Genomic DNA, 72,089 nt, shown 5'->3' on the forward strand with positions numbered 1-72,089 from the left:
TTGCTCATTTTTTCTTGGCTGCACCTAATTTGACTGAAATTGCTTCCTTCCCTTGCAAAGAACAGCAACCAAGAGGAGTACAAGGCCTTGCACAGGTTCCACGATATTCTGGCACTTTTGATGAAACATGGGTTACGATCGAGAGTTTAAAACTTTCAAGCTTTGATGCCATGATGGGAGAAGGTCTTTGAATTTTTCCATCTTATTTTGAGTAACTTTCAATGCTGAAAAAGTCTTTGTTCGCTAATAAACACGTTGTAAAACAAATTTGTCTGTTTTGTGATTATTCTGAGATTACAATTTGTAGTAAATCATCCTGCTTAGTAAAAAGGTGACATATTGAATATGTACATTTTAACGGATTAGCGCGAGTTCGTTTCTGAAGGTTGGTATGGTAACTGACGTATGTTTTTCGGAAGGAACTAAATCAAATACCCATGCAACATACTCATGGGGTGATATTCCCGTCGTAATATCATATTGTACTATGCATGATGTTGCATGTTGAGTCTTAGCAAAGAACACTTCTTGCAGACAGTATTCTTTAGTTTAGTTTGTGTATTTAGATGAATATGAATTATGGATTTGTTTACATCTTATATTCATTTGTGACAAAGATGATCGTGGCGGCTTAGGAACACTGTCTCCTGCATCTGCAACTGCAACTGCAACTGCATCTGCATCTGCATCTGCTGATGATGTGTATGTCGTACCGGGTACATCATCTGACAGGAGTTTTAAACAGACACAACAAACAACATTCAGTTTGTCATTTAGACACGGTGAATGTTCATGATCACATTTATATTACGGATTGATAACAATGAAAGTACTGACTGTTCATTACATACCACCCATCAAACCTTTAGACTCAATATGTTGTATTAAGTGTCACCGTATGTTATGTAGATAAATATGGTTACATCGATGATGAATTTGTACTCTATCTGGTGGGATCCGACTGCAAACCATATGCAGATGAACTGTACGAGAATCATGCATAAAATGGATGAAATACATGTGTAAATATGGTGAATGTCAAAAGCTGTGTTTCGTGTAACGTTGATACATACTAGGACGAAAGATGTTCATTAAAAGCAGGAATGTAGGTTAACTTTAGAACACATGTCCTTGCTCTTCACAGCGAAGGTATATGGAGGTTGTCTGTAGGTACTCGATTCCAACTCTTATCTTCACGGATCTCCGCACAGCAAAGATGCATTAGATTACAAAAGAACGCCACACTTTTCATGTGTCAGGTATCAGTTAAATCATTTTGCATTTATGGGGGCGTTTCTGGTTTTTATCATTTAGAAGTCTTAAATCCCTTATCAATATTGTCAATTTGTATAGATGCACTACACTACTGTATTTGTTGGGAACAATATTGATGAAACAAAGGGCCCCAAGTGCATATGAAACTATATCATTTAATGCATGTTTTCTCAAGAGGCAGGAATTTTGTTTCAGAAGATTTGCTCCGTCTCAGAAAAAACTGCAAACAAATTGTTTCTCCTGTGGGAAAGATTTGTCAAACTGCGAAGAATAACATAGTGAAAAAGTAAGTAAACTGTGTGAAGCAATTGCTGACCCTTTACAACTGAGTGAGTGAATGAGTTTAGTTTTACGCCGTACTCAGCAATAATCTATCTACATGGCGGTGGTCTGTAAATAATCGAGTCTGGACCAGACAATCCAGTGATCAACAGCATGAGCATCGATCTGCGCAACTGGGAACCGATGACATGTGTCAACCAAGTCAGCAAGCCTGACCAACCGATCCCGTTAGTCGCCTCTTACGACAAGCATAGTCGCCTTTTGTGGCAAGCATGGGTTGCTGAAGGCCTATCCTACCCCGTGACCTTCATGGGTACCGGAATTGAAGCATGACAGAAGGTATGACCAATCTAAAGGGATTATAGTAGTAACATGAGAAATTTCAAATACGTCTTTTTCAGATCAGTTGAGCGTCATATCGCTAGGATGTATGGAAATGTATTTCACCCTACGTGCAATACAGCTAAAATTGTCCACGTGGCGGTTTGAGGTAGTCTGTACTATTCCCACATCCCTGTCATGTTTTGGACCCGTCAAGATCCGGGTTAGAATTGGTCTTCAGCAACCTATGCTTGTCATAAGAAGCGACCATGGGGATCGAATGATCAGGCTCGGTGACTTGATTGACACGTCATCGTATCCCAACTGCAGTCGGTTCTTCACGAGTGTATGAAGTGGAGGGTATATCGTGCATATGAAAATATTACCTGTGACTTGTACCGATTACTCCAGTTTCGATATAGTGCGCCCAGTTGGCAGCATAACACGTGGTCGTACAGGCAGTATAAACCTGAGCTGCGTGCAGCCAATTTGTTGTCATCTGACCCGTAACGCGCTCTCCAGCAGCTAGACGAAGGTTTACGGCCATTTGATTCGCCGTTTGACCTCCATGTTATTGAGCATGGCTTCCGATCTGAACGATCATCAGCGGGGTCGAGTGTCAACATTTGGGCCTGTTGGTACGTGTTCCATTGTCTGCTCATCACAACCTGTGAGACGTCTCGGTCACTGCAACATCTGCCAGTTTCAGCAAAAGACATCCCAGGCGCCTTGTCAGTTGAAACACTAATAGTGAATGAACAACGAAACAAAGCCTCAATAATTTCCTGCCAGAGCGGCAGAAATAATGGTCTACAGACATACGTCGGAACTCCTTAAAGGTGCCAAACTACAGAATGTATTTTTGTGTTACATTTCACAGACATAAACTTTCTTGAGTGGGATGTTTGTCATTAAGACATCTTTTTTCTAACATTTAGCTTTAATAATTGTATTTCATGATGGGATACTCTTTTGAAGACATGGTTAAATGCAGTCCATATATCTCACATGTAGTATTTGCAGCATGTATATGTTTAGGTTGTTTGTTTAACAATATTTCAGTAATATCACAACTCTATGGCGGCGTGATCCAGTGATCAATATCATGAACATCCACCTACGCAACTGGGGTACGATCATATGTACCACCCAAATCTGCGCGAGCTTGATTACCCGATCCCGTTAGTCGCCTCTTATGACAAGCATGGGTTACTGAAGATCAGTTCTAAGCCGGATCTTCACAAGAATAACAGACCAGGTGCAGTGTATGTACGTTAATCTCTACTTTGTTTGGTGGGTCAAAACGAAATTATTAATTTGTATTGTAATGCAGATGCCCAAATAAGCAATTTCACCTTTAGTTATATTACTGTGTTAGTTCACGACAAACGAAAGTATCCTTTAAAATATGTCTTTAATCGATGGAGAGTTTACATCGAAAATTAAGGGGACGAGTTTTATACTACGCATGAAAATAAATGATTTCATATATGGGCAAAAGTAATGCAAAATATACAATAAATCGCAGTTCACCTTCGCGTTAAATACTGCGCTTGACCAAAGACGAAGAGAATCATTATCATCATATTTAGCAGGCAGGAAATGAAGAAATCTGTCTAGAAGATGTCCTCAAAGAAAATCTGTAACATCTCAACCTCCAATACCATGTGGTGAAGTCGCGTGAGAGATGTACTTCCCACTTTGAAAATTAGAGAATTATCCATTTAAATATTAACAACACAATTTAGCATTTGGTTTGGTTTTAATGGAATGTCACTCAATAAGACATAATTATCTGTGTCTGGCCGAACCACTGTTCATGTCAGCTATTGTGTCCGTCAGCTCGCTAATGTCAACTGTGTTCGTCACAGAGTGTTCTCCCAAACATTCAATGAGCACTTCGGATATGACACCACGAGGTCTGCAATACACACCGCACCATCCTGCACGCGCCACGTGCAGGAAGTGTGCGTGACGGCGGGAATTACGTGATGCACGTGCATACAAACATCTCAAATGTTGTATGAAATTTCAAAACCAAATGCTCACGCTGTTGATAAATAATTGATTCTTCCTGTATGGATGACGAGCCTCATGAATTATTAATGGAAATCAACTGATTGGTGATCTGCAGATAAATTGAGGCATGTAACCTGGTTAGGTGCGTTGGGGATATGAATTATACCGGCAAATTAGACAATCTCAATTACTTTCTCTCAAGCCTAATAAATTAAGATGGAAACTTGGGACTGCTAACCGCTCCATTACTAGCGGCGAGGTGTAAATTTTGTCAAATTTTGGCGCCGGCGTCCCAATTGCAGGTGAATATTTGGTTAGCACCAGTAGAAGACGAGAAGGAGTGTTTTTCTATTGAATTAATATGGACTGAAGTGGTGGATAATAAAGTTAGCCAAGAGCGCCTGGATGGCAGAAAGTGACACTACACCGATGGGAATCGTGGCTGTCACAACTTGCACGTGTGGCTGTTGTAAGTGAACTACGTCACAATTCATGCGCTTGTCTTCTCCGAGGTACGCGCGTCATAGGCGTGACGAACTGTTCCAAGACAATATCGCTTTTTCTCCTCATCTACAAATGTCAAAGCAGACAGCAATGTTTGGGCCGAAAAACCGCGTGGTATTTGATGTCAGTAATCCCGCAACAATATCCGACTACAAACCAACTGACGAGGCCAATGTTTGCTAATAACATTATGTTAGGAGCCTGCGAGCAGGACAATGGGACTGAGACACATGATCTGAAAAGTACTAATCTAATAATGAGGGGATTTAAATTACAGGGCATCACGTTGTCCATCACTCGTAATCCATTGTTTTTTCATGGAAGTAGGATTAACACGGGCCATTGTCGAACACAAATACGATTGAGAGCTTTACCGGGGCTTGGAAACAGAGCTGACGGCGCCATTGCCGAGTTGGGCGGTTTGAGTCGGGGAACCGAGCGGGTCACGTACACAGAGCCACCATTTCATCAATTAGATTAGAGGTCGTAATTACAAGGTTATGCTTGTCAGATAAGCCAAATCTTTCTGTGAAATATTACGCATAATTTGACATGACGTCACGTTGGCATGGCAACCGATGGAAACTAAGCCTGGGAGATTGCTGGATGTTGGGCATTTCAAAATCTGATGCATCATGTCTAGACGAGCAATGTTTCATATGTATGTACTCGGTTTTCCATGACGTTTGCGTTTTCAGCCTAAACTGAAAGAGTGCTACTTCATATAGACCAACAATCCCTCTGCCACTGTTTGACAGATACCCATGATACTTTTAATTGGTTTATATATTGTAAATATATATATAAAGTAATGACTTTATGAAAATGTATAAACATCATGTTGTATGGGTATCCTTGTTCTAACCCATTTGTTCTTCTGTCACAACAAAATGGCTCCAGGTGCGGGTTAAGTTGTCATTTGTGGAATCTGTCACAAATGATTGTAGGAGCCTCGGGGAATGATCCCCACTACTCAGGCAAGGATGATTCAAATGAAGATCGTGTGGCCACAATAGCTGTCGAGTATATGTTTATGCCGCAGTTTGCAATATTCGAGGAATAGCAGGCGGGAGACGCCAGAAATTGGCTTCACACATTGTAAACAAGCTGAGATCCGAACGATGGTCTTCGGCGTGACCGAGCAAACATTTTCACCACGAGGCTACTCCAGGACGCTATCGGGTATGTGGTACTTGGATCGGTAACCACCTGCATGCCACATTTGTCTGTTTATTTACTGTTTTATCGACGAATTTTATACGGTTCTTATACCACAGACAAACGAAACATTCTGCATGGGAACATGGCTAATTCATAACCATCAATATGCTGAAGAGAATAAAAGGGGATCACATTAAGGTACAAGTGTTCTTTACAACCCATGCGATACATCGTTTGTGGGGAAATCGTGGGGGAAAAATTGAAGAAACACTTGTCCTTTAATGTGATCCCTTGTTTGTTTCCCTCAGTATACATTGAAATCTGAAAGAATTTAAGTACAATTCCAACTTAACTGCAATTGTTTATCATTATCAAATAGTGATGAAACACAGGTAACGGAAGTCAGTTATTTATCTGGAAAGAACATCACCAGAACAGAAGGTATAAGTTAACGAGGGAGTTGCATCAGACATTTGCCAGGTGTCTACTATGACACATTTTGAAAGTTGAACAAAGGCCTTGAACCTATGGTCAAACAACTTTTCAGCAAGAGCGGTATGACACTCTTTGAACTAGTAGAAAGCGAGATTGGAGAAAGCGAGACACATAAGATTGGAGATGATGGAATATCAGTGGACGTACAAAGAAACCATATTGTTGGAAGATGAGGTCAGTCCTTTTGTCTAACTTTATTGTGTAGACGGAGAGGCTTTTGTGTCACTCTAAATATGAAACAGAAGATGGCCTTTCATTGGTCTATTTGGTCTATTTACTTATTTTTATCAGCAATACCAACCGGTCGTTTTCTGTTTGACCGTTAACGAATGATATCATCAATATACCTGATCTTTGTTATGGACTTTGTAGTTTTGAATAGGGTAGATTCATGACCATTAGAAAGAACAAGGAGCCCAGAAAATGAGATGCTTACTTCATGCCTATTAGGCCTGCCCCAGAATTTCACATGTTGCTTTCGCTGTGAAAAATGGCATTTCCTATAATTGTTTTAAAAATGTGTTCTTACCCTTTGAAGATGTAAATGTAAATACTGTTTCGCTGAATTTGCCCCATGGATGCAGTGAAGCTTGGTTAATCCGAACGGTTGCGTTTCTCAGCAAATTAGTCCGGATTGCGAATCATCCGGGCTACTGAATCAATCACTTATAAAACGATGGATAGCAAGTACAATAAACTATGGTGTTGACAAAAAGTCTTTCATGGTTGTTTGTGTTCTTTTAATCTTCCTCACTGAATTTATGACATCAGTAATTTTACTGAGTGACATCTCATTGCCGATTGTCTCAAAAATATGTCACCAGACTATCTACTAGTAGGTATTTCTATACCTCAATCGATCTCATGTAGTATTTGTGGTGTCTAGAATCGACCACAGTAAGAATTCCACGTATCTGATATATGTTATGCTGATGTGAAAAAGTCCTTTCTTGGCTTTATTATGAATTATGACTACTGTTTGATACGAGGTTTTGCCGTACATTTACGGTACCCTATACTATGTGTCTCTTCTGCAAACCTTTGTGTGTTTTGGTGCAAAAAGTGAAGTGTCTGTTGATACATTATTATTTGAATCGAGCCAAACGTTGGTATGATGTTCTGATTATGATCAGCGTTTCATTGAATATGTTATGTTTATTTGTTTTCGTGGTAGACTGCAATTCACCAGTCCGCTTTTGAGCCAAACGGACTATAGGTGATAGATGGGATATGGACAACGAAAAGATCTTCACATTTGCTAAATATTTGCTATGAGGGTCGAAATGGCCACAAGATATCAAATTACTAGAAGCCAGATAAATTACCTCCTCTCACAAGATCTCCTATCACGACTCGTGAAACCAACAATCTTGCTCCGTGGTATTTCACATTCCAAAGCAAGCACATTTGTCCCACCAGTGTTGAAATTACAGTATCATTATAAAAGCAGCGTAAAATTAAATGCACCCACTTTTAAGATGTGGTCGAGACGAAATGACCGAATGACACTTATTGACCGCAACAGTGACCTAACTCATGATAATTATGACCGATCACATGTCCCTGGTGTCTAGACGTACCCATCAAGTACACGATTGCCTTCGCATATCCTACTCACTGTTATTATAGCTTCGTCTCATATATACCTACTAAGGTAGTATATGGCCAAATTGTTAATGTCAAATACTAACGAATGCCAAAATAAATAAGATGAGGAACTCTGTCAAGGTTTAAAAAGGTGAAATCCGTCAGTTGGTTTCCAGTACAGCATCAACCTGGGTTGGATTTTAGCAATGAGCAAGAAGTAATTAAAACAAATAACACACTCTTCCGATCCACTCGCATAAAATCATTTTTTCATCTATGGTTTGGAAGTTATAAAATATGCAGGCTTTCAGGCTGTTGGGATCGCAGCTGTCATCGCACACATTGTTTGAGTAGGGGTTAGCATTCACTGAATGTTATTTTTTAGGCTTACTTGGTTGTATTATTTGGATAAAATTTCAATATATTTCTCAGCAAATATAGCATATGAGTTGAAGGTTTTCGTATATACATGTCTTACTTATATGTGCGTAAATGTCAACAGAGAGATCATTATGTATATTTTCCTTGCTTTTTAAAAACATAAAATTTGGCTTCAATTTAGTGTGACACCATTACTGTTTCCTGGTGCAGCAAGGAAGAGAACAAAGTGTGTTAAGTGAGTGTGAAAACTCAATGAATAAAAAGTTCGTCATAATACATAATGGAGGAAAGTAGGTGATTTTCAAGACACAGTTAGAAATAACCAACGAGCTACGAGGAATTTAGGAATTTTCTGCCCCTAGTGAATTAATGGCGTTAATTCTGACTTTCCCGAGTAAAGATCATCCCTTACTACTCCGAGTTTCGAGCATGCTATTATGCTGGTTCCTTCTACGAACTGACATTTCAAGATGAACAAGGCGAAAAAGATATGATTGAAATATCAATCCTTCATAAAAACCTATTGTGCAGTATTGCAGTCAATTTGTGACGTCATGAACAGTGGATGATGCCATATCTTGTATCAACAATGAAGCACTGTGACGTCATGACTAAGGGGCATTGAGCCCATATATGTCCATGCAGATATCGGAACGTTATTACACACGATAAGTCTACCCGTAATGGTAATATTCCAATTAATATGCAACTAAGAACTGAATCTGGGCCCTTATTCTCGAAACGTTCGTAGCCCTACGAATTCCTAGCTTTGATCGTAGCCAATGTGATGAGAATGAACTTAAGAAGTTCGTAGGGCTACGAACGTTTTGAGATTAGGCAGCATGGACCAGGATGACTAGAACACTGTTTTGTTTAATAGTCACATTCAAAGGTTTGACACAGATGGGGAAAAGATGCCAAATCAAAAAGAGTTGACTTACTTACACAATTTTATATGCACTGATCAGGTGGCAGTTGTGTACTTGTTATTGTAATTGTTATTGTAAATGTTATTCGTTCCTCGTGTGACGAATCGCCTCCCTAATTTCCGGGATAAATCAAATTTAGAAAATCGTGCAACGCGTCACGCAGATGACAATTATACTAATATACGACTCTCCACGTGTATGATGTTACATTTGTGCAATTTGACTGAACTTGGAGATAATTAAATGGACATCCGATGACGTCCAATATAACGAGTAGTGTTTCAGTCACCCGCTAAACGTCAGGCGTGCCTAGTTGTCTGAGTACTGCCATTTTCTCTTCCACCAATAAGCGTTTAGCTAATTTGACTTTTTAGTTTGAAAACATTTCAATGGTATGACAATAATCCTAACTGAAGTTAACATTACAAAAAATCTGAAATGACATAACAGGCCTAATTATAAGATTGAGGGCAGCAGTTAATTCCTAAAGGGAGTTCGTTTTTGACGCTAACTCATTCACAAATACGATTTACCATAATCATAATCAAATTCTCAACGCGGAGTAAAAAAGTTTACTTTTTTCTTCGCGTGAGAGTGTAGCATTATTCGCAGGCATTGGTATTTGTGCGCGGACGTCGGAGAAGAAACATATAACAATTAACACGTGACTCATAAATTAATATTTGACTTGGGGCAACGTGCATATTTATTGAATTCGGTTGCGTGGTTGGGTTGTTGTTTAACGTCGCACTCAGCAGTATTCCAGCTATATGGCAACGGTGTGTATATATTTGAGTCTGGACCAGACAATCTTGTTATCGACATCGTGAGCATCGTTCTTCTCAATTGGGCTGTGATGACATGTCAACCAGGACAGCAAGCCAGACCACCCGATCCCGTTAGTCGAGTCTTGCGGCAAGCATGTGATACTGAAGGTCAATTCTAAACCAGATGTTTATTGGAAGGACAATGATGTTTACTATGAAATGACTGAGTACTCGTTCCCTCTTTGCCATTACTGTTTCAAGCGAACCAACACGTGTATAATTCCGAAGTACGTAACGTCATTATTAAATTCCACTTATCTCAGTTACAAATTGATGTTTTCATTCCGTTATTGCTATATGCAGCAATGTTTGTCAGTTTTGGTTTCAAAATACAATACAAACTGGTCGTAAGACGGAAGTGAAGATATAATGGCGTCAGAACCTTAGAGTCATGGGAAATGTGTGGAGAACGATAGTCGAAGAACCGACTATATAAGTATGTGGTTATAGATCACGTCCGATTGTAATGATGCAAGTCCAGTCAGCTGTTGAACTAAACATTCAGGTGAATATTTGGTACAATTCAAACAAGGGAATTGCACGATCATTCTTGTTACCGGTGTGTCACATTTCCAATGTTCAACGTATGTCTACCATTTAAAGTTTGCAATGCTTTGCGGAGGCATTAACTACTGCACTCAGAGCCATCTGTGAGCAGTGTTGTATATGACACCTTTTCAAGTCTTTGTTGAAGAGGCGTGCTGGATTGCACACCGAAAATTGAGAAATCGAGAAACCAGAGGCAGTAATCGCTTGAATCGTCTTCCACATAACAGCCACTCGGTCATCCCTTTTACCGTTTCCTAAACGGGGTTTTAAGAAACGTCTTGACCGCATTCCGCTGTTTGGTGCGGCTCAGAACCTCTCAATCTCCTGCGCTATCGGCTAAATGGTAATATTGACAGGAGATATGAAGAACGTTTCTGTGACATTTAGAATAGGTGACGAACGCATGGGTAAAACTTTTCATCAGACAGTCGAATCATAGTTCAGAAGCTACCTAGTATGGTAATCAAACCAATATTTCATTTGTTGATTGAGTCTTTAACGTGAACATGTAAGAGGTATCGTCACTATTTGATACTACACTTGTTCATGATACAGTCGACACTGCTTTGGCAGATATTATTTATACAGTTTTATTTTGCTTTTATCAGCACACCAGTTACACCATCCAGTAATGATCGTATAATATCTAAATACCCTTACACTTTAGTCCTGTACATTCATTGGGCGACAGCGAGGAACTATATTTTGTTTCATGTACCGTAATTTACTAGGTTAAAATGTTATTGTTTGGTGGTATGGCAAGAAGAAATTATTTTGTACGTAGGAACCTTTCCTTACACGAACCGTAAGATAGACTCTCTTTTTGTTCATTAGATGTGTTGTGTCTTTGTACAAAACGTCTCCAAACGATCCTAAATTTAACAGAGTTCTCCACCAGTGAAACTAGACACAGATGACGGATCACCCAATCGAATCACATTCCTAGACTATCAGCTCCGCAGTGAATGCTAGGTGGGTATCTACTGGTTGACCCCAATGTAGCGGCGTGGTGGCCCGGATGTTATCGATCTATTCCTATAGTAGATGTTGGTCGAGTCGCCTTTGACAGATGCTGTGTTCAGACTGTCTAATAAGATTAGTGTTGTTATCCCTTGCTCTTTCTGACGAATCTAGAACGCATAACAGCTCTATTATAGCCCTAAATCTGGTATATACACAATACTAGCCTCATTACCTCTTGCTACACTCATCAGTACGGTTTATCAGTCTCATGAGGTTTTGATGCTTGTCGAAATGTAATGATCTTCAGTTTGCGCACATTGCTTTATTTCGGAAACATCTTTGACGAGATGGTGTTAATTCTAGCTCATTATATGACAATCATACCTGTTATCTGCGATCTTGGAGGTCGACAGACAGGATGATGATGCAGGAAAAGCGCCCCCTTAACGTTATTACAGGAACGGAACCGGAGAACTGGATGGCGGGTCTTACTGGGCATAAGTTCGGTTCATGGAGCTGTCCGATACTGTATAAGATACTGGCCATGTGATAAATGCCTTATGTCCATTTATAGACAATGGGCAGAGAAACGCTTTTTGGAGACGTAAATATTAACTCTGGAGTGAATCAAATCCATTTCTAAAACGTCTTCTTTACTTGTAAGAAACTTCTACACAGTTATCATAATTCAAAATGAACTGCATGTTCATGAGTTTCTGGTTCATCTTTCCTTTTGCTGTCTGGTTTGTTTACAGGCCGAGGTCGCACTGCAGTGGTACTGTTGTGTTGCGTTGGGCTGTAAATACTTACTTTAGAGCATAGTGTGTGAATGACGTATGCTACGGATAGGGCAGGTCATGCTAATTATTTCACGAACACCTGGTGCCATTGCTGATTTTCAGTGAGAGACTCAGTTCTCGCAGCTATTTTGCTCTTTACGCCAATTGAATCTCTTTCTGAGGATATTCCATACTGGACGTTCTTTGGCTTTGACGATTTGTATATTGTGTTACAATAACTGTTTTGCTTGTTATATCATTGCTCACATTAAACAATGTCATGTCATTTGTGATCTTAACTTTCAGTATCTGCATAGAAATATTCGCAATACTTCTAACCCTTTCAGTTATTGCCGGGGTGAGATGGATGTTGCAGGCATACACTGTTACACTCAACATTTTATGCACATACAGATAAACAAACTTTACATATAGTATATACAAATACCTTGCAGATAATGTATATGCAATAATCATACTATACACATGATGTAACTGCAAGTAGACAAACTTTACATATAGTATATACAAATACCTTGCATATAATGTCTATACAATAATCATACTATACATATGATGTAACTTCAAATAAACACACTTTACATATAGTATATATACAGATACCTTACATATAATGTCTATACAATAATCATACTATACACATGATGTAACTGCAAGTAGACAAACTTTACATATAGTATATACAAATACCTTGCAGATAATATTAATGTATATGCAATAATCATACTATACACATGATGTAACTTCAAATAAACACACTTTACATATAGTATATATACAGATACCTTACATATAATGTCTATACAATAATCATACTATACACATGATGTAACTGCAAGTAGACAAACTTTACATATAGTATATATACAGATACCTTGCATATAATGTCTATACAATAATCATACTATACATATGATGTAACTTCAAATAAACACACTTTACATATAGTATATATACAGATACCTTACATATAATGTCTATACAATAATCATACTATACACATGATGTAACTGCAAGTAGACAAACTTTACATATAGTATATACAAATACCTTGCAGATAATATTAATGTATATGCAATAATCATACTATACACATGATGTAACTTCAAATAAACACACTTTACATATAGTATATATACAGATACCTTACATATAATGTCTATACAATAATCATACTATACACATGATGTAACTGCAAGTAGACAAACTTTACATATAGTATATATACAGATACCTTACATATAATGTCTATACAATAATCATACTATACACATGATGTAACTGCAAGTAGACAAACTTTACATATAGTATATATACAAATACCTTGCATATAATGTATATACAATAATCATACTATACATATGATGTAACTGCAAGTAGACAAACTTTACATATAGTATATATATACAGATACCTTGCATATAATGTATATACAATAATCATACTATACATATGATGTAACTGCAAGTAGACAAACTTTACATATAGTATATATACAAATACCTTGCATATAATGTATATACAATAATCATACTATACACATGATGTAACTGCAAGTAGACAAACTTTACATATAGTATATATACACATACCTTGCATATAATGTATATACAATAATCATACTATACATATGATGTAACTGCAAGTAGACAAACTTTACATATAGTATATATACAAATACCTTGCATATAATGTATATACAATAATCATACTATACACATGATGTAACTGCAAGTAGACAAACTTTACATATAGTATATATATACAGATACCTTGCATATAATGTATATACAATAATCATACTATACATATGATGTAACTGCAAGTAGACAAACTTTACATATAGTATATATACAAATACCTTGCATATAATGTATATACAATAATCATACTATACATATGATGTAACTGCAAGTAGACAAACTTTACATATAGTATATATACAAATACCTTGCATATAATGTATATACAATAATCATACTATACATATGATGTAACTGCAAGTAGACAAACTTTACATATAGTATATATACAAATACCTTGCATATAATGTCTATACAATAATCATACTATACATATGATGTAACTGCAAGTAGACAAACTTTACATATAGTATATATACAAATACCTTGCATATAATGTCTATACAATAATCATACTATACACATGATGTAACTGCAAGTAGACAAACTTTACATATAGTATATATACAGATACCTTGCATATAATGTCTATACAATAATCATACTATACACATGATGTAACTGCAAGTAGACATAAACATAGAAATGCCGAAACCATCTAAACCAAAGCCTTTCCGTGAAAAGGGAATGGAATAATCACAATGTAGATTAATATATTTTCCGTATGCCCATTTCATGTATGATTATTCTCTGTTATGTGGCAATCCAGCATTGAATTGCGAGATCTGTTTTTATTTTGTGATCATACAATATTCCATTTATGTGTTGGTTGTATGAGGATGCTCCACCCCCAGTGAAAACATTACAAATGTGTCACGCTGTTGTGCAACTACTGATGCGTACAAGTTCTTGGTTGTTAGGGGTTGTTATGTTTCTAGTGTTCTTATGGATGAACCGAGTGAGGCAAATGCTGAACCATTATCTGTAATAAACTATTTCCGAACTGAACCAAGATGCGAAGAGTGTCACGGTCGCAGTCTGCTGAATCTAGGAATTGAGAATCATCTTATACCAGGTGGCCACCAGTGACAAAGTCAATCAGGTGAGGATACCCAAACTCACTGGACACATATGTCACCAGATTCGAGCCTAAGCATCGCGCGCGTCCACCAAACCCACGCTCCACATAAACGCCAACACTGTCTGCGCTCGAATATACCGGAAGCAACATGGTAAGAATATCATTGTTTAGAAGGAAAGGTTTTGCTACATTTTCCACCATTCTTGTTCTGCACTATTTGGTGAAGTAAAGTGGATGCAGGAACCTTGTCCTGTTACCGTCACGCCAATGGGTGAGCGAGCAGCGGTGACACCGTCCAGGACAGTATGTCAGACACAGAAGGTCAATGTTGTGGACACACAGCCCAAAATAACGTTGGTCAGTCTTCATTTGTTGCCAAAGCTTGACATGGATGTGTTCAAGTGTCACGGGAATCAGCGATCAAAGTTTTAGGTTGCAATATCGCCCCTACCATCTTGTCGAACACAAAAAATATATATATGTCTAACATTTGATCTGTAGTGCTTTGAATCAGACGTGTGTGGAGCGATCAATAAATGCTGAGATGCGCATGTCTGTTATGTTTTCTGTACTTACCCATGACGTCATCTACCGTACTGGCACTAGGGCATGTGTTTGCGATGCCATGAAGTCTTCAAACTGTCACCTTGAAACACGATGAATTACAAATTGGACAACACACACAAAGACTTTCCATGATTTGATCAGATGGTCTTTGGTCGAGTACATGTCATGACCTTATCGGATATCCAAATTATGACAGTATAAACCTCTAGACTTCTGTCTAGTATAGTTAGTTAACCAATAAAATAATATATATAGTTGGTATGAAAATATCCCCCAAATTCCGAACTTACAGCATTGCTAGGTAACCTTTGCGGTCTGACTCTGTGTGGATGCAAGCGCTAATGTCTTTCTTACACTTTCGTGTAAGTAATATTTTGTATTTCATTTGTGTGTCGACATGGTACAAACGAACTACTCAAGGGACGTATGGAAATTGCGTATTCTTTATACGTACGTATCAAGTATTTTGCCATGTACATCTGAACAGGTTTAATTTTTTTTCTGAATGTATTTATGTTATATTTAGTTGGATCATTTAGCGGTGAACTTCTGATTAAACCTAACAGTGTCGAAATGTGGCATTTTTCCTATTTGAGATACTATCATACATCAAACTACCCGCCACTTATATAAGTACGACAATGTGTAGTCCCCGTCCATTAAAGATAATTAAATCATATTGATTTCCACATAACCAAACCTTCTAATTGAGTATGTTGTTATTGTTAACACAAATCAGGAAGTCAAAGCCGATCTGGTCCAAACTTCGCCATATGCTGCACCCGACGTCGGTCTTGCTCATCTGACATGTCACCATTATTCCATACTGGAATTGCTTTGACAAATTTACGTCCATTGTAATCGCCCGCGGTCTCGCTTGCAAACAAACTTACCAGGATGTTGAAAATCTGGACCGGATTTCGCTGGGATAACTTATTCCCACCTGGCCCATAAACACTAACCGCTACAGGCAGTTGTAATGTGATAATATGCCCACACTACAACATTGAACTGTCTCATCTAATCGAAATAGCCCGTGATAGTGTTTCCGTGACCACATGTTGTCATCGTATGTAATGTATGTATATCTGATGGTGGCTTAGAATATACTTCTTATTATGTTTCTGTTGACATGTCTGCTGGGAAACCTGTTGGAAAGTGGCTTTCTATGACGACAGAGGTAAAGCAAGATGAAGTAAGGTTTCAAGTGGCACGAAATCACTCTCAGACGGTGCGTTAGATTCCCGAAGGGCAATTGCAGTTTTTATTACTAAAAAAGGGTGTTTGCTAAATATAATATACATTACATTTGACTACTTTCATACAGTATTGGATTATCATAAGAGGAAAGAGTCGTGCCAGTTTAGAACTATCAGTGCAGTACACAAAGTATATGATCTGGACTACCTGTTGTAGGACTTCCAGTTTTGTTGAAGCCTGGTACAGAGGCTGAGTGGGTTAGATCGCTGACTTGCACGGGGAAGATTTGGCGACTTATTCTGACTGCTGGTTCGAATCCCTTCTCAACTTTATTGTGGAAATGTAATCTCACAAATATCTTTTGTTACAGACACCGGGATCGTTGTTGATGCCAGACAGTGGTATGTGGAGAAGTAGGCAACGAGTGCCATGCAGTGTGTAAACTCACACAGACAAGACAATCGCCAGACTAGGGGCTTATCCTACTTTATTAATTTCTGATGGGGACGGCATGTACCGAACTATGGCCAAATAATAACAGACGTATTTATGCCGACTGACTAAATACAGTGACTTCTTTTTATGCAAGAGTAATATCACCTATTGTGTTTGTGAATCACACTTAAACACGCTCACTTGGAGTATGTGCAATCCCAATATTTAATTTTCCAAATTGTCACCAAGAACATATTCAGTTTCATACGCGCTTACCTGCATATCTATCTGCTTGCATATACACGTACGTAATTGGCCAAATTTAATAGAGAGCCGTGGGAGCCGTACCAATTCACACTTGTGGAAGTCGCGGTGGCTGAGCTGGTTAGGCGGCTGACTTTGTGTGGTGGCGGTTAGGTGCCTGACTCTGAGGGTGCGAGTTCGCATCCCGGATGGGACTCAACCAAAAAAGTACTAGAATATGTACTTTACAGAGAAAGTGAAATCCCAAATATGACATGTTGCATTTTACTACTTTCTAAACGGCATTGTGTAATCATCATTTAATACATCAGAATATTTCTGACACTTCACGGTGTCACCTCACTGAACCAAAAAAAACCAGTTCACTTTGTTTTTCGATAATTACATCCATAAGTAATTATCGGATACTCATAAGAGGACGTTATTTCCTCAATGAGAGATTTAATCGCCACCCTCTGCTGTTTAAACATCACTATCAATCAAAGCTAAATGAAATGTATTCCTGTTGTTATTACGCCGGTTATAAAATCACTCGTCTCTGTAATCAGAGGCCAGGGTAGCTCCGTACCTAACCACAATAATAGCCCGGGCCACCCGCCATCTTTATCGGCGTGTAATATTTCCCTACTAACTTGCCCTGACCGTCTCAGCAGGTGTCGCGCCAATCAGACTTGGTTGTTAAATGTTTATTACCTTCCAGGTAAATTAATGAGACACTATAAGGATAAATTGTTGATATATGCCATCAACCAACGACGACATAACATTATGGTAGCATTACAGGTAGTCCTTACAGGTACGTTAGAAAATTATTAATGTGTTTTCAAGGGGATATCGTTCAAAACGATATAAAGAGTATTAGTTCAATTATTTTGTGGCATCAAAACCTGTAATAGCTGTACATTTTTTTATGAAAAAGTATGTGAAATTATGTTTTTCTTTCGGATGGTTGCGTGCTTCTCTTGCAAGGTGGTAAAATATTTCAGAACAATACGGACAGATTATTCATACGCAAACTGAAACTTATGATAATTTTTCTTGGGTATTACTGGGGATTAGACCCTGAGAATTCCATTTTGAAGTGACGTTGTCAATAACAGGTTTGGAATGTTAAACTATTATTGAATTCTGAACTCAACATCTTTGGGCGCATTCCCCTGTAGCTGGAAGATTATGCACAGTGTTTTATCTACAGGATTGTTTGTTTGTCGTGAAAATTAGCGTCATGTCAACGTTACAATTTTTTCACTAACTTTTGAAACTCTCTATGAATTGATTTCTCCATTTTTTCTCTTTTCGAACAGAAATTCATTTATTATTTCTACGTCATTTCGTATAAGGCTTTACATGTTTCTACGACTTGTGATGCCGTTGTGGTCATGTCGTGTGAACATTGATCAAATGACATCTCTATTAATGACTCTTGGTGCTTTGGCCAACTGACGGCGGTAAATACCGGTCATTCGGGTGTAGCATCTTCTCTCTGAAATGAACATACTTTACACAAAAAGCGGTCAATAAACTTCCTAAGTTGTAATCATAAAAATATACTAAAAAGAATCCCAGAGCCTTAATATTTAGGAACTTGGTAAAGGTAACCGAGACTTGTCGCATATTCTAGACTAGCATGGCCATTCTCGGGTACATATTTGCGTGGTCTGTACTTCAGACTAGTCCGGACTCAATAGTTCACAAAAGGCATTGCATTAGTTAAACTTACCGGTCATTCTTAATTTAATTCAAGTGTATGTGTGCGTGCGTGCGTGTGTACGTGTGCGTATAGTGAGGGGGCGGCACTGGTCGGCGTTGGCTTCAAAATCCCACAAATCGAAATAGCATATCTAGATATTTATATTACATAGCGATCTTATCAAAAAGGTTTGCTTTGTAATGTCTTGTAATGTTAATATATAGATAACTTGCAAAGTAGACAATAAACTGTCCAATAATATTACTTAGCTGAGTACGTGATTCGGTTTCGGGAAAGCAAAAAGGAATTAAGCTCTTCATCTGCAGCTTTGTAACGCGAAAACCACATTATCTATTTAACTGACGGCACCTATAGTATAATAGCTTTTGCTTGCGGCGTCGCATGATTTATAACGGTGTATGACCAAGAATCTGTAGCAAGGGCAAAACCCACATTATTTGAATATCATCCTACGCTCTAATTTCATATAAAACTTTCTTTTAGGATAGTTTAACTTTTAACTTTCTTTACGTCAGCGATGAACTTGCGGATGGGAAGTGTAAGTGAAAAAAAAACGATGAAAATACGCTAACTGCATTATTCAGTAAACTGTTCGCATGAAACACAGCATCTCGCTGGCCCCACGGCTTAAGTCGCTCGACTACTGCTACAATGACCGGCTATTCACGGGAATACCCGATAGCTATTTGCACCTTCGTACTCAAACTCGTGTATTTTCCTGTCGCAAATTTGGGCAAAACGAGCGAGCCGGAAGAGCCCAGCGAAGTTGTCTCCGCCTAATTTCCTCTTTTGCCGCCAGGGGGATTCAATTGCTTGGTTATCCTTTGTTACCGGACGATGACTTTGGCTTGGTTGGAGCGGCTTCGCTTCTTCAACTGCGCTAAACGTCTTCCACCGCGAACAATATGCTGCTCTGGTTAGTGTGCAAGGCTACCATGTGTATTGAGCTCCAGCTCTCGACTTGGGAGATGAGAATTAAATTGAGTCACAGTGCCAGAGAATACGCTGTGAATAGAAACTGGGGCCGAGGAGTCATTAGGGATCTCGGGGTAATCCCTCCTTATCATTACTTCATTTGCCGTGTGTAATTTCCTCAACGATGAAATTTGTACGAACACTTGAGGTAATTTTCTGAATCAGCGAACTAATTTGGTCGAAAAATATTTTGTCAATTACACATTGTTCAGCTTGGAGGATGATTTTCTGCCTTCGTGGCCCTATGATGCCGTATTTACACATGACTTGCGGAAGAAAATTCCTCATAACATGACCCCGCACTTTTGATCTCTCTGTAAGCTTGGTAATGACGGACTTAGGGGGACGACCATTGTTCGGCGCGGCCGGGGACACCCGTCTTCGAGATTAAGGTTTCAATTCATGGTTTTCTTTCCAAGACATGGTTTGGCGATAATTAAGTTTGCCAAAAGAGTTACTAAATCTCGGCTGACTTTTCATAGGATTTAGCCACGTTTCTATAAGGCTATAGGGAGGACCCGCGTGGCCACCATAGGATCCGTCCGTTTGTCCATCTAATCACGCAATTTGAGAGAATTTGGCTCGTTTGAGGACGCCGATGAGTCAATTTGAATTAATTTTGCAATCATGAAGTTTTAAGTCGCAAATAAAATAGATTTTGATTAGATCTGCAGTCTTACTAAAGGTAATCAGCACAGGAAGATCACATCAAAGTTTGTGTTTGATTGGGGATACAGACTTGAGGCTCCGCACACGGATCAATCAACACTCATCACGGGGGTATTTGCTAAACTTTCAATTGAATATTTTTGGCTGGGGAATTTGTGATAATGAAATAGTGTAGTATCGTCTGACATCGTCGACCACGTCTGCAACATCTCCATCTCCAAGGTACTAAATAGTAATAATACCAAAACAGATATATAATGTGAGCTATAGATGATGCAAATGTACGTATGGTTGTTGCTGTACTCATCTCATAAAAATATCACTTTTGCTTCTGGAAAAAAATAATGTGTTTTTAATATAAGCAAATATTATTAAGAGAAAAACCGGTTAAGATGATTAGGCGTTATATTTTTTTTCATAATGTATGTTTTAATTCTTTCTAACAAACAATACACAAACCATAACATTTAAAAATGTCACGGGAAAGGGTTTGAAAGGTACAGTATCTTCATTATGGCTAATTTTCATCTTATCGTGGCATATTTTGGTTTTATCATGGATTCGTTTAAATGTATTTCACATTTCCAACAGTTTTTGCTCACATTATCGACAACTGTGCATGACTCTTATTCTTCCCCGAAACTGAAAGTCGTTTGTTGCGTTGAATTGTAACCAAACTATATTTACGTGATTTAAATGTGTTGAAATTCACACCTGTTGGGTTAATGTGTTGAAAGCAACATTAACGTCAATCAATCCAGACTCTGCAACTAGAATACACCCCACGTGTATCCCCATCAGTACATACGGAACGGAATACATCGCCACACACAACGTACGATACACAGGAACAGTGAAGGATTGAATCAGGTCCTTTGTCCATGCAGCACCAGTGGCCTGGAACAGACTTCCACAGAACCCCAGGAACTGTACTGACTTGGTCACATTCAAATCCCTGTTTTTTAAAAAAAACATTTGTTCAGGACAGCCTCTTCAGATATCACTGTAATTTGCTACACACAATCTGCGCTTTGAGCATGGACTGTATGAATACCAGTGCATTACGAATGTGTTATGATGATGATAATGATGATGGTGATGCCATCACTACCAGGACACAGTCTTATTGGGAAATATAAACGAGAGAGTCATTGAATTTTATGCATTGGATATTTTTAAAATAAGGTTTGTTGTGGACAAGCAGTGGTTGATATCACGAACAACGGACAGTAATATCGCGCTCGGTGACCCCTGCTTAAAGATGAACATTATACTCTATCTATTCTCACCGCCCCAAGCACCCCATTCCCCCACCCCCACCCTACTTTCTTTGCGTCATACATTTGGAAACAGAATGGGGGAATATTTGTCAGGTGGGTTTGGGGATGTTCACTGGTGAGAAAAAGTTCATATGTCCATGTGAAAAGCGAAAAGAAAATTTCCACTTGGATATACGCTTAGATTTAACAAAGAAATAAAAGTTAAAGCAAAAACAGACGAAAAGTTTTCAATAACAGTGAGATCTAGAAATGTCTACGATTCTGGCACCATCACAAATACAGCAAAATAGTTTTATGACACTGGGAATAAAAGAGGCAAGAGCCCTTCTACTACATCTGAATGAAACTCAATCAAAGGTATTCGTTCGTGAATAGATATCAAACAGTGACACCAGGTGTTCACGAAAAGCTGAGCGCATTTTGCCTCATTGGATTGACCTTATGGCTAGTTAATAAAGGATTCTATCTCTTTTAACAACACAGGAGGTACTGACTGGTTAGTCTTGCCGCTTTGATACTTATGACAAGTCATAGCATGGTGCAAAAAATCTACTTACACAACTCTATCACGTAGGCACTTGGCACAAGGTTTGCGTAAATTCCTACGCCAGGCCAAAACACAACTGAAATACCCAACGACACCTCTGCATAGATATATAGCAAATGATTCTTACTCAAAGTGGATTTACATATGGTAATATATGTATTATGTCTTAACCGACAAGTTTAATGGATTTGTACACAATTCTTGAAAGAAATTTATAAGTTGGACCAACATGAATACAAGACATGTTTTATAAATAACAACTTATTTTTATTCTCTGTACGACGTTTCAGAGCTAAGTCCTGCTCCTTCGCCTGAATTCACCACAAGAATTAGCTGTGTCACATCGTATAAAATGAAAGAAAAAGAATGAAAAGAAGTTTTCCACAAAACGTGTCATGTATTGAAAATTAGTGTACACTTACAGCACTCCACTGTGCTTTCGATTTGTCAATATGTTGGATTGTAAAGTAAAACTTCAGTGATGAGTTTAATTCAGAATCATACGTATATGCTTTGAGTCTATGTCCAAAGTGAAAGCTTCAAAAAACTTTGAGAATACTTGGAAGGCAATATCATTGTGAATTCTTTTGACGTCCTACCTGGGGCTTGAGTGTACCTTCAAATGTCTATAGGTTTATGCTTTGAGGGAAGTTTTAAATTCATACGGCTGTATATTCTCTATGTGTCTTGTGGGCCTTCATATGCATTCACATGTATACTGAACAGCAAAAGAAACGCAACTCTGGCTATTTGTCAACTTTTTAAAACACAAAACATTAACACGAACGCTTACGTTTATTAGATTTAATTTTTTTCGATACTTGCGTTTGTTTTGCGGTTCAGCATACTTGGAATGAACATTCAAAACTTTGACACATGTGCATCCCTGCCTGAAGCAGGTTCCGTTGTGCCAGTACGCTGTGAGCATGTGTTTATGAATCTCTGAGCTAGAGATGCGTGCGTAGTGATGAAATCAGTGGTTCCTGTAATTTGTAAACCCCATAAACACATGCATCGACAAGGGAATGACGTGGAATTAATTTGCTGAAGTGGCTACAGAAAAAAACTGTATTTTTGGACGTAGCTACATAGGCGAAACATCCCGAAAGTGAAAGAACATCATACTTCCGTTACCATACTTCTGTTCAGCCATGCCAGATGACACCAAATCAATCAGTCATGCCCGATGACACCAACTTTAATCCCAGTCACAAAATAACTGGACTAACATCACCATTCTTGCAATGAAACTGACTTCATCAAACGCAAACTCCCCGAAGTCAAACACAACAAAAGTCCATCATCAACCAAGATCAAGGGTACTTCATCTCATCAGCCTCTGATGCACTCCTGAACCAAACCCAATCAACTGTGCCAACATCGTCTTTCTAAACTACTTCCTTAATTTATATATCTCTTTCTTATATCCTTTTGTTAATTCAATTAGCGAATTATGTCATGTTACACTCTATATATAAATATCCCCTCCTCTACATGTTCCGTTTCTTCTCGGGCCCATGACGATCCGGCATAGAGTTTATCTTCAGTAACATATGCTTGTTGGAAGACGTGACTAACGGGATCGGGTGGTCAGGCTCACTGACCTGGATGACACATGTGATTGGTCCCCAATTGTGTAGGCGGATGCTCATACTGTTGATGACCGGATTGTCTGGTCCAGACTCGATTATTTACAGACCGCCGCCACATGGCTGGAATATTGCTGAGTGCGGCGTAAAACTAAACTCACTCACTCCCATTCCTTCTTGAGAACTGTACAAGAATATGTATCGAAACGCCGCCCTCACGAAATAATCCATAAAACGAGTCAGTATTATACCTTCCAAGAGAACTAAAATGCCACTCAAAGAAGTCGTATCAACATTGTCATTGTGTGTACACTGAAATGTACATTCTGTACGCTTTACGTGAATACTTTCAAAAGCATACCCTTGTATAAATATGTAACTGTGAAATATGGCTGATCAGTGACAGAAACGGGAACGTCAAGTCACTAGAGTAGCTGCAGTAACTAAGCTGTGTGTTGGATCTTTAGAGTACAGTCTTTCGCAGATTGTTTTGGGGCTAGTGACGTTTGTAAAAATAGTCCAATCCAGTTTACAACTGTATAATCGTGTTTGCATATCGAGTGTTAGGTTGAAGACATTTGTGTGCTTATAATGAACAGAAAAATGCATTGCCGTGTTTTTCTTTTTAATATATGCCTTTTGATATTTATCTAATGCAATGACATTTTCCTGTGACATATTCGTTTATATGTTTTCAGTGCAAGGCCTTGCGCCAAGACGTGGTGGCCATAATCACCAGTAGAATGTATGCTCTTGATTAAATCGAGATTAATTCGGGAGTTAACGGGACTCGTTGAATCATGTTATATATCTAATTATTATGATCATGGAAATATTTTTGTAACTTTACATGTATGTCTAAAACGTTGTGATTTACTACATTATTACATAACTCCACATGCAGAGACGCTAAGTAATGAAACATGTCTTGAAAAACGTCTGCAGAAGCATTTTTATAAAGTACATCTACACATTAACACACATTGGCTCACACTGAGATAAATGGGATAAACCAATTACAAGTCAAACATATTATTATGAAATAATTTCCAAATATGACGAGGAATATCATTTGAAAATTGTTTTTATTTTATTATATTTTCTCTTTCACTGTGACATATAATACTCCTTAACACATGTGCATGACAGTATCAGATGGATATATTTTTAATGTCTAAACTATAATCCAATAATCAACAGTGTCATTAAATTGAATCTATATTAAGGTTGTGTCATTACCCATGAGAATCAAATAATGTAGTTCATCCTTGTGTCAGTTGTAGGAAAGGATATCTAACACCGTAAAAAATCGTTATAATATCAGTATTTGTGGTAAGATGGATTATAAAAAGTCGATGACCTGTCTAGTTCTGTACACAAATATGTCAACCAGAGGCTACCACAGGCTAAAAGAGGCTACCAGAAGCTACCAGATGCTACCAGAGGATACCAGAAGCCTGGACTCTTATTCTCGAAACGTTCGTAGCCCTACGAATTCTTAACTTTGATGGTTCCCAATGTGTTACGAATAGGCCTTAGAAATTCGTAGGGCTACGAACGTTTCGAGAATAGCTAGCCAGGTTCGCTGACTTGTTTCAAACATGTTAGTGTATCTCATTTGCGTAGATCGGTGCTCATGATGGTGATAACTGGATTTTGTGGTCCACACTCGATTATTTTATAGTCCACCGTATAGCTGGAATATGTGCTGAGTGCAGCGTAAAACAACAAACACCAAAATAGATTTTTTTAGATGCCTTTGTATTTAAAGACACCCGGTGTCATGCTATTTCACAATCCTTATAATTTGAATTAAATAATCTTAGAACAACAGCCCTCTTTGACACAGTAGAAAACATTTAAAACAAGTTAGTACATGTGACGGTCTTAACACTCATTTTACACAAGGTAGTCTTCTCCTGTAAGAATCTTTCCACACAGACACGATTACTTGTGCTTTTATGAGCTTAGAGGTGTTCATCCTTAACTTTACATTTTCACAATAAAGAATTACTAACACAAATTTTATGGGTATCGGTATAATTGGTCGCTTAAAATATTTATTAAGAACATATTGTCAGCCTGGATGGATCCTCGCATATTTTGAATAAAAACATTGGAATGATGGCATCCAACTAAAAAAATGTACATTGATTATTTTCTCTTGTAACGCATTTAGTCGGAGCCTCTACGCAATACTAAGGTACATAATTGACAAGGAAAATTACATTACTTGTCACAATATTTGAAATGATACAACAAGATGCCAATTTTATTGATGTTCAAAACACACAATTTGTATCAAAGTGAATAAAGTGCCAGTGCATGGAATTATCTCTTTTATAAAGGAATCAGATAAGTTCACAGAAGAATCTATGGAAGTTACCCTTGAAGCGTTACGTATCACATTTATCAATGTTCCCCTGTCCAGTATGTATATATTTATTTACATTATTTTCTAACATTGAGTAATATCGAATACACTACCAACATAGTCATTATGCTATTATAATCTTTACATCGTATTACTCAATATATATCATATCAAACCATTTTAAGCAATCACCCTACTTTCAAATTTCGTTGTAAAGTATAGTATTGCAGAGCTGTGTGTCATTTTAGGGGCTATTAAGTAATTTCTGTTGGCTTTGAGGGCGGGATACAAATATAGTTTCGTTTCGGTGATGTGAAATCATGGTAACGAAATCCTATACGAGAAGCGGTTATTAATCTGGTGTCGGTTTCCAGCTGATCTGAAAAACATTGCAGTATAGTCGCCAACATAAGACGACTTCGGTGGAGGGTCTTGTATATATACAAGATACTGGTGATGATATGCAATGAATGCATAGTTAATGAAGTGTTTATAAGTCACATTTGAGTCTTCCCTTAAATATTGCTAAATGCGGCGTAAAAGTAAACTCATTCAGTATGGCAGCAATGTGAACGTTGTCTGTGAATAATCCTGTTTGGACGGACAATTCAATGACTGATGTACTTAGAGACAGCCATGACCCTAGAAGCATTTGATGAGGTGCACCACGCAAATTAACGGACGTGACAAACCGATCCCGTAAGCCGTGTTTTAATCCAAGAATAGTCGGCTGTTACGACAAGCGTTGAGTGAGCAAAACCACTTCTACCCAGTATCGTCAAGGCTTATTCCATGTATTTGTTTGTTGGTAACGCTACACCCAGCAATATTCCTTTTACATGAGGGCGTGAGCTGTAAATAATCGCATTTGGACCAAACAACCCAGTGACGGACACCTTGAGCATCTGTCCTCATAACTGGGATACGATGACGTGGCAGCCAAGTCATCAAGCCTGACCCCCCATCCCGTTAGTCGATCTTACGACAAGCAGATCTTCGGCTATAAATCTCAACTCCATACAACAAAGAACAATATTAATGTGACGCTGGTCTGTGATAGGGGTGTATGTACGTCAATATAGCGACGCCCCTCTCAGTGTCATCTCCCCACCAAATTGGTACGAGTGGTCCGTCTCGGCGGTTGAGCTGAAGCTGTGTCAGCGTACCTTTACGGCATGGGTCGATGCTCACAATATCACTCACTTGATTTCTCTCCAGACTCGGTTATGAACAGGCCTCATCCATGTAGTTGGAATGCCGCTCAGTGCGACACTAAAGAACGCACGCACCCGCATGCAAAATGAGTTCGGGTGACAATATTTGCTGCGATAGCTAGCCCACCCCACTTCATACCCACCAATGCCTCCAGACAGAATGGTTCAGACACAATTACTTTCCCCGTGGTATGGCTCGAATGCTACTGTGGTATCAAACAACATTCATTCACTCACGTCTGGAAAGCCTCTGATTGTTTGGGGAAACCAGGACGTGGGTATGTTTCATTTCGTTTTGAATCCCAGTAATTATTGCAGTACTTCATTCTGAAACAGCTAATGCCATAATGCTGTAGGTCATGCTTTTGATTTGCAAAACGTGATAGGTAGTGTGGTTGGTTAGGTGCTAGATTGATTGGCTGGTAATAGTGTGATGGGTGTGAGACTATCAAGGTAAGGGGAAATCTGATTTGTAATACGAATGAGGTACATCATTACGTTATAATCAATAACCGGTTTCAGTGTAAGGGCGTCGATTAAGAAAGTGTTAACTCTGTTATAACCAAGCTGTAAGGTTATACCTGTCTATATTACAACCATTAACATTGTAAAGCCGTCACTTACCTCGTTAGGACACTGAAAACGATAAAATGAACTATGCTTCGATGATGCCCAAAATGAACCTTTCGAAAACGTTGGAAATCTGTGTGGCTGAAAATGGATTAGACGTTGGTGAACAAAATATGTTTTGAAATCTTAATTCATTTAATGCTAAACATATTCGATTTTCTGGGTCTGGATATTCTGAATAGTGTAAATCTTGTACTCTAATATATGGTGTGTTTACTAAAAAAGTAAAAGTACATCTTTCTTGTCACGTAGCCATTGAACTGCGCATGTACTAGGAGTTAAAGTGCATATCGCTTGTCACGCATCCCCTGTATTTGTTGTGTGTGTACTATTACATCATCTGCCTGCTCTTCGACTTGCACCAGTTTGCAAATGACATCTGTGACGAAACAAAGTTGTCCTTGTCGTTCCAATGGCGATGATGCTCTTCAGACATTGGAACAACTTCCTGCCGGATAAGGGAGTTTTGAGATGTAAACCACAAACCTGCAGCAAACTGTGTCCATTTAGACTGTGTAAGCCCCCGCCATGTCAACAGATTAGCTCCAGACACCTGCTACATCACAAATCGTCCAGCATACGCAGTCCGGACTTCAAGTACCTCGATGTTCGATACTGACAGAGTTCTGCCATAATACATCACTTGTATCTCAACCCCATTTGATGTTATCATTTTAGATGGAACGTTATGACCTCGTTTTAAACTATATCATACATATCGAAACTCCGCAACTGTCGACTTAAAATTAACTCGATGTATGTGCGACAGAAGCTGGACATACCTACTTATTAGGAAACTGTGAACATGACCGAGGTCATCTTGACTGACTTTCAAGATGACTTAAACACCATCTCTGCATTCTGGGTTCGATTCTAAAATGGGTACTGCTAAGTGACTGAGTGAGTTTAGTTTTACGCCGCACTCAGCAATATTCCAGCTATATGGAGGCGATCTGTAAATAATCGAGTCTGGACCAGACAATCCAGTGATCAGCATGAGCATCGATCTGCACAACTGGGAACCGATGACATGTGTCGACCAAGTCAGCGAGTTTGACCACCCGATCCCGTTAGTCGCCTCTTACGACAAGCACAGTTGCCTTTTATGGCAAGCATGGATTGCTGAATGCCTATTCTAACCCGGGACATTCACGGGTCTAATTATGGCAAGCATGTGGTACTTCTCATACATACTATTCTTAGTGACGTCAACAGACAATGTATAACGTGTACATTGCTAATACGGGCACTGAGTTAATCCCTCACACACACAACTGAATATTTTAACAGTTAGATTCACTCGTGATCCTTTGACGATTAACCCTTCACTGTCTATTCTCCATAGTGGTGTAACTATAAAAGTTCACTGAAGGTTTGTTTATATAATATTCAATATTCAGACAGTCTGTTTGGTTTTACGTCGTTTTCAGCAAAATCAAGATCGTGCACAATATGGGATTCATATTCCGACCCGAACGTATTCCGTCCGTTTTATGGAACCTATTTTGGGGAGTATGTCGGGTAAATCCTCCAACTCTATATTATGTTGTTTTAACGCAACAACAATCAATAACGTTGCTGGCTGATCTGACAAAACACCACCCCAAAATGGTTTCTATTTCGATTATTTTATTCAAAACAAAACATTATTTCAACGTTTCAACAATCATTACAACATTTGAACGTACGTATACACTTTGTAAGTATACACAATTGCCACAAGTAATGAATAAAAGTTAAAATTAAATAGCTGACATAAACGATTGCACCAAAATGTCGTGGCTTTAAGAAATGCTCAAAGACTGACATCATGCCAGTTTATTGCACAAGAATGGCAACAAAAGAAAAGAAGCAAAGGCAACGAGGAGGAATACAGTAACACAAATGGTGTTTATGCTGATTCAGGGCGGGTAAAATATTCATATGGTAACACTGATACCTACTGACAAATATACTAGTAATTAAATTTATATGATCTTAAATTACATGAATGCCTAATTTTCTATTATGTAATCAACGATCATGTTGATTTGCATAATAATAGTAATATTGTTTGGTGGTCGATCGCAAAATAAATAATATTAATGGTTTTAAACCTTGTTCTAATCAGTGATAGAAATGTCGACAAAGAAAGGTGCGCATCCATGTTATATAATCCAACGATCAACACCATTAGCATCGAGCTATGCAAATTTGTATTTTCAGTTGATTAGACTAAACAATTAAAGGAATGAAATATCACAGAGACGATGCGTGTTAATACAAAAAATGAAAACCAAAATAAACGTTGTTACGAGAGAAGGATAATTGTGAAAAAAAAACACGTTCCAATTCCTTGCCAACATGTACACGAAGCAAAAAGCGTCCCCCATCCGTAATATATCGTTGTCAACAAAACGGTAATCATCGCACATACATACAAACTCTTCATATTTACTCTGACAAGTTCACATTCAGACAATAGCTTTATATTCATATGTGATCATTCATGGGCTTTGAGGATTCACATTATACATTAAAGACTTCATCTCTTTCTCCATGTCCATAGACCTTATCCTCCTTTCACAAAGCACTAAGGTGATCGTAAGTCACTAAGGTAGCCTTCGTGCAATGTCAAGGAATGGGAGTTAAGGTAAACCTCAGTAAAGGATGCTTCGTGAAAGGAGTCCCACGTCATTTTGCATGCTATGTAATTACATATACGCATTAATCAGCATTAAACATTTATGATTTCCGGCCTGAATAATCAGCATATACAAAACAGCACTATTTTTGACAGTTCATGACGCCATCTTGGCCACGTGATGACATCAGAACTTCCGGTCACATGATATGTCCACCTCTTCATAAGACGTCCTTTAGCCCACATGGTAAAATGACCTCGATTCTTTGGCTTCGTATACAGAATAATAAAATGTCCATTACGTTAGAGACTGAAATGATCAATTTATGATACATGTGATTTCGCAATGTTATCCATCCTTGATATGGCGATATAGTTGTGAGTGGTGATTACTCTGGTTTAAATAGTCGGTCAGTTGAACTGGCAACCATGGCTTCTGCATGCTCACGTGCACGCCGCCTCAGTTCTGCCACAGATGAGTTCCGGTGCTCGTGCATGGCTAGAAATGGTGGCCAGGTTGGTCGAGATGGGTTGGAACACAGGCAAAATGGCATACAACCTGTAAACAAATATATCCTTGTAAGTAAATATATCAAGTCATGGAATTTATTACACAGAACTGAAAACGTATACAAAAATATGTAGAACACGTGAATGCAAAATATAGACCCACGCATTCTGATAAGTGTGGGTTATGAAATATTAAGGATGACCTACAAAAATTGCTCTTCGTCTGGCCTTTGATATTCCCAGTATCCATATACATGTAATGGGAAACATATTGAAAATATTAGGTGAATGCGAAACATGGATCCACATACTCTACTAAATGCGTGTCATGAAAAACAAACTAAGATTGGATGGCACAATCATCAAAATGTTCACTCGGTTCTGGTTTTTCAGTGTTCCCAATTCAGTTCAGTTCTGTTTATTAGTTTTAAAACCATCCGACCCATATTGCATACAAGTATAACTATGTTAGATTGCAAGCGCATTATACCAAAGCATTACCTTAAATTCCATCTTAATACTAAACACACTATAAGTACACTTTGCAGAGTGGGACAGGTTCTGAAGATGTGACAAATTCTAGGAATCATGTCGTTCGTTAGGCTGTTTGCTGAAACTAGGGGACGTACATCGGTAACAAGGGGGGCCTACAAATACAAACTGCTTTATATTTGATGGGCTTTACAGTGCAAGCAGGGAGAGCCTTAATGACCAACAGAACAATACCATTTATGTAGTTTTAAACACCAAATTACTTGAATAAAATATAGTATATAACAATATATGGAATACAATATCGAAAATAGTAAGTGAATGCAAACTATGGCTCCAACGAATTTAATAAATATGTTTCATAAAATAATTGAGATTGACCGATGAAAACATGAAAAGCGCTATGGTTTTCGGCCATCACTATCAACACTTATTTCGTGACGTTGAAGTGTTTTTGAAGATATTGATAAAACGCTATCTTGTCTAGTTAAAGTTGTGTTTTACTGAATGTTACAAAAAAACACCGCATGGTTGATTCAAAATCAGATAAAAACTTCATCCGTGACATTAATAATTTGATAACAAGTATTCTAACTAATTCAATAAATTGATGTCATTTATCAACATGAAAATGTAAGACATCAGAGCATAAATGACACTTTAAAATAATTTATCAGGGCATATGTTCTAAGTAACTGCATGTCATAACTGTAACTGCTGCAGGTTCTGTCACTGCATGGTAAACTGTTGTAAATGAATGTTTGATGTGTCAATCTCTATCGGAGGCGGGAGAGTCTGTCTTGTATCAAAAAAACAGGTAGCATGGTCGGGGGCACCCATGGTAACATGCCGGTAGCAAGGTGAAGGACGGTACATCACTCACATAGGCAAAATAAAAAAGTGAAATGTTTCTCGGGCATCGGCGCGTCACTTTTATTTGTGCGAGAAACATTTTTTCTTTGCCATTTAAATAAGATAATTTTGACTTGGCCGCAACCCGATCATCCATATGCCCACTATAAGAATGAGTGTCCGTAAGAACGAGTGTGACTGAATCGGCAACTCATTAACATGAGCTAAAATTCCCAAGCTGTATTTCTGAGTGAAAAAATAAAAATGTCACTTTTTTCTATCAAAAACTAAAAAATAAACTCCTACCGCCCTTGTCACAGTTGACATAATTTGTGACAGAGAAACATTTAATTTTCTATGCAGCCTTACAATGTTCCCCGTCAGTTATAGTAGTGGGTCTGTCCTACCATGTTTACCTGATAATTCTTATGTAAACACCAAACCATTTTCCAAATCATAAGAAAACTCAGACATGGTCATTTCTTAGTTTTTGTAACGGTCCATCAACATAATGTCACCAGAATCCCTGGTCTCCCTGGGGCGCCTTTAAAATTTGAAACTATGTACTGGTCCGTCTATTCCTGGTTTTCGGTGTGTTGTTTTAATCAGTAATAATCTGTGAAAAGTTGTGTTTGTCGGTGTCTGACGCTGCACCAACAGCTTTCTGTCTGGACCAGACAATCCAGTGACTGACATCATGTGCATCAATCTAAGACAGCGACCCTGGCCACCCGATCCCGTTAGTGAGCACTTCCGACGGGCATGGGCTGATGAAGGCCAGTTGTTACCAGGATTTTCACAGGTTTCCATGCATTCATGTGTACACTTATCACCTATATTCTTCTACCTGCACAATACCTTTCTATTTACATACATTAGAGGGGCGGTGGGATAACGCAGTGGTTAAAGCGTTCGCTCCTCAAACCGAAGACCCTGGTTCGATTCCCCATGAGTACAATATGTGGAAACCGTTTATGATTTTCCCTGCCACGATATTGCAATGTTGCTAACAGCGGCCTAAAACTAAACTCACTCACACCTGCATCAATATCCCGCGCTAACCAGTCAAATATTAATTCGACAATTATATGAACCAACGCTCTACATGTTCTCGTGTTTCCTTTAACCCACCTTTTCGACTTACGGGTGAAACATATGTGAAGCGACGTTAAATGTAAACTCTCCACTTTAACAACACATTGCTTAGTAGAACAGCACCTACAGTATCGCCTCCGACCTCAGTACAATACAGCTTCACCCACTGCATTTCATAACACTGGTAATGAAATCAAGACACGTCCAATCTTCATTGTCTGTGTACGACACTAAATTACTGACGAGCAATACCGTGAGTTCACACAGTCATCTGTGCAACTCTTGCCTCTCACTGCCTATCTCATGAGCTTCTTGCTTCAACATAAAATATTTAGTACGCCAAGCACAGATACGTTTGGTTTTTTTCTGTCGAAGAAACTAGGGGCAAATTAGGTTTGGATGAAAATTAAAGTTTTTTCTCTGCTTAAATGAGGTCGCAGCGACACTCAAGCGAATCTGGATGACACAGGTTTGGTGGCAAAGACCAAATAAATTGATTCCGCTATGCTTGGAGTTCCCCCTGGACCATAAGTCACTGACTCTTACGATAACAAGTCTAAATTTAATCTATTTTAAAATGTTTTAGTAAGATATAATTACATTGCTCAAATTGTATTATCGAGAAAAACTATCTAATTTACTCAACTGTATACGTGAGTTGAATGTCAAATATATGTATTGATTGCCAGGGAAACGAGCCGTTTAGAGGATTAGAATTTCATGGGAACCGTTTACCATCATTCCATGTTCGGAGACACGATGCCTCGACTGAAGAATATATCTCGCCCGGTTTGATCACGTTAAACGACAAGTTGGGAAGGACGTTAATCTTTGAACGTTAAAATCTAGTTTTCTCGCTCAATATACTAAATGACACGTTTGTGAGTTTTTTAGCAATAAGGTTTAACGGTTTTCCCTTGGATAAGTAGATTCGAAGTCTTTTATTGACAACATGAGAGTTAGGCCCACTTATTTCAATAACGCAATTGAGTGTGATTGAATCACATGTTGGAACGCGCCTTTTGTGAAATGTGTGTACAAGGTCCAGTCTAACTATTTTAAAAATAACTTTTAATTTTTAACTGACATAACAGTCGTGAGTGAGTGAGTGAGTTTAGTTTTACGCCGCACTCAGCAATATTCCAGCTATATGGCGATGGTCTGTAAATGATAGAGTCTGGACCAGACAATCCAGTGATCAACAGCATGAGCATCGATCTGCGCAATTGGGACCCGATGACATGTGTCAACCAAGTCAGCGAGCCTGACCATCCGATCCCGCTGGTCGCCTCCTGCGACAGGCATAGTCGCCTTTTACGGCAAGCATGGTTTGCTGAAGGCCTCTTCGAACTCGGACCTTCATGGGTTATGTCTGTATGAAATAGTAGCAGTTACATGCAGAATACATTTGGTATGCGTACATACCTTTGAAAGCCGGGTGTGGATAATGTTGAAGCAGGGGTCTATGGTTGAAATGTGCATCGTAGCATGGCTTCATGCTGGATCTGAAGAAGAAAACAACGGTTATAGTGACACAGTAACACAGTAACACATAGAGTGATAGTGAGTATCGCTTTAAGTCGCTTCTAGCTGTACTCCAGCAATATACAATAGGTTCAACACATAGATCCTTATGGGAAATCGACCTCGATATTCATGGAGGCGAGCGAACAGTTTAATCACTAAGCTGCACATAGACTCTAATAAGACAAAAATTGGGAGATTCGTCTTTGTTTTTAAATAAATTGCCTACGTAAAATCACATCAGCATATCGCTGGAGGAAATTCCAAGGGGATACAAAATAATGAGAATTTTTAAGTTAATGGCACGATCAAATACGGACCTGGCGCCATGAAACCTAAGATCCATTTCGGGCAGATTCAAACTCATGACTAGCAGATCCATATGAATCCTGCTGACTATGTCTTGCGCGACTTAAGTTTGTCGTCGAGATTTGTCAGAGCTTGAACGTGTATAGGTTAATCATGAAATCATATCATTTTTGATGAACATATGTTACTGTCAAATCATAATTTCGATATTACACAGTCTTTTCACACTCGGAGATTAGTCAGCATTTTTTATAAACTATGACTACCAGCAGGGGTACTGTTTCCGTGGTTATTATTTCCACTTACCCGTCAAACATGGGGAAGAATCCAGGCCTTGATGCTGAGGCCACAAGGAGCGACTGAGAGAACGGAAGATGCCCCGCACTCACTTTAGCGAAGAAGTCCGACTGTGGCAATCCAAGTGACGGCAAAGCGCTGACCGAAGTCTTCAGGCCTGTTGGGGAGGAAGGCTCACCAGACGCCAGGGAGTCGAACTCAGACGAGGTAGGTCTGTTTGTATCCTCCTCTGTTTGTGCCTGTTGTCTGTCGTCTGTTGTTGTGCTCCTGTCGTCTGCCCCTTCATGATCGTCTGGTGTTTCCCGCCCTTCTGTATCAGACACACACAAATCCCTTCCTTCACCTTTATTCTCCCGATCAGCCTCTTCCGTAACGTCTTTGATCACAAGGTTTTCTGGAATGTCACTAACATCTTGGGTTTCTGTACAAACAATAGGCTTCGACTCTAAAACGGGTGATGCTACAATTGAAAGTTTCGTTTCCTCTGCCACCGTTATTTCCCCTGTCTCGCCCAGTGTGTCCTTCACCTCCTCAAGATCTTCCGGTCTCTCACCTTCCTGTCCGACTTCTACACCTATATCGGTGTCACTATGCTGTTCTGACTCTTCACCCCCGGGCATATCACCCTTACCCCCTTGTGGTTGTTGTTGTGCAAATCTTTCACTCTTTCTCCACTTGGCGCGCCGATTCTGGAACCACACCTGTGAATGAAAGAGAAGATTCATGATGACGACAAGAGCACTTTACTTCAAGGAACACTGCAGTTGCTGAATTTAAAAAAAAAACAGAAAAAAATCCAAATATATCATGAGGGTCTAACATTGAACTACACAGCAGTGTAAGGTGAATACTTATGACACTAAACAGAAAAATACGTCGTTTGACGCAGCAGTCGGTGTTGTTGGCAACTACATATTTACGACGAGACACTGTTCACCACTAAATATAAATCGCTGTAAAAAGGAAATTTACTAAATAAGGAAAGAAGTTGATATATTCAGTTAGATTTGAACCATTAAAAAGTGCGAATGTGGGATTTCCAAGGAAGTGTTTAAACTCTACAGAAACCTGTTACCATCGGGAGACAAAATGTGTGGACAGCTTATGTGATTCAGTCGATTTACTGGAAGAACGTGCGACAAGATTCAGACAGTGTTGGTGAGGGGGTAAAGCTCATATCTGGATGAGCAGGGAAAACTCAACTCAACATCCATTAATGTTTGGTAAATTGTGATAAAGACTGAACACCATACATAACAGTAATATACAAATGTTGTGTATTGTGTCATAAAACACCTTTAAATGACAAAATAAAATGAATTTGTTATGTCGCGATTTTAATAGTTCTTGGAAACATTTAAGTTACTGAAGCTCTTGAATACAAGTTTCAATAAAGTTGTTGTAGCGATTAAGAGTAACATGTTATGATACAACTGTCAGTCGAACCGAATTTAAGTGTATCTACCCGTTCAGTATCATGAATTCATACCATGCGTACATTTGAATGAATGTATTTTCATGCCTACGGAATTTGGATTTATCACAAACCTATATTTGACAGAGGCTACAGTTTGTCAGGAGGTTAATATTAAAGCAAGACATGAATGGAATGGATCGGGGTTTCTGGCATCAGTTCCTGACAAGTCTTTACAGCGAGTCATATATAATGTTACGAGAGTGGGTTTTCTGTAATCTGTATTATTATTGATTAAGTGATAGTTGCTATGGGAAACATTTCGTATCACGGTAATACTATTTTAGCGACACGCCTTTTAAGGTAACGCTTTAGAGTTGCCTCTCCTTAGGCGCTCTTCTGTATATGAGTATATGTTTTGACACTTGGTAAACACCAGAACTGAAAACCAAGACTTTGGTGAATTGATATTATATTTGTGACCATTAGATTTGACTCAGCTGCATTGTACTAGAACCTCTAATGTGAATCATTGCGTGTTGCTCTTTGATCAATACATATTTTTGAATATTTTAGGCTTGTCAGTGTTATATGTTATTGGTTCATTAGAGATTTCATATATCTTTTGACACGGCAAATTATTAACTGTAAAAACAGATATATAGACAAAACGTGTTTTTCTGCTGTATAGTCTCTAAGACCTGCTGGTAGAAATATGGAACTTTATGTGTTCATTTTAGCCCCAAACATGAAACTGATCATGCGAGAAGCGAAATCTTTGCAGTCCAGGTTTTAAAGGAAAATGGGTTTCATAGTTATCGGAATTTTCAAATAATGATCATACAAATATTTCATTTGTCATTTATGAAAGATTGACAAATTCCTTTGGTCAATAATTGATCCAAAGCGATTCCTTCTTATTTTTTCGAATTCTTCTATGTGATTTTTTGAAAAGGTGGCAAAGAAGCGCGTACTAGAACTATAGGAAGAGAAAGGGCTTCGACACAGCCAGATGGCTAGGTATCAAGGTCACATGATAACAGGGTCACGTGTTTGTCGTTTTTGGAATCCCTTTCACGGTATTAGCCGCTGACATGTCTGTAGTACAATAGGATCATTTTCTAAAGACGTGGCGTGACAAAGATTATGCCAAAATGTCACTTTTGTTGACTCTTAATTTATTGATTTGTGCCAAGGAAAACTGGATTTTATCCTTTTCCGCGCGTCCTCCCGTGGGCAGTTCCACTCGCGTCATAAGTCTGTGTATTTGTCTCCTACCTCCAAACAACCCAGTTCGCGGTCTCTCACAAAGCGCTTCAACTTCTCATCCAAACAGTCACGTGGCCCATACCTTTCCCAGCCAAATCCCCAAATCGATGTAATTAGGTTTAATCTGGTTGGCACTGTCATCGGGCAATATTTCATGTGCTCAGGGTCTGATCGGTCTTGATGGGTATTTGTCCCTCAATTTACAAATGCATCTTGCTCATTAATTAGCCATTACCTTCTAATTTAATCAGCGATCTTTTCCATTGTCATTACGGCGATTACTTCTGTTTCGCCTTCTTGTTTATTCTGACGACTGTGAAGAAGTTCCAAGGATCCTTATGTTCCACCGAGGTCTAACGTGAGATTGCAGTGAACAGTGCGGGAAATTCTAACACGGAATGGTAGACCAAGTGAGCTGGCGTGAAACGGAGAGGAAATAAAGCCATTTGGCTGACAAAACCACCTCCCTTCCTTCATCAAACATTAAAGAGTAGCTCGAGACATGTTTTTAGCCTAATCGAATCAAACGAAGTCAGTTTGTCAATTTTATTTTGAATTAAATTCAGGCGTTGGTGTTGTGTGCTTCCACATCCGGGCACCGAGGCAAAGTAGCTGTTTCTTCTAACGCATTAGCTGCGTTTCGCTACCACAGAGAAAAGCTCTTGTCAATCCAGCGCGTTCAATACAGGGGGGCTAAAACTTTTTAAATTGAGTTAATCTATTTGATTAAGACACAGCGAGGATGGTGAGTCGTCCTTCCGCGCATCCCGACACTAGCTAAACTCCACACACCAACACGCTGTCAGGATCTTGTCACACGTTCAACCAGTAAATCGAGTGAATCACATAAGGTGTCTACACATTTTGCCTCGCGATGGAAACAAATTACATCAGAGCGTAAATACCTCTTTCAACATCCCAGATTTACACTTTCTAATGGTCGAGATCTAATTGATCATATGAGATAAGTCCAGGAGAACATCGTCTTTACTCTGCTTATTCACATGAATGCACCTTCTGCATGGTCACTAGGTGCTACTGTTAATACGATGTTGGGAAGGGCCCCACTGAATAAGGAGTATGTCAGGTTCAAGAAATAAATATACACTATGTATGTGATGGAATATATGGCTTCTTAGAGTAAATATCGGATGCATGAGAATGTTTATTGCTTGTTTGTTGTTTAACACTTCACTCCTCAATATTCAATTTATATGACAGCATATGCACCAGACAATCCAGGGATCAACATCATGAGCATTTGAGAAACGATGACATGTTTCAATCAAGTCAGCTAGCCTGCTACCCGAACCCGTTAGTCGCCCCTTATGATGACGATCAATTCTATCTCGGATCGACACGGCTTTTATATATACGTATTATGAGAAAACGTATCGAATTCAACAGACGGATTGTGAGTTCACTAAAAATAGCGTACATTGAGTATTCATAATATCAGTGTTTGAAGAAGAAATAACCTAATCATGAAAAGTAAGATAGGATATATATGAAGAACGATTTGAATACATGGAATTTCGTATTTAACAGCATTGTCACGTGGATGAGAAACACCGATAAAACGTACGACTGTCACGCTGAAGACCCTGGTTCGATTCCCAACATGGGTACAATGTTTGAAGCCCATTCGTGGTGTCCATTCTGCCGCTGGATTATTGCAAAAAAACGGCGTAAAAACAATCTCACTCACTCTCTAGTCTCATGTGTACTCCTTTAAATGCCCTTTAAAGTATTCACTATTGTAAGTCTCTGAATTTTATTTTGAAAACTATGGCTTATTCTATATTCGTGTGAATGGAGCCTTTACTAATTCTTACGTAGTCCATTAATTTTATTGAGACATTAGGATTTCAAGTGCATTCATCGTTGTAGACGTATTCAGATATATACATGTATACCTATATCTTATGTATACATCGATGGGTTTTAAAACTGATATTGGTCACCTTGACAATAAAGTAATGCGGTTCGTAATGTAACGCAGCTTTTACTTGAACAGATCTCAGCAAAAAGTTAATCTTCTTTCATCCTATTACCAGAAAGTAGTCCTTTTCGAGTCCTCTCTAACGCTATCAACGACTTGCCTCGTCTTATTCTAATGCGTATTCTTATAGGAAAACTATGACCCATTTAGTCTAAATGAACCAAATTATAGAGGGTCAAGATGCTGGGCGATTTTGTACGCCATCTGAGTAATATGACCGTAAACACCTGTGCTTTTGGGAATCGCATATGTCTTTGTAATGACCAAATGTTTTAACGTTTTACAAATCATTAGTCATCCCTTCCTCCTGACAGAAAATCCGGTTCTGTTTTTGATACGTCGTAGATGGATACCCAATACAAACGGGTGGATATACGTGCACCATTCTGACTTCGCATCATCGATAGCTTACAAAGATGGTTACGGTGGCATTTCGTTAACACGCATTTTTTCCTTTGAACAACGCATCGAATTATCAAAATGTAGCATAGACGGATCCAGAAGTGGGGTGGGGTGCAGAGGTGCGCACAATCCACCCCTTCTTTTGCCCTGAAAGTTAATTAAATGGCCATTGAAATCCTCGTAGAAACGAGTGAAAATGAACTGTGAACTCCTTCTCTGTGTTGTTCACATACACCATCCCTTTCTCAAAAAGTTGTATCCGCCTCTGGATTGAGAAAACCTGGAGTATCGATACTGGGCCGTGGTGTTAATGTGGAGCCTAATATATTACTCAAAAGAACTTAAAACCATCCATTGGTTCATAACAATATAGTTAATATGTCATGTCATGACAAATATTAAGGACTCCAGTGGTGTTGAAAGTTTGGTGGGCAGCATAATTACAATGTATCAATGTAAGTGGCAACTCGTATATAGAGAATCTCACCCAAGTGGCTACTTATACTAAATATATCAACACGAGTTGATAAAGTAACAAATATCCGAGGCTTACGAGGATGTTTTACCTTTATCAATGAGTGTTGATATAATTGATATCAGTAGGCACGCGGGTGAGATTCTATTTATCATCCAAAATCATTCTTCATTAGTTTTCAATGAAAAATGTAGATCTCTGAACACAAAACTGCCATTAGATGTGCAGTGTGGCGATGTCATAGCATTGTGACGTCATCAATTTCATGACGTCATAGCATTGTCAGGTCATTGTGCAAAATTTACTGTCCGAACGATATCCACTAGGAGATATCGTCTGATCTCACACAAGCGATATCCCTGTAGAACAGTTTTGGGTGATAAATTGTTGGTTTGTAATTAATACACTACATACATGTAAATGACATTCACTACAGTTGATTGACAGGTGGCTTGTCACAAACAGTGTACAAGTAGTAGTACTATTATTTGTACATACAGACCTGAACACGAGCCTCGGTGAGATTAATGCGCATCGCCAGATCCTCGCGCATGAACACATCTGGGTAGTGGGTCTGTGCGAAGGCTTTTTCAAGTTCCTCGAGCTGCAGCAGATAGAAACATCATAAAAAGTGATTTCATTTGCCTTGTTTATGAATTATGAATTATGAATTATATCCTTTCAACGATGCATTCAAGTTGTCGCCATGACACTCTACTCCTATCACTTATACTTCGCGGTGGTGGGGTAGCCTAGCTGTTAAAGCGTACGCTCATCACGCCGAATACCCGTGATCAATACACCACATACACCTTCAGTGGGTGAAGCCCATGTCTGGAGTGTTACTAAAGGCGGCGTATACCTTTTAAAGGGGCAGTGGGGTACCTTAGTGGTTAGAGCTTTGGCCCATCACGCCAAAGACCTGGGTTCAATTCCCCACATGGGTACAATATGTATAGCCATGATACTGCCGGAATATAGCTTAAGAGGCATGAAACAATACTCACTCACTGTCACTAAACAACTCAGCTGTCTAAAAGAGGAATCATTGTCAAACTAATTTCTTAACGAGAAAAACATGTACACATAGGCTTATAGTTTAATATTCACAGCTGACAACGGAAGTTGACCTACCTGTTGTAAGGTGAAGGTCGTTCTGTTGCGACGCTGCTTTCGCCGCGCAAATGTGTCATCGTGGAGATCTGTGTGCAGGCCATATGCCGGATCTGTGAACAAAACACATATACATAATGCTAGTTATAAAAATCACATGAACAAAATTATGTTCATTAGTTTAAAATGTTTTTATGATGGAACTGTACAGACACACAGTAATAAGCATGTTATGAAGATTTGTCACCGATGAGGTTGTGCTGACGTAGCGTTACGTCAGTTTTGGTAATGTTCAAACATACGGGGACGCCAGAGATCGAATGTGTTCAATCACACACATTTTACACTGATACAAAGAATCGAACCTGAGTCTTCAGCTAAAAAGCAAATGCCAAAACGGCTACGCCATTACCCATCTCCACTGACGGGGACGTTTATTAAATATTGCACATCGCAATTTCATATGCGCCAAATGGCAAATGACCCTCAGAGGACTGTTTGTACAAAGGCCTCTAGTCTAGACCAATATGTGTGTCCATGTGAGGAGGCGAGGATAGCTTAGCTAACACGATGACATTTGGTGCTCCAAATACCGTGATTTGATCTTACAATTTATCAAGTTTGGGACCACTTCATACATTAATCAGTCTTTACGAATATTCAACAATAATTAAACCGTTTATGACAAAACTTCAAATATCTTTAGAAAATATGCTATTAAATCAGCACTTGGGATAAATCGGTGAATGAATGTCGGAAATGCATGGAAGGGTAAGGAAATTTCATTCAAGACCTGCTTCTAACCCAATTCACCGTTATCATAACGCTTGTGTTCTCTGATTGTGCCCAAATCGCTTTTAGATACTAGGTAATCAACTAATTCTCACTAAACGAGTCTAACAAATCAAACTAATTTGTGACCCAAAACCTAATAATATTCACGCAAAAAGAAGCACAAATGACATTCTGTGATTTTTGCTACCTCTTGGGGCGACAGGACGCGTCCAGAGGCATTCGGGATGAGTCGTGCCCCGAATCTTGACGGTAGCTATTGTGATAATTGCCCGTCAAGACTAACGCTGTTACAGCCAGTACTCGCTACCATATTAGGATTATTAATAGCACTTCATTGTTGGTAATTGCTTTGAAGAAAAACTGTGATCGAAGAAGAAAAGATGCGAAGCCGTACACAATACTACTAATGAGCTTACAGTTGGGTTAATATACTGTCGAAATGGGCGTAAAATAAAAATAAATGTCATTTCTTTTAGTGATGGTCCCAGACGCAAATGTCCCAAGGTGTCTCCAACGCCGGAAGCGGAAATAGCCGCAATGCCTTCTGGTTGTTTCATTGTCGCAACTAGAAAAATATACTTGAAAGGAAAAAATAAGAAAGTTTGAACAATTAGCCCTTGACAGTTGTTAGTACGACGGGAGTAGGTTAAACCATACAACTGGCGGACCAGTCAAAGGCTTCAAGGTATGTGTTTGAACTTTATTAATGACAGGAAAAAACGCATTTAACAGTTATCCCCCGTCTCAGTTTCACCGCTAGAAGGCGTTGATCTGATTCATGTCATCCTCATAATTAAGAACAACTTGACTCATGCTTTTTCATTCTTTGTCTTTGAAACAATTTAAACAATTGGAAAAATACCATTGTCACAATTTTAGGAATTACATCAATCATTCTGAAACTGCTACAGCCAATGGCGGTATTCTGCCAAAAGGAATGTGTTACACAATGAAAGGTTTTTGTTCGTTTGAAGAATTTGACGGGAAAGTTAAAATATTAGATCCGTATTTTATTCATAAAAACGAATGATGATTTAGAATTGAATATTACACAAGGAACATAACACTAACATAATTCTGTCAAGCAAATTAGGCTAAATATATACAGAAAACTACTATTGACAGTCACGTTTCATTCCATATATTTTGGAAAATTATAAGAAGTGTGTTTCTAGTAGTCATACATATTGGGACAAGAGACAGATCTCGACAAAAGAAGATTAACACATCCGACACAATCATTTTTTTAAAATATGACTAATTATTCCACTTCGAAGTCCATATCATGATTTGAGTTCAGTTGTAAATATCTAACACCACAGAAAAATATTTCGGAAGATATTACTTACGGATTCGGGATATTCAGTAACAAGGGAGCTTTATGAAGTTACCATCTCTTCCCGAGATATCATGGGGAATGAATTAATCTTCTGGGTACCCATAAGATGCACCCTTTACACATCGCTGTTACATATTTACTTTACAATAACTCCTCCCATATACCTTTGGAAATAGTTTTTGAACTTGATAATAAAAATATAGTTTATAATAAATATATTAAATGTATTTTTTTATTAAAAAAAAATAATTAAACATATTAGTAAGCGATTCACTGTACATTTAACACTTAAGCAACACGCTAAATGTCATGTGTGTATTTAGACACTGTTAGTCTATTTGCATGAGGCAAAGCATGTGAATAAACTACATTGTGCAATAAGCCTATATATATCGTGAACCCAGTACCACATTCTAAGACGTCACTATTCTATGTATACATCGAAAAATTCAGATCTTTTCATCTCCCTTTCATTAGGACGTTGAGGGTTTAAGAAACCATTATTCCAAGAATTTGGCCCCGATGCCTAAGGAAACTTATTCCTAACAACATACGTCGTTTTACTCATCTAATAATGTACCAGAATAATAAATCCCTCCAAGACACACTTAGCATATAGAAATTGTTTATTTCGCGAGAGTATATAGACGCACTCAAACGGCATAAAGCATTTGTTTCCGCAATCGTCGCGCTAACCAGAGGAAGTCCTCCGTATCGATTGGAAAAGCTAATGCTGTCTTCCTAACAAGTTATTGTAGTTAAAAACACACAGCAGTCAAAAGATGCCACTTCCACAGCTAAAAAACAACGACGGAGGACATTAGGACGTCAAGGCTTTTGTGTATGCTACCTTAACGAGAAACGACCGAACTAAGTAGAAAATTAGCAGAAAAACTGCTCGAACAGAGCTTTCACGAACACATTAATGAATCAAATAGCATTTCCTTTCCGGCGAGTATCTGCAATTATCAGCTTACAAAGACTAAAATACCCACACAACGTTCGGATATTTCTTGTAACAACAGAAGCAGAGCGTCCCCAACTACCACACAAGGTTCTTAAACAGATAAAATAGAATTATATCATCATTGAATTATTTCTGGCTTAAAAAGCCCTTTCCTTGCGTCAGAGTGTCCATTAGGGGCCCGGTATAATAAACTTAGAGATAATTATGTTCTCTCTGGCATTGTCGTGCCTTTTGATCTCGCCTTTTGCCCACGGAGATTGTCGAAGGATGCCGACTGTCGAGGTTTTCGGGGCAACAAGAACTGTAGCCTTCTGACTTAGTTCTTGACAAGAAGACAACACAAGAAGGGGTTGCTTGTATAGTGAAGCTGAATGAAATCACTTATAAGATAAACAAATTTATTCCCAAAAGACAGACCTTGTGTTTTATCCGATATGAGACGGTTATCTTTTCTATGGTGTGGGAGTGTTTATTTGAATGGTTGTAACAACAAGTAAACATAAGACGTCATGAAAGACAAAGCATTAAAGCACGAGCTGATGGGCGCTGTGTAATCGCCTTCAGGAGGTCTAGAAAAACATGCTAGATCAAACAACGGTAATGCTATAATTACAGCCCGATCTCAGGGTATTTGGTAAACCTATCCTAACCTTATTGATATTGATGGATTTTTTGACAGTTTTTCGCTACGGAATTGAAGAACGACTGAAGTATTTACATTGCTGAAGACAGCTGACTTGATAACCGTTATACCATTGTAACCTTGCTTGTATTTAGGTCAACTTATTGAACTGAACATTGTAATGTGATAATTGAATTGTCTGATGAGTATGAAAAAGCTGGCACATGAAATATACACACAAATCTAACTATACCATGTAATTCTATTAGGGAAAATAAATACATTGATTATGTTATGCCTGACAGATGTATATAATATAGACACTTGGTTTAAAGTAAATGCGTAGTTTTTAGCTTGTGAAATATTGTTTGACGCCGCTTTCAACAATATTCAAGTTATGTGAGGGTGGTCCGCAAATAGTCAAATCTGAACGAGACAGTCCAGCGATTAACTTCACAAACATCGACCTGCGAAAACAGGGTACAATTATATCGATGTAATAAGTCAGCGAGACTGACCACCGGATCCCGTTAGTCGTCTTACACTACAAGCACGGGCAGCAAAGAGGCGAATCCTAATTATGTATTTAACATTAGCCATAACAGAACCCATGCAGATCAAATACAGTGTAAAATCTTGCACAGTGTGGTATATTGGTGGTTGCACTTCAATACTGTCTGTGAAACCTCGTTTTTCATGAAACCCTACATTCCTGACGAGAACTATGTAAAGTCTGTTGTGGCTTAAGGGTCTGTCCAGTTGGTCAGTTGTTGGTCAGCAAGGCATCCCATGAATAAAATTATCAACCGCACTTATGTGGTCATTTTCAGGATGTAATCATTAATGGAATGAATTTGTGTGTGAGGTGAGAGAGAGAGTTTGTGTGTATGCGAGAAAGAATGTGTGTTTGTATGTATGTGTTTGTATGTGTGCATTGAAGCATGACGTCACAACAAACACTGAGACACAGACCGCAGTCAGTCAACCCAGTGCTATGCCACCCGCACTGTAAGGACATGGGCACTGTCCACTTGCTGTGTCAGTTAGCTGTGTATATATACTGACATCGAGAAGTAAGTAGACGCGTGGAAACCACATAGATGGCTGGGCGAGATACACTAGCGTAGTGGTGAAGCTTCTGTAGGTCGTCAGACTTGGGGTTGAGCGAGAGTGTGAGTGGAAGGGGTGAGTGATTAAGGAAGGAAGCCATGAGCGATTGCAAAAAAATGTCCGGGTCTTTTGGGACGTCTGTTTTTTGGGAGTGAACCTCGATATGAGCGTGGGTAAGTGAGTGAGGACTGGTATCGCAGCCAAATGATGGTTGAGTGAGTGAGTGAAGGGGTCAACAGGCAGCTGACTGGATAGGGGTAGGTTTTAACAGTAGGAACAATGAGGGGAAGAATGAAAGGAGAAGTGAATATGTGGTTAAGTGAGAGAAATGAAAACGAAGAGTACAGTGTGTGTGTGTGTGTGTGTGTGTGTGTGTGTGTGTGTGTGTGTGTGTGTGTGTGTGTGTGTGTGTGTGTGTGTGTGTGTGTGAATTATCGGAGTGTGAATCAGTGTAACATGAGTGTGTGGGCGAGGGAAGTTTGGAGTGACTTATTGGTAAGCCAGTGAAAGACACCGAACTCGGTAAAACTGACAGAATACAAGTAGCACTGACAACGATACGCACAGAGAGTTAACAGCCAGTCGGTGTACTTACATGGTGTGTGTGGCTGACAGCTGTAGTCTAGTCCCAGGGGTCGCACTGCCGGGTGGAGCGACGGTGGACAGTGGAAACACGGAAACATATTGCCAGACAGGCCTCGGCTGGAGTTGGGAAAAATCTGAAACCAAACACAGAGATGAGTAACAGTCACATATACATCAGCACCCACACATCTCAGCAAAACCAGCAGCTTTAGCTGTAATCTCGCCTGATTTCGTTTAAATCACATCCTGAATTTAAAAACGTGACATTTTGCTTAAAAACACTTTACCTTTGTAGCTATACCTGATTGCATCATTATAAAATAAGTTCTTTTTCATATGAAATGTTAGAATAATTATGGTGTGAAATAGATCGAAGTACGATATGAATGAGGATACAAATAACACACAGCGCCTGCACGTTCACATTTTAATCCTTTTTTAGCAGAAATTCTGTGACTCTCGGGCTTTTCTTGTATATCCATTAGACCTCTAGCAAGTATAGAAATAAACATTTCGTTTGTCAAATAGGTATTGTTAATCGCCTGAAATCAATACATGAATTATTCGTCACGGAACAAAGGGCACATGTGGTAACAGGTTTGAAACTGTTTCCCAACCGACAATAAATCCGAAAAAAAAATATAATACCTCTTTTTAATTAAAAACAGGTAACATTCCTCAAATATATCCTATTGGAGAGACATGTTGTCGGTCATAAAAAACAACAGATCCGGTGTTTTCGTGTCATTATTTCAACCAGTCGAGTGCAGTTAAATGGTCCACCTCTGAATACATGCATTTTACTAAAGCGTTTCCAGAAGCCTTTGAGGTAATTACAGAAGCAGTTAGCATTTCCCGGACCTCACACCTGAGCCATAGGACGGCCCACACCTGGAGCGAAAACTAGCACTAAGTCCGGCAACACAAATATTGAGTTTCCAATGAGGAAGTTGGAATAATTGATGTCACACGACCGTAACATATGTGTTAAATACTATCAGCCGTGTTACGAACCGCATTGTATATTTCAGCTGTGATTGACACTTCTGGATACAAATGTTGCACACCTGTTATATTCGTATAAAGACAGGTGAAGTTAGAATTAGTACGGGGGTAATATATAGATGGAGTTAAGCTATTATTACCTGCACTAATTCATTCAATAAATCAGTTATATTTGATCGTGTTTGTTTGTTACTGTTATCTTTGTTGATAACAAAATAATATGAATACATGTTTCTAAATCCAGATCATGCATTAGTCGAAGACAATGTGACAAAATGTTAATTCAAATGGTGAATATTGCTATAAAATATAAATGTTTATTCGACATTCTAAAATGGAGCATGTTAATGTTTATCCCGCTTTTTTAATTTAGCATCATTTGAACAAATATTCTTTTTTCTGTAAGTTAATCTCAAAAAACAGTAAAGTGATCACAGATACATTGATGTGATCGCAACATGGCGTATGTCTCATGATCATATGATCACCTCTGTTTTTATGTTGATTTTGCCACTAGGGACTGAACCGGTACGAAGGTTTTTTTTTGTTTATTTGTTTGTTTCGTTCTTGCTTCCTGTTCTTTTTTTTTTTTTTTTTTTTGCTTTACATTTGTGCAATATATCAGCACATATGTGTCCCACATGTTAATCATTGACCAAAGTGTATTAAGTATTGCTATGCCAAGTGTCTGTTACATGTTCTTGCAAGACGGAGATTTTGGAAATAGGCAAACCTGCTGTCGACAAAACGCTTATATTTCACAATAAAATATAGTTGAACTCTTCATATTATAAGCGAGCTGCGACTGGTGTTAACCGCCAGGGGATACACGCATTATTTGATAGATAACAATATATCCACTCACATTGTGCTACTTGCCCACAAGTGTAAAATCAATAATTATTTATGAATATGCTGCGTGTATACGTGAAACGGGAAGTGTTGTAAACACAGTTCCCTTCCTTTAAATATATCTTCAACCGTATTATACAGCTGAACTGTTTGAGAAAACACCGTTATGCGTATAACTTTCATGGCAACATTTTGTTTTAATTTGAACATTAATAATTTAAATTTTGTGAATGTCAGAATTACATCAAATGGTAGTTTGTCTAAAGGACTTGCATACGGTTTTTTTTAATACAACGTTGGGAAATTAAGCATCAAGCATCTCCAAGCATCAGTTCTGTATCAACTATAATACATTTCATTTTACCGTTATAGTTGCTGTACAAACAACTGTTCGTATGTGGTGGCCTCGTTTTAGATAATTATCCCTCTGTGCTCGCCACCCTATCTGACACATTTAGGAGATGAAATAAAATCTTACAACATTTTAAACGCATTAAGGAAAGAGCAGTGACTAAATTAAAACTATAAATGTGAACACATCGGTGTCTTATTCGTGGGATATATTCAGGGTAATATATAGCAGGATTATATGTCACATAATTGTTTTAATAATACTGATTATTATTTGCCTTAGAGACACTGTCACAAATTTGTTGAGTACCCTCGTCTTTATAATAGCATCAGATTTCATTATTATGAGATACTTGAAATACTAGAAGTGTATTACATACTTGAAAAGGGGATAACTTGTTTAATCTAATCCGGAAAAATATCGTAAACGATTTTTAATTTCATTTTAGAATTTTTGATGTAAAATAAACCTAAACTGACTTGTGTTATTTAATAAAAAATGCAGAATTAATGACTTTTTGAAAACAATTTGGGGTTGATGATTACCGTAATTTAAAACTCGTTAAAAGTGGTGGGGAAATCAGAATATTCTAGTATAATGCTAGAAATGACTCTGACTAGGATATATGATACAAAATGACAGAACTACTTTGGAAGTAAATTTTGATACTCACATTAAAAACGAACTTTGTTTACAATAAGATCTGTTGTTTCATATGCTGGTGTTAAGAATTTTTATTTTAAGTTACTAAAATGATATCTAACATAGAGAAGATTGAGTAATGTGTTGACTCTACAAACTGCCCATTCAAAAACACAACTAACTGCACACTTGAAAATTAGGTTTGACGTATCAACTACAAACGTTTTCAATACGTTATTTGAATGAAAATGGTCACTTTAACACCACAAAAGTGACATCCGACACATAACTATGAAGCCAGTAACACTACAGAGTAGCCAGTGCTTGTGTGCTTCGGTTTCAATCGCCGGCAAACATGGAGTGCACTTTCTTCCAACTTTCATAATTATCTCCTATTTTACACATGGAGCAAACTGACACTATGGTGAAAATAACACAAACACCTAGAAAACACATTCATGCTGAAACTATGAACATCTTCCTAGTTATCTTATAAAAAATACCTCATGTCATGTATACCTCGAAGGAAACTAATCCAAGGATTTAAATGCATGCCAAAGATCAGCAACACAAGGTATACGAGACGCATTTGAGACGTTTCAAGGTGAAAAGTATTTGAAAAGGCATTTCGAACATTACAACCACTCTTTCCGTTGGTACTTTTTGCACAGAATTACACAACAACTATCATAAAGATCCTTTTTCAAATATTCAAGTAACAGTTACCCTTGCCGTATTCATCATTTCAATAAACATGTATACATTTTGTTTAAAAAACCCACAGAAGTAGCCATTACTTGGTTTACAAACATTTTGTCATTAATTATGAAGGTAAAACAGATTAATGGAAAACGAAAGGAAGAGGAGCTTCCGGAAATCAGACTTTTTAGATAATTTAAGATGCTACAAAACAAGTAGGCTCACTGACTAGTGTTTGAGATATCTCAACATGTATTGCCTTATGGCAGTTCTGTATGCACTTAGGATTCAACCTCCACTGTAACGCATGTGCAGTCTAACTTATACTTTATGATATTGTAGAAGTTGGTGATTTTGATATCCTGAGTTTGAAGTAGGCATGCAAAACTTAAGTGACTGAAAAAAAACCTAAGTCCCTCCTGAATATGAATGGGCTACCGTAACAGCAGTCGCGGCGGTACCGTGGTTGACAAACGTGAACAACGTTCTATGAGATGGCTGTCTTCACGTATGAAATAATAGTAATTTGACTGGAAGGTCACACTTCTGTGGATGCAACTTGCAGCACATATACCCTAAACCAATATATATCGGGAACCAAAGTTCAATGTTAATGAATGAATAGTAGAAATGTCTGTTAGCTGGAATGACTGAGCCCTTTAAACTCACGATATTTATATTTTTCACATAAAAAACAAAGAGCAGTAGGCTATATTTTCACTTACAACATCTCAGATGGTACCAATTGATAACAATTGGAATTCAAACAACGGTATTTCAAAAATGAAAGTTTACGCTACACAAAACGATCCATCACTAGCGATGATGAAATAAGCCAAGACACATGTCTAAATAAACAAATCTGTAAACAATCTGTATCATTGACTGGTGGTTTAGTAACTATAAAATCAGGTTCGAATTGTTCCCAAATCAAACTATGTACACGGTAGTGTGGATACTCACTGTGTTAAGTCAACCAATGGGATCGTAAAGACTCCTATATCTGCGGTCCTACACCCTGTCGCGTGCGGAGCTCGTGCGGTCTGTTCGTTGACGAGACTTAAACTGACGGCATTATGTCCCTTGCCTGGGCAGCGGGCGACTGGGCCCGCCGGTCGGAGGTAATGCAAGATAGCTTCGCGTAATGTGATTTGGCAAGCATTTGCAAGCGATAGTGGCCTGGGCCGTATCACAAGCCAATGCGCTTTATAGGCGTTTGTTACATCGATGTAATCCCTAACGCCGATTTGGGGCCACTTTTCCTAATTCACTTTACTTGGTGTAAGTCTCAATTAATCAGCTAAATAGAGCAGTCATAATGAGGAATTGCGTTTGCCGCGGGCAAGCCTGCGCTCTCTCACAGAGTCAAATGATTAACCGAGAGCAAATCCGTGGACATGGTAATATAAACATATAATATACCAATTGCGATCACTAGCTGAGGCCAATTTTCAAATTTGTCATCAACGGTAGGTTTGTCTGAGAGCGCGATAGGAGGCCGACATGAGATTACGGCCATAAATATTGATGATGTTAAAGATATTGGTACAGGCGCGGATATCTCCCTCACTTTGATTTCAACCAATCCCCTGCAATTTTATCACGTGCAAATTGTTGTATTACTCTTAAGGTGATTTCGTTTCCCTATACTTTTCACGTAAATTCATCTTTAAGTGTCGAAACCGATCAAAGGACATGCATAATATATAGGGATGTCAGTCACGGGCCTTAATGGTGACGTTCAGTGAATCAGAGGCCCTAATGTTTGATATTCCACTGATCAACTCGCCATCGATTGAAGCATTGATGTGTACATGTTTTGACACGTGTCATTCGCCTTGCAATAAACACCTGGCAGCTATCACTCATGATGTGATACACATTCTTTAATACTTCATGGACGAAATACGCCGCCTGTTAAAATACAAAATGTCTCGAACTTACACTTATTTACTATCTTACACAAAATGCAAGTTAGTTACAAGTTCATGGAATTTTTTAACAAAAATTGTGAAATACAAATTTAATATCGATCACAGAGTGTGTGTTAGCTGTCATAACCTGTCCATGAGCTAAATATGCGTATGCGCGTGTGCGTGCATGCGTCCGTCGGCGTGAATGTGTGGTGTTTATTCATACCAAGACAACTTTCACTTGTTAATACACAAGTAATATTCTACTTAGGAAAAGTGAAGGATTCCATTTGTCAACTAGAATGCTTTCAGCGCAATTTGATACCATTTTCAGAAAGTCAGTAGTTATATGTTATGCTGGTTTCAAGCAGAGAGTGTTTATGAATAATTAAACAATATGTATACGGCAGTTCATTCGAATAATACTGATCACCCCGCTGACGGAAAACGTACTTGCCAACCATGAGTTTATATCACTTCTAATTGTAGCGCACAAACAAGATTATTTTCTGTCTAGCATCACTTGTTTTTCGTTATCAAAATGTTTAGACATGAATGATGCGACGCCATAAACCATATCCTTTATTCAACTGATGCAAGGTTTCTGTTGTAGTATCTGCCATATCATACGTATTTTAATTTCTCAGTGACTACATGTAGTTCATTGTTTAAATAAAAGCATACACATTTTGGCGCAACGTTTATAGAATGATTTGCGCTGAGAAACATAACACATATCTCAACAAGAGCAATATAATTTAGTGTCATTATGTAGGACTGTGTGTGTAAGGAACTGTTCTTGTTTCTGATCGAATATTAAGAGATGGGGTCATTCAAATGATTAATGTGGAGAGAAGTGGTGTCTCTTTCTCCTCTTGATAATGAATGAAATTCATACTGAAATTATTCCTTGTCACAAACAATTAACACATGTTCCACATAATTCTTTTTAATTATTTAACCCACCACCACCACCTGCACCCCCCCCACCCCCCCCCCCACCCCACCCCCCACCCCCCCACCCCACACACACACACGTACGCACACTCCCCCTCTCTCTCTTGGTAACTGTGAAATATAACCTATATCAACTTCAGAGACAGGGAACTGTTCATTTAAATCCCTTCACCCGTTTGTTCACATGAATGTTAAAAATCATAGGTGTACAATGGCGCGCTGAGAGGGCTATTTATCTGAATTCTTTCCCCCATCCTATCATAATGTTAAATACCAGTACCTGCATTTATTCTTTCATGTATTTTCGAGGTTTTGTTTCCTTGCGATATTTCGTTTTGATATTCGTTTGTTCTCTTCCTTCCCTCCACCCGGCGATGGTTTTCTCCAACAGCCCTCCCCCTCCCCCCATCCGACCTCTGCTCCACTTAATACCCCTGACCCTTTCCCCAAACCCCCATAGACACCTACACACACGCTCATACACAAAACAATCACAACTTTTTTCCGATAAATACCAACCCCTCTCTATCCCATGTGTTACATAGGACATACGGTCACTAACTAAATACAAATTTGTGAAAGGTTGTATTTTATTGCTTCAAGAGATCCGCATAAACGCTGTCTGCTGTCTTAGCGCTCCTTGTGAGATTTCATTCAACGACAAGCCAAACCACGGTGAAGCCATCGAAAAAGACAAAAGACCGACTGGGGCCTAATTCAATTTGCTTATTTAGCGATGTAACGCATACTGTCGATTGTCCGTAACCTAATTTGCGTGATAAATGACGTACTTACAAGTCTTGATTGAATTAAAATGATGCAAGCCCAGTCGTATCATTCATCAATTAGGAAAACTTAATAAGTCAATTACATTTTGAGATAAACACTTTTCAGGGCGCGACTTTGAAACTTCAAGATTTACTTTACCTCCAAGCTTGTTTCCGAGGAAAATATTCTCTCCAGGAAACGAACTTCGGATTTTTAAAACGTACGTTTTACATTGCCCCATCTTGCAATAGGAGTTTAAACTAGATAAATGTAATTAACGTCGTTCGTTTCGATAGGTTACCTTAAAAACAACACCTAATTAAATAATTGAATAAAGTTTTTCATAAAATGGATTTTTCTTGTCGGTTGAGAAGGAAATAATCGTGTAACTGATATAACCGGTTTGGAGGAAGGATGGCTATTATTTTCGTTTCGTTTTTTGTACACTTGGGGCTTTTAACGAAATTATATATGCCAAGGCCATCATTTAAAGCAGCTAGAACGCGTTAGGCACCGCAGAACAACAGCTCCTTATATATCTAATTTATATTGGTCAGACGTGGATTTTCTTTTGTGAATATACCTGTATGACTGACCACATAGCCAATATAGGTATGTATAATAACTTAAATTCTCACAAATTACAATGACAACTGGACCAACATTTTTAAAGGAAATATTTCAAGGCATCGTTAACGCATTTGGTTTGGGAGGACCTGGGATGAATATTTATTGTATTCATATATTTCATTAAATACAAATGAAACTAAAATTATTTTACGACGTACATATTTTGGATGAGAAAAGAACAAATGTATTTCGAAACAGTTTTATACGTGAAGGTAAAACGATGTTGACAATTCTCAGATCCTCACATACGTGTTGTAGTAAAACGTGACGTTATATTTATTTCAGGTATATAGTAACCTACCACAACATACTATTTTGGGTAAAAGGCAGTCTTACACACAAATCAAGCCACTTTTGAACGTCAAGCCGCCACTTCACATTGAACTCTCGTGACATCATATTTCCAAACTTCTGGTCCACGCATGCAGGTACATAATTACACCACTTGCTCCTTTTTACATCTTTAAATACATAAATATCTAAACTCTTTAAAAGAAAATTGATTCTTTAATTTGAACGTTTGTGGTCATACCAAAAACAGACACAAATTGTCAAACGCGGCTTCTCGAATACATGATCTGTTAATGTACTTTAGCTGCCTTACAGTTGCAGTCAGCCAGGTTGTGTTATAGACTACGGTATACAATTGCGCGCAATGAGTGCAGCCGATATTGATCGGAACAAATATCATGTAAAATGTGTACATCCGCCTTAACACACGAAACAATAACGTTAAAAGTCTTCAACATGTCACAGGCTCGTTATGGGAAATTGAACGTCCTCGCCCTAGTTTATCTCCCTTTGTGAGCTGCGTGGAAACTGTTATCCTTAAAGGCAAATATGGTAACTGATGATAACACCTTATTGTCCTGGTCATTCAGGAGTTTGTTATGAGTTAACAGTTCAGATTCACAATCAAATTCTAGCTAACTTTGATTTATCGCTGTTATCTGTATAAATAATGTTCTGACTTTTGGGGCTGGTTTGAAATACGTCCAGTATTTAGATTAAACCTAAAATGTTATTTATTTCTGTAATTAGAGGAAGTGTGGTTAGATGTTCTTAACAAGCACATCCTATCTTGGCGGACGTGCTGTTACAACGATCATAGCACCCGTTTTAAATCCGTTTTGGTAATCTACACGATCACTAACGTATCCCTTGGCCATATCTACAGGTTATACTCAATATTAAAAGATCATTATATTTTTAATATTTACCACCCAAAGGACAAGTAACAGTAAATGAAATACGTAGTCAGGACGAGATGAACACGAGTAAAATATCTTTAAAATATCTTTACAAATTAAGTGTTAAATATCAGTAAGAATTATGACCAAATAATATATTAAGATAGCGAGCTATATGGAAAATACATAACAGGCATATATCTCACCTTGGCAGATTAGGATGTCTATTTCAGGGTAAATGAAAGTGACGCCTGTCACTAATGTCCAAGATGTAATGCACACACGTCGTCAATATCAGCGATGGGCTCCAACTCGCGACGCGACGGATACTGACAATATTATATATCATCGTCGCCCGTCAACCCCTCTTTGATGTCTGGACACATGACAACAGGATTTTAATTAGCATAATGAGGTTTTAAACGCTCGCCGCGGAAGCCAGAGTTGAGAGGTCAGGGGTCGATTGCAATCGACCACTCGCTATAGAGACTTCTCCACGGAGAGATATTAGCCGAAGTTGGAAAACAAGGCTAGGTCGTCAAATTAGGCTTGATTATGTCAGTCCGTAATCTAATATTGTCGGGATGAATCTTTATCAACGAGCGCTACAACAAGCCATTCGTGGTGGTTTGGTTCGGTGATGGAAATGCGAAAATAATCTTGCGAACTGGGAGCTTATTGCACTCGTGTCATCCGTCAGCCTACAAGAACTCTTCACTGCTATTAATATCGCTCCGTGGGGAAAATTAGCACTAATCCTTCAAAAGAAAGAAAGATTCTTCGAGTTTATTCGACCCTCGGTGGAAGGAAAGCCGATTTACACGCGCATTTGTGTGTAGTCAGACTACGATCGATAGTGTCCACTTCAAATTACTTTGTGCATAATTTATATGCGAGTAAGTCCTTTCCTCTCTCCCGGAGACAAAGTAACGTGTGGTCATCTCGCTGGACACAGTCCTCACAGCCTGATCAACTTAGTCCAACGTTCACTGTTCGGGGACGGATCGTCATCACAGCCGGTTCTTTAATTGAGCTGTCTCACTAGTGCCCACGGCTTCTCGTTGCAGTTTTCACATAAAAGTGAAACATATTTCGCTTTGCCACGTTAAACAATCGCTAGAGGGAAATATGACCGAAGCAGTAGAAAATTAACTTATCATATGTTTAATTTATGCTTTATGTTGCCTCGGGTGTATTTTGCAATGAATCAACGCCCCAACCCAATAAATCAACATTTTTAATACACACAAATGAAAGATTAATAGAATTTTCAGGAAACTTTCATTCCGTTTGGCTTCGTGTGATCTTTCTAAAACGACGTGAAGTTATGAATAATATATTTCTTTAAAAAAATAAACGTTATGCTATTTCGGAAACATCTGTTTTTGACAGAAACACTTTCACGAAATCACAAACTTCGAAGTTTATTGGTACAGTACTCGCATACACTGAAACAGGTATAAGTTCATTTTAAAGTTAAAATGATAAAATATACCCAGTCAGCAATGTTCACGTCTTTTTAAAGCGCAGTCTTTTTGTGGCAAGTTATATTCCAGGCAGAAAGTAGCAACTATTAAAATTTCCTGTCACCAATGTCTAAAATATATAGTCTATTTTACAGTGACCCCTTTCACAGGACCGACCATAAAAGCTCCTGTGTTTCGGAAACACGGATGACTTTAAGTCTCTTCTAGCTCGAAACCACGAAATATACATTATGCGTTGTTCCAAGGTGGCCATTGACATATGACCTCTTCCATCACTACTTGGACCAGCTGCAAGAAGGAGAAGAAAGATATTTTATGTTATTGTGTCTCGCTTTGTGTTTACATTGTGTTGAATCCAGAAAATAACACAGATGAAACTAGCAAAACTAGCTTCATATGACGTCACAGAGAGCTCTCCGCTTACGCGTGAGTGAAATTTGAAATACAATTAAAATAACGAATATACGTAAACAAATATCGGCGAATGTTTCTAAATGTTTTGGTCAGTTCGTACATTCTGTTGTTATTGTAGCATTACTTCACATTTATTCTCTCAATGTCATGTTTTTTCTAGTGTTTTTTAACGTTTCCAGTGTGGGCTTTGCTTACACGAAGTGCATTGAATCTATTTATGTCGATATTTTTACATGTATGATAGATGATAAGTAGTGCCACTTGCAAAAACCCCGAGTCTCACTTCGTTCATATTTTTTTGGTGAGATATTTGAGTTTGCGTTTAGGAAATGCTTTTAACCAAAAATACTGCCCACTTGTATTTGGGAACAGGAACATGTTGCCGTTTCCTGCAGCCAGTGTTTGTTGATGTCAGCGTAGTTGATGCTGGGTTAATGTTCTGTTTTTATTAACATGGTAAGTATGAAGGAGTGCATTTATTTGGTGAAAAAACATTCGACAGAAATATTTAAAAGAATGTTTGTGGCAACGTTGATTGATTCTAAAATGATTCTACAATGATAATGGCATTAATAAAACCGCAATTAGAATTTCTACATCGCAAAATAATACATAACAACAATGGGCAATCATTAATCACTTTGTCAAATAGGCTTGAAACTCTTATACCAACCGTTCTAAATATATGAAAAAATACAAACATATATCTGGCAGGCTTAAACGGCAACATCATTACACTAATGCGTGTATGACGAATATATTATACTACGGATGTGACGAATAATGAGACCTGATGATGTAGGTCGCATACAAACACGCCCTCAAATGCTGAAAAAATGGCCACATTGGGATTGTTCAACCATTATTGTGATATGAAACACTATTCTTACAAGACACTAACGAAGCGCCTTACAATCCGCGACGGTCGTGTTACAACCAGACTTCTTTATCGATATCGATTATGTTTCTTGTTGGTGGCATAACAGTAAGTAGCCCTGTCGCTTCGCCTTTAATACAAACTACAAGATACGGCATCCAAATGACAATAATACTGCCTTCATCAATTTGTTAGTGATTTCGAACACGAATCTAGAAACTGTGACGGACTATCATACCTCTATGTGATGACGTATGTCGTGAAACTTATTATTGTGTATATGATGATGTATGTCGTAAAATTAATTATCACCGTGTTCTGTCGCAGTCGGAATTGATTATAAAAGCTTTATTAATCATAATAATTTTACATCCGTACGATAATTTCATTTGGTTGACTTAGGTATTCTGTGAAATAGCAGACACTGTAAGTCTTTTCATAAACCGTACAGACATATATATAATCACATCTTTTTTTAAAAGTTGAACAGCTGGATTGTACATAATGGTGTAAATCCATAATGCATGTGCGTTTTGATCTTGCATACAACTACCCTCATATGTTTAAAACATATCTTCGTTTATTTGGCAATATATGTATTTCTCCACATTGTAAACATTTGTGATTAATTTCATAACAATGTATGCGAAATTCAACTACTGCAATCATATTTACTTGCAGTGTCTGGGGTTTCAGGACTTCCCATTCGCTTGATCAAATCTGTCAATTTGTAAATTTGAATTTTAGAAAAGATTGGTATAAGTACTATTGGTCTTACAAGAAAATGCCACAAACATATGTTTTGTGTCAGTCAATATTCCATTCCTCGAGTCGCACTGTAGTAAAGGGCACATGATATACGGAGAATAGACAATTATACGTTCCATCCAAATACTATCTGGACAGCATTCTCTTCTCCCGCGATGTGGCCACCACTTTTCCAAGCTGCCATCCAAATTCTATTATGTCACTGTGCTGATCACAAGAGCGGTATGCTTCTGCACTTTATCAACGTTATTGGATTATTTGGCGGTTCGGGGATAAATAATTTAGCTGCCATCTTTGTTTCATATCTATAATAATGTCTTGCATCAAACATAATCATATTAAAACATTTATCGTATTATTCAATTATATTGCGTTTTATTGATGCCGACTTGCTTGCCAGCCGAGTTAGTATGGAAGCAATGGCTTGGAGATTGAACTTCATCGGTCCAGCTCGCTTTCTTACAGATAAGACGGGCCTCCCGCTGCAAGTTTGACGCGGAGCAGAGCTCGCTTCCAACACGCCGTATAAACGAAACCTTGCGATAGCGTGCCAAATTATTCTCTCAGCTTTATTATTTGATTAAGCGCAATTACGGATGATAAAAATTTGATTAGCTCTCTAGTTGAGGCACTGTCTCCAGGCTTAAACGAAAGACGAAGTTTGTCCCTACGACTGTGAAGCTTCGAGGGTAAATAATCTCTAACGCCGGACACCGAGGGGGAGAGGATGGGAGGAAGCTCCATGCAGTGACAAACAACGCAAAACGTCGTCGTGAGTGATGATCAGACTGAGCGCGACTCAGACAACAGAAAGAACGCGTCGCCCGGACTGTCAGTGCTAGCTACCCAGGCGTTGCTCAATTACAAGGCTAATTGAAATGTCTCCTCTTATATCCGGGTGTTTTTCTGAGCGTTATTTCCGTGCAATGAAGTGTACGTTCGATTACCGGCTTTGTTCAAACGCAAAATAAAATGTTTAGGAAATTGTGAAACAAAAACCTTGTTGGATCGGAAATGTTTTGCAGGTAACTCGTGCTAACACATTAATTATTTGTTTCTTCTGGGAAAGATCACAGAACTGTGTTTTTGTCCCTGTCAAGACCCTGATGGGATTGCCCAAAGCAGTCTGCAAAAATACACGTCACCCCCAGTAGTCCATCTAACACAGAAAGACGGGTCAACGGGTGGGTGACAGTCTCATTTCTCAACTGGACAAACCCAGATTTATTTTCTTGATGCAGAAAAAATGCTAAATATATGACTTAGCATATTATCGTTCGTCATCTTGGAACGCTCTCGATTTGATAATGTTGACCTCAGCGTAGATGCGCGGAATGCGACATAGGGGGTTATACCGATCAGCTGATTGAAATAGACATGACACGTGACAGTTATTGAGATAACCCAATTGCGTAATTTATATGTAACCAACCATGATTTATTGGGTAAATACAACCCTATAAACAACTGAGAGAAAAAAAGATGTGATGTTTCATAATTTTCTGAGCAAAATCACAATCACTGTTTTGCTAGCATTTCAACCTTTTTTTGTAATGCAATGCATCTTTCCTAATCAGCATGATATAACGTTTTGCGGAGCGAGAAATATTTGAAAGAAATTCGTACTATTCCTTTTTTTGAAGTGTGAGAGAGAGAAAGAGAAAGAGAGAGAGCTGGAGAGAGAGAGCGACAGATCGAGCGTGTGCGTGAGAGTGTGTGTGAGAGAGTGTGTGTGCGTGAGAGAGAGAGAGTGTGTGTGTGTGTGTGAGAGAGAGTTAGAGAGAGATATAGCAGGATGAGAGAGAGGGTGAGGTGAGAGAGCGACAGATCGAGCGTGTGTGTGTGTGTGTGAGAGAGAGGGGGGGGGGCAGGGTGAGAGAGGTTGACTGTGAGAGGGATGTTCATTCAAGTCTCACCTATATGTACGCGTTCACATAAACTGTTTATGATTGAAAGACTTAGTTCATTATTCCCCCCAAAGTGGCTATGCATCTCTACTCTTGTTTCCCCCACCCCGATGGTACTCACGTTTCTGTGCATAAGTAATCTCCCCGTTTGTTTTGTTCGCCCTCCATGCATAACGCATATCTCTCTCACTCATTCTCACTCTCATTCCAAACAGTTACTATTCGTGGTATTTCATTTCCAGTTTTGACTAAAGATGAAAGTGGTCGTAGTAGATAAAGATGACATTCACATTTTTGTAACTGATGTAGAAATGTTGTTTTTATATTTTCACATGTTTTTCAATTTCTTTGTCGAGAGTAGAAATGATTTAGCTGCAGCTAATTACGGGTTCGTATCTACCAAGGTTTAGTAATACCCACTGTCCCTTGTTTAGAAAATGTCAGGCAGAGACAAAACGAGAAAAGCCGCATTACGTGCAATAAACAGAAAAGCCCCCGACAAATAGAACAACGTCCGACAAGCAGAAAAAAGCCAGACAGGCAGAATTAATAACGCGCAATAAGCATAACATCCCTGTATAAACAGAACTACACCTATGAACTAAACAACCACAGACATCCCCCGCCAAAAAAAAAAAATAATAACTAAAAAATAACAAAAAAAGAAAGAAAAAGAAAAAACCCGACAAACAGAACAATGCCTAATAAACAGATAAGCACCTAATAAACAAAACAAGAAGCAAAAAGCCCGACAAACAACCTAAACGAACAGAAGACAAACAAAGAACCACCGACAAACAGAACAACACAGCAGATAAGCAAAACAACCTCCGACAAGCAGAACAACCTCCAAAAAACCCGTCTGACAAACAGAACAACGCACAAAAAACCGAACTACACCCAATAAACAAAACACCTAACAAAAAGCCCGACAAACAACCTCAACGAACAGAACAACCCCCGACAAACAAAAAACCATCGACAAACAGAACAACGCACCAGATAAGCAAAGCAACCACCGACTAGCAGAACAACTTCCAAAATAACCCCAAAGAACATCCGACATGCAGATCAAAGCCTGTGATAAATTGATACAGAGAGATAATTACCCGAAAAGCAGAACAACTGTTTACATGCTTAGATCAACGCCCGACAAGCAGAACAGCCTGTGTCAAGCAGAACAACAATGCTCGTATGCAAACCAGCAACTTATCAGAAAAGCAAACAGGCCGCGGGACATCTTCACGCCTATTATGTCGGCTCGTATAAAACTGTATGAAGTAAATCCTTTATCTGCGGCCTCTCGGGCCACGTGCCCTGTAGAAAGGCTTCCCATCTTATCTGAGCGGCAGTAACAGCATTAACTGTTAACATTAATTCAATTTATATACATGGCAGTCAAGCACGTTCGTAACAAACAGGAGCATGTCAGCTATAAGATCGAACTGATATGAAATGTTAATCTAGATCTAGACAATATCGAATTATAAACGACGATTGCAGCAATTATGTACAGTTTGCACACGTTGCAGATACTGATAAACTGATACTCTCTGTTGCGTAAATATGCTGATAGTCTATAGTCCCCTGTGTAGGGGCCAAATGAGGTGAGTGTGTGCTGGTTGTTTAACGCCGCAGTCAGCAATATTCCAGCTATATGGTGGCAGTCTGTATAATAATCGTGCCTGGACAAGACAATCCAGTGGTCAACATCATGATTATCGATCTACGCAATTTTGCCAGACAAGAATATACCTACTGTTTCTAATATTTGTGTGTAATGAAATCACATTACTACACTTTTGAATAAAATTGTCTGAGTATGTTGTATTGTCAGTAAATATATCTCACTATTACCTGCCAGATATTTAAAGACTCTGAAATAACATATCATCTACAACTCCAGCTTGTGTTATATAAAGTCTACTATAGTGAGTGGGCATACTTTTGCACTTCTTCCAGCAATCAATATCTCAGTTATATTACTGCTGGGAAAAATCAGGATACTTTGTTACGCATTGTATCCACTTTGGGAACTGAACACGGGTCTTCGACCTAACGCTTTAACCACTAGACTACATACTGCAGCTCCTCCACTTTGGAACTGAACCCGAATCTTCTGTGTTTCGAGTGGCAGTTACCACTTGGCCATGCTTAGTCATACTTGGGCTAAAAGATATCTACATGATCACCGAAGGGCTGTCCTACATACAAATATCTCGGAAAACCTAGTGATAACATCCGTGACAGTCAATATAATTAAGCCCATCTTTACGCGTTCATACCTTTCCCTAAACATTCCCCAGTGACCCGATGGGTGGTCACCTCCGACACTGAGGTGTTTAAAGTTCATCTACAAGCTAATCTCCCAGTGAAACAATATAAACCCCACGCTTGGTACCAGTGGATGAGTATAGTCACCCTAACCAGTTTAGGGCAATTACGAGTGCTGCTTCTACGACCGAGACGTATTTATCACAGTGTCGTTTTCGCAATTTTTTACGCACTGGGAGGTGTACAAAAAAAAGACTGCATTGATTTTTTCAAACTCTGTGTAGGATTACAATTGGAACTTAGCGGGGTTCATTACACGATGCACTGTAGCAAAGGCGGAGTATAATGTCTCCCCTGCCAATGTATGTACAGCCATGCCTTTCGTAAACAGCCAATTTTCTGGAGGTCCCCGCTGATGTCGTGGAGGCTGATGCAGTGGCTGCTTTGGTATGTGCGTTCGTGAGTTGGGATTAACGCCCTCTTAAACTGTGTTTAGGCTTGATGACGACGTGTCAGGTTGTTGTGAGAGAGACCACGGATTCGGCGAAACCTCCGAGCAATTCTTGCTGCTGAGACTCTGAAGTTGGTCATCGTATCAATTAGATTGGTGATTGGGTCACTGGTCATTCCTTGTTTTGTCCCCTGGTCCCTAGTTGCTATCTTCAAACTTTTTAACTAAGAGTTTTTACTTCAACGTTATTCTTCCCGATGACTGTTATCTACAATGTTATTCGTTAGGCAGATTATCCCAAACACTATTCGTCACGTAGATTATCTCTAACGTTATTCATCGAGTAGATTGTTATCTCTAATAACGTTATTCACCACGTAGATTGTTATCTATAAAGTTATTCATCACGTAGATTGTTATCTCTAACGTTATTCATCAAGTAGATTGTTATCTCTAACGTTATTCATCACGTAGATTGTTATCTCTAAAGTTATCCATCACCTAGACTGTTATCTCTAACGTTATTCATCACGTAGATTGTTATCTCTAAAGTTATTCATCACGTAGATTGTTATCTCTAACGTTATTCATCACGTAGATTGCTATCTCTAAAGTTATTCATCACCTAGACTGTTATCTCTAACGTTATTCATCACGTAGATTGTTATCTCTAACGTTATTCACCACACGAGTTATCTCTAACGTTATTCATCACGTGGATTGTTACCTCTAACGCTATTCTTCACGTATACTGTTATCTCTAAAGTTATTCATCACGTGGATTGTTATTTCGTACCTTATTCATCCGGGAGGTTGTTATTTGTAACGTAATTCATCGCGTGGATTGTTATTTCGAACTTGGGTTGTTGATAAGCGTGTCAAAAATGTCGATAGCCCTATCACCATCAGCCATCCATGTAGATTGTGTGACAGATTTAGGAGATAATATTATTTTCTCGGTCTCTGTTAAAAGAGAGAAAATGAAAGACTTAAGCATGTTTCTATATTCAAGGAAGACATTCAACAGATCCCTACCACATATTGATAACATAAATGCTATGGCTATCAAAGATCGGCAACCCTCAAGTGGGAAACATCGCAGGTATTTCTCATGTGTGAGCAGAGATCATTCTGAAGAACGAGCTGGACATAGCAACAGTTTCAGCTCGCTGTTTCTATCTCCCATTACAAACATCCTAAGTTCCTCACGTCTTATCAGAATGTACCTCGTTCTGAGAGAGCTGGTTATGCTGAGTCATTTATAATCGTAGATGTCATGTCGCAGCCGGGCGGTGAGGTAGCCGAGTGGTTGAAGCGTCCGCTGGTCAAGCCGGAGACCAGGGTTCATTTCATCACATGGATACAATGTGTGAAGCCCACTTCAGCTGTCCCCGCCCACTCACCATTACGCTGCAAGAGAATACAGTCAAAGTATGGAAATGTTCAAGTTAGGAAAATCCTTTTGGGATGAAACAGTTCGCCCTCACGCTGACAAATCGTGCGCCCAAACGTGATTTTGCCGAAGACGCAAACCGTGCATCGAACTGGTGGCCATGCATTCAGAATACCGCTGAAGTTATGCCACAGGGAACAGCATAAGAGTAAGTGAGTCAGCAGAGAATGAACCCGGATCTTCGGCGTGACGAACCAGTGCTTTGACTACTAGGGAACACTTCTGCCGCACGACAATGCCAGGCCCCACACAGCGCGATCGCCCAGAATATACATATACAAGTACTTCCATGGGAAGCACCCTCATCGGACTTAAACCCCATAGAGCACTTGTGGGATCACCCGAATCGCTAGGTGAAAAGACGACCACGACCCCCAGCGAACCGACAAGAACTTGCAGACGCTCCGAGGAGCGAGTGGAATAGTATTCTAGATTACGTCATTCGTCGGCTGACGTCATCAATGAGACGGCGAGTCTGGGCGTGTATTGCTTCTGGAGGTGATCACACTCGTTACTAAGGATATGCATGCAAGACCAGAGACATGACTGAGACATTCCATGATTGACTCTTGTTGTATCTGTGAACTACGCTATTCCTACCCCTCTGTCCATTACATGACACGTGCTCTCCATCTGTGACGAGTTTCTAATAGATATTGTTGGTGCATTGTATCAAATGCTGGCTTCGTGAAATGTACTATAACCTAAACACACTATATGTTTATATTTGCTTGATTTTATCGACTATTAATAAGGGTGTGTGTTCACTTTCTTTTGAGAACTAGTATATTTATAATCGTCTGGAAAGTGTCATGTAAATTAATCCTCATGTCAATTTCGCCTCAGTTGTCATTTCACACCAACATGGGTCAGCATCGTTGACGACATTGTGTGAGCCTCGGATGATATTTCACTAACTAGCAATACACCATTAGCACAGTCGCCAATAACTTGGCCAGGATAGTCAGGTCATTGGTATTGTTATGTCACATAAACGTACGAGCTGTTTGTTCCACGTTTCCCATTAATATTACTGCTATCATGATATCATATCCTGGTACTCCCCTACTATCAGTCAACACTTTGTACCCAAACTATGACACCGAGTGATACCTTGGTTCTTGAGGTGCAAGCCTGACCTTTTTGTAGCGAGATTTTCCTGAATCTTGTCTGTCACATTAGTGTCAAAAGGGTACAGATCTTTCAGTGACATGGTGATTTCAAAAAGTCTTGTAAGTTAGCCTTATACGTCTGACACATATTTAAAAAAAATCGTTTTCTTTGATTCCTTCATATTCTGAGACTTCAAGTCAAAACCACAAACAGAGGACTTTGCTCGAAATGTACCTCTGTTCACGTTGCAGCAAAACAGATATTACGGTACGGCACTATGAGTGTTAACGTAATGTCACCTGGGCTGTATACTCCTCATGTAGCTGAGAATGAAAATGAATTGCAAACAGAACACGACAGAACACTTTGAGCATACACCATGTATAAAGAGATTAACGCAATACAAGCATGCACATTACATTATACTCCGACGACGACTACTAGTGCTACTACTACTACTACTACTACCAGTACTACTACTACCAGTGCTACTACTACCAGTACTACTACTACTACTACTACTACTACGACGACGACGACGACGGTGACGACGACGACAACAACTACAACTGCTAAGATGACGACGATTACAGATGCCCACGGCGACTACCAAGACCTACTGCTTACCTAAGTAGCCGCTAGTGACATATTTAACACGTTTGCATTTGCAAATATCCCATAAAAAGAATGTCTGAGTATCTCATGAATATCTGTGCGATCACGCATTGCTTTCTTTTGAATTTCTAATCTCAACTGGCTTCGAAGACATTCATCACCTGTCATATAATCGAAATGGAAATATTCTTTGCCAAAAAACTGTTGAACTAAATTGACTTGATCTACAATTTCATCCACTGAAGATCATTTTGTCAACAAGAGACGTCGCTTCAAGTACTTAAACCAGTCTCAGAATGGTTTCCGGCAAATGCAGAATATTAAAAAGATGGTATTATTTGTATTAAGTGCCAGTATAGCCTTAAGACTATTCAAAAGACGACATTTCACCTTAAATCCTGAAGAATCTAAAATCATTTTTTTTAAAAGCCAGGAGGTATAAACACACAAAAACAAATAAAAAATAAAGGATTTTCACATTTAACTTTGAATCTTTATCATTTGTCAAAATATTTTTTTCTTTTTGCGTATTTCACATTTGGCGGGCGTATTTCACTTTCAAATCATATCAGAACTTGCGATATCATTTATCAACTTGGGAAAGTCAAGAATTCTCCAAATTGAGCTCGGGGGCAATTACATATATATGAATATCCACATTTCACGATTCCAATTAAAGTTTTGAAAAAGGTCGTTTGCAACATTCAAAATTGATAATAATGGCCCTACGCTACAGGGGTCTGACAGTGTATTAAGTGTAAAGTTAGGACGCCACAAATGTCTTTTCTTTCTGGCTGAAATTAAACCATAGTCACTTTGACTGCTGTCTTTTTCTCCAACGTGATAAAATGTGATTCATTAAGATATTCCATCGGCAATTTGCAAAAGAAATAACGATTAGTTTTAAAGATACTAACTTTGTTTCCGATAATTTGAACGTCCTATTATGAAACATTCTTTGCATGAATACCTCTTGTGCTATTAAAGCTGATTTCGTGCAACAGATTTTCCCGCCTTTTCAGGGAGTGTCAGAATTGGCGCGAAACGATCTCAAACTTCGGTGAACGTACATCCGGGAAGGGTGATAACTCCTCTGCGACTTTAATTACCGTTCATTTTCCATACAGAATCAGCATCACACACATACTGATCGATATCGATTTCAGTATTTTCCGACTGCAAATGTAATATCATAGGTGTGGTCATTATCCAGAGGGCGCACGAATGTTTATCTTGCAGCAGATTGTGTGAATATTTATATCAATGGCCGCGACGAGATTTTTCGCTGGAGTCGAACAACACGTCGATAATGTTGTGAGACCATTTGAGTGGCATATGCGTGTGGGTGTATGTGTCAGGTGCTCTATGTGTCAATTGTTAATTGTTCGCTGCTGTTTGCTGAACTGCATGCACTGCCCTGGCATTGTTATCTTTGTCACTTGTCCCGTATAACTTACGTCATAACACCTCACAGTCCGTGCACAACTAGGGTGCAGGCTGTGCATTAGTCAAACATAAACAGCTAAATGTTCAGCTTATATTTTCACAGGCACGTTACAATATTGGTACTTACATTTCCAGGGGACCGTTTCACAACCTCGTAGCGCTACGACTGTCGTAAGTCAGTGCGAAGTACGAATGCTACGAGAAAAGTTCCGAGATCTTAGGCTTACGTACTTTGTGAAACGGGGCCCTGGTCACGAATTGGGGAACAATTGAACTTTATACATATATACTCAGCTCGTACAACGAAGTGGACAGGCATGAATTATAGGTGTACACACCATAATTAGAACACGGGTAAGTGCTGACGGCTAACAGCCGTCGCGAGAACCTTCAGGAGGTAGACCTGCTGTTTGAAATATCATCATTGGGTCGGCATCACTATGACTGCATTAGTCCTACTCTTCTACAAACTGTCACCATTTCATGTCCACATGAGAGGCGTGTGGGGCGCAGTGTTCTAAATTAACGTCCGTGCTTAGGTTCGAAGCTGACTGAAGGCCATTCTGACCCATTCTGAGCTTTTGTTTTCTGCAGGTTCTTATGGGCGACAGCTTATTCATTCCCAATACCTAAGAGTATCATTTTCATATTAAAATATGGGGCCCACACATTGTCAACATAACCTACAACCCTTTAACCTTTCATCCCGAATTTGCTATCTTCAACTCTAGCAGCACGTAATCTATAGATTTTCTTGGCGACCAATGAGGCAGACCTTTTCTACACTGAACAAATCTGGAATGTTATCGGCCAACGGCATTATTGTCTGAACTTGGTCATGCTCTGGAAGAGGAGTGCGTAAGTTAAACCCCCTCAATCGGAGACATAAGCAGGGTGCCTGGCCAAGTGAATGGATGTTTAACGGTCATAACACCTGGCAATTTCACTACTCGTTGTAACGCAAATCCTGGACATGAGGAAATATAGACGCTCCAGTTAAGGTTTTAGCATTGCAGAGCGCACTAGGCAGTAGAGAGGGCTCCGCGCTAACTGTCAATCAACCGTGTGTATAATGATAATAATTTTTCGGTGATGTATGACAATTTATAACAGATGAAAAGGTGTTTGGGTATAGGTTATTCATGAACATCTTGTCTCGTAATATTTATTTACTACCTTTCTAAACTCATATCTTTAGAAGTTCATGGGGACACTTTCTCGTCAAAGTATCGTAGATGCAGGATTCTTAATATTACTAACGTGTTTGTTTAGGTAGTGGAGGTGGTGATGGTTGTGACTGTGGGTGTTGTTGTGGTTGTAGTTGTTGAGGTTGTGGTTGTCGTGGGGGTGGTTGTGGTTGAGGTTGTACTGGTGGTTGTGGTTGAGGTTGAGGTTGTACTGGTGGTTGTGGTTGTAGTTATAGTTGTAGTTGTTGTAGCTGTGGTTGTAGTGGTTGTGGTTGTAGCTGCGGTTGTAGCTGTAGCTGTGGTGATTGTGGTTGTAGCTGTGCTTGTGGTTGCATCTGTGGTTGTGGTTGTAGTTGTAGATGTGGTTGTGGTCGTTGTGGTTGTTACAGATGTAACAATAATTAGCGATGGCGGCAAGTACTGTAATATTCGTCTTTATGCTCGGGCTTACATTAAATAAACACCACTGGCACGTGTATAGTTCCATAATGAAAACCTCGAATATGCATGTGGATTGTGAAGAGCACATGAAGAAAGGGGACGTTTAACTATTTCATAATATAACGCTTCCTGTCTGGACAACAACGAAAACAAATCAATAATCACGATATCAATCAAGGAGGAAGCAATTACCACCGATTCTTTATGCCGGAGTCTGAAGGATATTGCCATTAATAGTTAAATAGCTCGGACTACGCATAACCCGCCATCCCTGATCACGTGACAACCACGTGACCGGCACACATGTCAAAGCCTCCCCTGGCACGGCAACCTTTGTCATCGACGCTTTACACAGCGGCGGTAATGTGATTAGTCGTGAAAAATTCATAGAATAAATTGCTGGAAATATCGTAATTTCTCTATTAAACTTAAGTTGTCACGGACCGGACGGTAGAGAATACGAACTAACCATTTTGTCTCTTCCAACGTCACACAGGGGGTCCACATGTCCTGGGGGTCAGGTTCACTAAAGACGATCAGCGGACGGAGTGGTGGGTCGAGGATAGAGAGGTGGGAGGGGG

General features: G+C 38.9%; 1 protein-coding gene across 2 annotated transcripts; it reads right to left on the bottom strand.

Annotated features, from left to right (window-relative positions):
• Positions 1 to 29,881: 29,881 nt before the first annotated feature.
• Positions 29,882 to 57,466, bottom strand: LOC137283687 (diencephalon/mesencephalon homeobox protein 1-like). 2 transcript variants are annotated; one of them, XM_067815339.1, is made up of 7 exons: positions 57,282 to 57,466; positions 48,078 to 48,201; positions 42,671 to 42,762; positions 42,039 to 42,140; positions 35,984 to 36,675; positions 35,270 to 35,349; positions 29,882 to 31,454 (listed from the first exon to the last, which is right to left on the bottom strand). In XM_067815339.1, exons 2-7 carry the CDS (start codon positions 48,163 to 48,165, stop codon positions 31,285 to 31,287), a joined length of 1,224 nt encoding a protein of 407 aa, XP_067671440.1. In that variant the 5' UTR covers positions 48,166 to 48,201; positions 57,282 to 57,466; the 3' UTR covers positions 29,882 to 31,284. The 2 variants fall into 2 exon arrangements, with proteins under 2 accessions (XP_067671440.1, XP_067671439.1); XM_067815338.1 differs by lacking the exon at positions 57,282 to 57,466 and adding an exon at positions 52,581 to 52,798 and having other exon boundaries at positions 29,885 to 31,454.
• Between the last annotated feature and the right edge of the window lie 14,623 nt (positions 57,467 to 72,089).

The sequence above is a fragment of the Haliotis asinina genome, chromosome 5 (genome assembly GCF_037392515.1).
Source record: "Haliotis asinina isolate JCU_RB_2024 chromosome 5, JCU_Hal_asi_v2, whole genome shotgun sequence".
In the NCBI taxonomy this organism is placed as follows: domain Eukaryota; kingdom Metazoa; phylum Mollusca; class Gastropoda; order Lepetellida; family Haliotidae; genus Haliotis; species Haliotis asinina.

What these genes read in the sequence shown, in the direction of transcription:
- LOC137283687 (XM_067815339.1), bottom strand. Translation starts at nt 48,165, where the DNA reads ATGTTTCCGTGTTTCCACTGTCCACCGTCGCTCCACCCGGCAGTGCGA. An exon ending in CGACCTTCACCTTACAACAG is followed by an intron (nt 42,141 to 42,670) that starts GTAGGTCAACTT and finishes TATCTGCTGCAG; the next exon opens with CTCGAGGAACTTGAAAAAGC. An exon ending in TCACCGAGGCTCGTGTTCAG is followed by an intron (nt 36,676 to 42,038) that starts GTCTGTATGTAC and finishes TTTCATTCACAG; the next exon opens with GTGTGGTTCCAGAATCGGCG.